Raw genomic sequence first — 68,424 nt, forward strand, 5'->3', positions numbered from 1 at the left:
TTTGTAAAGAATCATCTAATGCAGGTCTGGGAGTGAAAGAAACTATCCAGCGGATTTTGTCAGACTGTCCCAGCAAAAGTCCTCTGCGTTCCTATCTCCCATTACCTTGGCTTGTTTTCCTGATTCCTAATCTTCAACACTAATGCCCAAGCACAGTTTTTAATAGCTCCCCAACTGAGTTCCTGGCATTTCCATGTGACCTTCTGCTATCGGCTTATGTAAGCCCTTAGAGTGGCCACGTATAGCTGTGTAGGTTGTCTACTGCACAACTCCAGGGGTTGCAACTAACATAACTGCCAATGTGAATGGTACCTCCCAAATTATGCAGTGTCCAGTCCACATGACCATAGGGGGCGACCCTGCCTGGTTTCCTGAACTGTTATCATGATCCTTTAAACCTTTTGCTGAAGTAGAGTGCTACTCAGAAGATGAAAGTACCTGGGCTTGGGAAACGGCACACCTAATGTATCACAGCATGGGCTCCAAAATCAGACCACCTGGTTTATACACTGCCTCTGCCATTTGGCAGTTGAATGACCTCAGACAAGTTATTTAACTTCTCTGTTAATACAGTTTCAGTTTCTTTACCTGTAAAGTGAAGTAACACTAGCAACTGCCCCTAGTATTATTCTAAGGATTAAAGGCACTTCGAATATAAAGCAGTAGTCAGTTTTCTGTCTCGTGGTGAGCGCTCAGTAAATGCTAGTTATTAGAACTATGATGTCCTCTGAAGTCACACAGACACCTAGAGACCCGGTCTTTATTATTAGTTAAATCTTGCATTCGTATCTACCTGTATGTAGGTGGAATGTGGGGTGGGGGGAGGCCAGCCAGGGTAAGAGCGAGTTTCCTGGGGCCAGCACTGCGTCATGGGTGCTCACCAAAACAGCACAGGGTTCAGAGAGCCAGAGAGTCACGCTGAATCAGGATCGGTGAGGGTCGCAGCTGAAGAACAGGCACTAACAGCAAAGGAGACAGGATGACTTTGAGGGCTGCGAAGCCAAGATGGCAGCCCCAGATGGAAAAGACCTTGGGGGCCCCAGGAAAGAGTTACAGATCAGGGAGGAACTCCCGAATCACCCTTGGAACACCCTTGGGATGCTCTCACCTTGTAGAGACTCGATCCGTTGACAGGTCAATGTTAATGCCTTTTCTCTCCAAAACAGTTAGGTTTGGCTCCAGCTGTGAGTTTCTGAAGGCCCCCATGATAACAGTGGCTTGAACAAGATAAATATTGACTTCTCACTCATGACATGACTCATGTCAAAGCATTAAGGTAGAAATTTCAAGGCTGCTCTGTGGCTCTGCTCCTTCCAGCTCATACCTCCACCTTCTGTAGGGCATGGCTTCATCCTGGTGGTCCAGTTGGCCTCCACGTCTAGGGAGCAGGATGGAAGAGATAAAGAGGGAGATGACAGGGCACTGCCTGCTGCCTGAGAGTCCCAAGAAATGTCACAAAGCCACTCCCCCTACACCCAAGACTCAGTGGTAGCCACAGTTGGATGCAAAGAAGGTCAATCAATGTCTTTATTCTGGCCAGTGTGTTAATTTCCTATGGCTGCTGTAACTAATTACTACACACATAATGATTTAAAACAACACACATTTATTATCTTACAGTTCTAGAGATCAGAAGTCTGAAACGGTTCCTGCTGGACTAAAATCAGCAGGACTAGATTCTCTTCCAGGGGCTCTCGGGGAGAATCCAAGTCTAGCGTTTTCTACCTTCAAAGTCACCCACATTCCTTAGGTCATAGCTCCCTTCCACCTTCAAAGCCAGGAGAGTCTTCCTCCCAATGCCATCTCTCAGGTTCTGACTCTTTTTCCTCTCATTTAATAAAGGACTCATGGTTACATTAGACCCACCTGCCTCATCCAAGATAATCTTATTTGGAGGCCACCTGATTAGAATCCTTAAGTTAATCTGTAACCTTAATTCCCCCTGCCATGTAACATAAAAATATGCATAGTTTCTGGGGAGTAGGATGTATAGACATCTTTGGAGGAACATTATTCTGCTTACCACAGGCAACCAAATTCTATCACTCTACAAGAAAAGCAGAGGACAAGCCATACTTCCCAACAAGACTATGACCTCAGAGAGCAGTCATCATGGCCCTTCAGTTCTGCCATGCCGATGGCATAGAGATTCTTGTCTGCCCAGCATCTCTGAGGGATCCCTGTACCCCTTGGGCAGTCCAGGTGGTTCAGGTGGGACAGCCCCATCCTCTCAAGCTTCTGATGGTACCAATCAGAATTCTCCTGGGTAGAGCAATTGCTTCAGGAGATGGACATATGAACCAAATAAGGTCAATCATGTCATTCCTGGTACTTGGCCTGGAATTTTGGAAATGATGCTGTCCCTTATTTCTAGAAGCACCAGCTCTGAGTTCAACAAAAGTTTGGCTACCTTTGTCAACATTGAGACAAGCCTGCCTGGTGTTGAACCAGCACAGAGGTGAGCAAGGATGTGAAATGGACAGAAAGACACAGAGTCACAAGGGATCTCAAGCCATGCCCATAGCCCAAGAGCCACTCCTGGGCTTTTCATGCATGTGGGTCAATAAATTCCCTCTGCTCTTTAATTCTTCCTCATGTCTCTTTCACTCGCAGCCAGGTGTCTTGACTAATAGACTCAACAGACTAATAGACTCAAGAGACACCTGTCAGGGCAAGTCACAACTTCCCAGGGCCTCAGAGTATCTCCTGAATCCAAGTTCTCAAATGCTCTGACTCTAAGTAAGACCCATGAGACCCTCCCAGCTTTTCTATGCCCTAGCAGAATACTTATACGTGCTGGCCTCACTTGACCTAGCTCAGCCCAAAGGCATATACAATTTCCCCAAGTCACTTATTCTGCATGGGAAATGTCTGTGTAACCAGAGGCCCTTTCTGGCAACTCTCCTTCTTACATATCTGCTGGGAACACTAACAAATACTCTGGGGTAACTGGAGACTTCCATGGCTCTTGTTAAGGACAACCATATGGAGGAGAGCATATAAGAGAGAAAGAACGAACAGCTTTCTTCCTTTGAGCGGCAGCTGCAAGGGCCCATGGTTATTTCCTCTCTGCCTCAGCCCCGTCCCTAGTACAGCTTTTCTGGCCCAAGTCTCTCTCTGCAGTCCAACTCGTGGCTCTGCTCCAGGGAAAAGACACTCCCTAAAGTGGAACCTGAAGCAGGAATACTACCTTCAGGGAATCCAGCCATTGAGAAAGAAATTTTAGGAAAAATAACCATCCCCCAGCCATCCACTGTCTGGGATGATGTCAGCATCAGAGCATTCTGAGTTGTCATAAAAAGCAACTGAACGAAGGGATTTTACAAAGCACCTGGGAAACTGGAATAAAAATGTTCCATTTCCAAGGTAGTGCGACTGGCTGGCTCATGAGAGCAGCTGTGCACGTCTCTTCCCAAACCTGACATTTACCAGCACCCTTTATGTTTTCCCAGGTGGATGGGACCTTCCCTGCTATGCAAGGCAGGAGAGCCTCTAAGGTCCACCTGGGTTCTGGTGTCTTTAAAGAAAGCAACACCCTCTTAGGTCACTCAATAAATGAGAAAACAATCTTTACTATCTTATTATTGGTCTCCCACATGCCATCACCTTACACAATTACCACTCTAAACCTACATTCAGCAAACCAGGAGGCCTTATTATTCCCATTTTACAAACCCAAGGGGGGTGGATTAGTTGCTTACAACAAGGGACTTGCTTATAACAAGAAGGTATGCACTCAAAAATAATCCAATCCTGTTGAATTAATTAACAAATAAAATTCATCTTGGACATGAACACAAAACAATAGTCGGTCGACATATGTTGAGCGTCCACCCCTGCTCTCCATGGAACAGCTCCACTTCCAATCATTTATCTTCTATGTCGTATATTTGTTCTGAGAAAAGTCCTATAGTGCCACATAGTTTGATACATTGAGTTGCAAATTGTCCAGATCTTACAGAGAGGGAAGGTCTGGGGCTAAATTCTGGCTCTGCTTCTAGTTAGTTGTCAGACATTGGATAAGTCAAGCAACCAAATAAACTTCAGTTTTCTCATACGAAAAATGGAGCTGGGAATAACCATCTTTGGGGGATTTTGTAAGGATTTCAGATATTATTTGTAAAGCAAACTTAGCAATGAGCACATAGTAAGCGTTCAATGCATGATATTAGCAGTAGTTAGGCGTTAATATTGATTGATCTGAGACAGCGTGATGGGCTTGATAAGTGGGAGGATGGTGAGGGCAGAGAACATGTTGAAGGAAAGCCTAGAAGATGGTGCTCTTAGGGGATTGGGTGGCTGGTGAGGTGGGCAGGGAGCTTATAGAGTAGACCATGGGCAGTAGAAGGAGAACTGAGCCGTGGGAGATAAATGGGTCCATGATCAGTGTGCCAAGGACTCCATGGCGTGGACCCCAAGAGCTACCTAGAGGCAGGACTCACTATAATACCTCCCTTCCAGAAGGACCATTAGCCCAGAATCTGATTAAGACCCTTGAGTTGACTTTCTGTGCAAAGGGGCTAGGACATAGGTCACTTGCTCACTATCTCTTCCATCCCCAGATAAACAGCACCTCTGCTTCCTCCTTGCTCTTTCCCTCCATCACTCTCTAGGACGCCAAGGAGAAACATTCCTTTGAGATGCCTTTCCTTGCAAAGCTGTGGGAAGGAGGCTCTTTAAAAAGCAAATACTCAGTCTCATAAACATGTCATAAATCCATTACCAGTTCTCCGTGTTCTTTGTGTTCTTATGTGATGCATCTACTATCGTTCTACCCTTGACTTTGAACCCACATCTTCTGGGTCCAGGTTACTAAGAAGTGACTGTTCACAGGAGATTTTATTACTTTTTATTACTTTTGTGTGGATGGGGCAGTTGCCTCTTTTTGATTTATCTCCAAGAAAAATATTTTCTCTGATGCACTCAGACAAAAAAGTGATAGTAGATTTTTTTTTTTCATTTTCTGAAAAAGCTGCTTCCACTTCTGGTAAAAGATTATCCAACCTGGATCTCCCAGAGTCCAACTTGCCTCGATGGTTTCAGAGCAGTGGTAACCCACGTCACTTTCCTTCCCCAGAACGGATGTGCCTGAGACAAGTACCCTCTGATGCCTAGCAGGTCTTTTGCGAATTCTGTCCACAAATACGCATGAGCTACAAGAGGGGAACCAACTCTTGATTAACCAGCCTTCAACCAACCAGAACTCTCAGTCACCCAAAACTTTGTACTTGGCTTCAAAGGAAAAGACCAAGACCATGGAGGAAAGAAGCTAAGACTGGTTAGCTTTAGAAACAAACACCTTCCAATGGCTGTTAATATTATAGCTGATCCTTACTAGGAGCTCATAAGACACCAGACACTGTGCACTATCTAATTTAATCCTCACAACAACCCTGGAAAGGAATATTGTTATTGTCCCCAATTTACAGATCAGAAACTACAGATTTGACAGAGACATCTAGAACTGAGAAGAGTCTTTTCACTCCCTCCTTTTGCAGTTGAGGAAATGGATGGCCCAAGAAAAGAAAAGGTTGGCCTATGGACACCCAGGCAGCAACCAAGAGAGCCAGGATTTGAAGCAAAATCCCTCTTCAGGACGGTGCCCAGCGGCTGCACATTTCTATATCAGCCTTTGCCATTGTCTCTGGGGCTCATTAAAATAGGACAGTGAGAACTTAGCTTTTGGACAGATTTTCCCAGCAAAATTTGAAGGGGAGTAGTTAGCCACATAATTAACTTTTTAATTTATCAGTCAAGGAGCAGGACCTAATTGAAGCTTCCTTTGGGTGACAGGTTCAAGAAACCAATATTAATAACTAGCATTCACTTAGCACACACAATATGCCAAGTCTTACCCTGAGCAATTTACACGTTTTCGCTTGGTTCATCCTCCTGCAACCTGGTAACACAGTACCAATAAGATTATTCCCATTGCACAGGTGAGAAGATAGAGGTACAGAGAGATTACGCTTGCTCGGGGTCTGCTAAATTTACCTAATATGTGTCTAACACTACTTCCATATCTATTTTCTTCTTGGTTGTCATAACATGCTTGTGATTGACAAACAAATATTTTATTACTTTTACTATGTCTGTTCTGGAGATGGAGAACCAAAGTTCTCCCTTGGTCCTGTCACTTGTGAGCTATGTCAGCTGGAGCAAGTGCTTTACCTCTCCAGGCCCCAATTTCTATAAAATATTCAGGGGAGGAGCGTCTGGGTGGCTCAATGGGTTAAGCCTCTGCCTTCAGCTCAGGTCATGATCTCAGGGTCCTGGGATTGAGCCCAGTATCGGGCTCTCTGCTCAGCGGGAAGCCCACTTCCTCCCTCTCTTCTTCTTCCTCTTCCTCTCCCTCTCCCTCTTCCTGCCTCTCTGCCTACTTGTGATCTCTGTCAAATAAATTAAATAAATCTTTAAAAAAATATATTCAGGGGACAACCAGATTCTCTCTAACATCTACTACCCCCACCTCCCACCCCCGCCACCAGCTGGAAAGCCCAGGGTAACAGGGAGAGACAGCCATGTTGTCTGGAATGTCCACCCCCTATGTTCCAGCAAACCTGAGGTCTCTTGGCTTAAATACAGGGAGGTTAGCACCCCCTTAGTGGTTGTGAATGATTGTGTGGCCTCATTATCTATGCGTCCCAGGGGGCAAAGGCGAGCGGGTGCATTTTTTACCCAGATCTCCTCAAAGACTGCTTAATTCAGAATGGGACCTCTCAGATGGTGCCACCAGTCTGTTCCCATGCGCCCCAAGATGGAAGATCTAGGGCCAACATGCCTTGAGAAGATGTTGAAGAAATGCCACAGGTGGTTCATGCATGACAAGTCCTGGGGACAGTGACAAGGAAAAAGCCACATGTTTCTCCATACAGTCCATTTTGGTACAGAGGGTGGCACAGAGGTACAACCGTCAGGAAAACTTCCCAATCACATGTGCATGACAAGATCAGAGGCTGAGGTCCTCGTGTTTTTCTAGGTATTTTTGGTTTGGTTTGGTACTGTTTGGTTTTGCTTTATTTTAGGCACTCAGCTCTGCTTACACTTAAAAGGGTACTGTGTTCTGGCAGGAGTTGCTTTTTATTTTTTATTTTTTTAAGATTTTATTTATTTGACAGAGAGAGACACAGAGAGAGAGGGAACACAAGCAGGGGGGAGTGGGAGAGGGAGAAGCAGGCCTCCTGCTGAGCAGGAAGCCTGAAGCAGGGCTCCATCCCAGGACCCTGAGATCATGACCTGAGCCAAAGGCAGACATTTAACGACTGAACCACCCAGGCACCCAGGATTTGCTTTTTAAAATAAAAGGTGGGGGGTAGATAAGAAATTAACAGGCCTCTCTCAGTACATGATGACCTGTCATAGTTTTGACACCTGACATTTGGAGAGTGGGGACTGGATGGCAAACAACACGGTAAAAGTAAGGGTTTCGCTGACTCAAAGGTTCAGAGGACTGGGCATCTTGTCAGAAACTATCAAACAACTACAGTGTATTCAATTTGGAGAGAGCTGGCTCTCCGCCTATTACTAAAGTTATTTTTTTCTACCCAACACTCAATCTTCTTGTTCCAGAGACTCCCCTACTAGGAGTCCTGGGGTAAGGCAGACCCCACGTAAAGTATAAAAGCGGAGAAGACCAGACATTCATTTTCCCAGCTTTCCTTGCGGTCAGTCACAGCCGATCAGATGGACCCAGGGGTTTCCGACAGAAGCTGGTGCTGCAAAGAAGTAGGGACAGTAGAAAAGGCCTTCTGGTGAGGCCGGTTGCTGTAGCAGCGATGTCTGGTATCCAGAGCCAGTGATGGTAGCAGTGTCGTGCTGGTAATGTCCTCTGCTCGAGGGGGGTAGGGGGTGGGGACATGGGGAGGTCAGCCATGTCCTCCCTAGGCTGCTCCTCAGGCATCATCTTGGCCTTGGCCATGACCGCCATCTTGCTCGCCTTATTCCAGTTCACTTTATAAGCCTGGGTTTTCCTGGTGATTCTGTGCACTCCCCAACAGGCTTTCCATAAGGTCCTTTTCTTCAATCAGCTGGAGTTGGCTTCTGTTGTTTATAGTGAAGAACTGTGATGGACACACTAGTTGTTAGACAAGTTAATCTCCTTAACCCTCAGTTTCCCTGTCTGTAAAATGGGGATCATACTCTTATGTTCTTCCCCTTATTACATAACCACTGAACACCTACTAACCATTGGGCACTATGTAAGCTGTTCTGCGCTCACACATAATAGTCTGATGGGAAAGGGAGACATTAACAAATTGTCATGGAAATAATTTATTACAATTGTGTGAGATCTGGGGAAAATTCATAGCAGTATAATTCGTGACAGTCCAAACAGGCCAAATGTATAGCAACAGATACTGAAGAAACAAAATGTGAAATGTGCACACAAGGGAATATTATCCAGCTATAAAGAGAACTGACGCACAGACACATGCTGCCACATGCATGAACCTTGAAAAATTACACGGAGTGAAAGAAAGCAGACACAAAAGACCACAGACAGTATGATTCTATTCAGATGAAATCTCCAGAATTGGCAAATCTATAGAGATAGAAAGGAGATAAGTGGTCTCCAGGGACCAGGGACGGGGGGACATACTTTAGTAGGACCTTTAGTGACTGCTAAAGGTGACAGAGTTTCCTTCCGGGGTGATGCAAACGTTCTGGAGCTAGATTGTAGCGATGGTTGCACCAACCTGTGACTACACCAAGAACCACTGAACTGTACGCTTGAAAAGGGTCTGTTTCATGATGTCTGGAGGCTCTCTCTAAAGAGGGCTCCCATTCCTATTCCATTCATCGCTGTTCCTTTTGTGCCCTGACTTCTTTCCCTTTTAATGCCCATCATTTTTCTCAGTGCTGCTAAGATACCCTCTTATCCCTAGGTGCACACATTTCTGATTTAGCAGACCCACTGCAAGAACCTTCCCTCTCTCCAGATCCCCCTAAGTCAATTCCAGAGAAGACTCTCATTGTCTCCACTTAGGTCACATGCCTAATGCCCGTCTATGGACAAATCACCATGCAGGATAAGGGATGGGGGATGGGGACTGTGATTGGCTCAGCATGGTTACCTGGCAACCCTCATAGGGAGGTAAGTGGTCATGTGATTAACAGTCCCACTGGAACCACACAGGAAAGGGGGTGTTTGCCCCAAAAGTGAAGGAGGAGCTGTTGCAGAAAGACAGGGGCAGGGGGAGGAGGAGATGGTGTGCTTGACAGCTAACATCTATCCTGCTTCACCATGATTACTACGGTAACCAAGCTGTTCTAAGGCATGCCAGTAAAAGCTCCATAGCAACATTTAATAAAAGACCTGAAGAATTAGTGGAAATTAGTCAAATAAAACCCAGTACCTAGGGAAGCATGCTACAGGTAAAGGAAATACATATGTTAATATATGTTAAAATGTATCATCAACTCTTAACCACTAAGTAATGAAGAGCTTGCTCTGGGACCCAGGAATCCTGCCTCTCAGACAAGGAGAGCTGTGGTTCAGAACACATTCTGCCTCAGGTCGCCTGCAGAAGCTCGCCCGAGATTTGTCCCTGCCGAAGAGCAACATACCTGATTCATGAAGACTCTCCGGCTGTTTTGTATCACAAGCAAAATAAATACCATTTCATGCCTAGTGTTCCAGCCCTCTTCCCACATAAAAGTTGCAAGGAGATATTCTAATAGTCCTCACTTTCATCTAGGTAAAACTGTGCCAAGGGATGATAACATCGGCTCAAGCAAACTGCTTGGATCTTGGAACGCTCAGCACAACAGGTTTGTTCTGTTTTGTTTTGTTTTAATGTTAAGAGGTGGAGGGGGTGGGGGTTTGCAAGACTGGGCTGACACAGAGGCATCAATTTTATGGGACTGGGAGAGGACATAAAAGTCATCCAGCCACTCGTCTTAAAGATGGGGAAATCAAGGAGTACTGGAAGACTTCAGTGATTTGGTCCAAATGACCCACATGCTCCTGTCCCGTAAGCTGCCCATTTCTGACTCAGTCAGGACCCATCTGGTTGCAAAAGACAGAAGCCAGTGAAAGTCCAGAAGCAGGGCTGGGACTTGGGGCTCCAATGATATCACCAGGACATACCTCGCTCTGTCCCTGAGGTAGAGACTGTCTCAGTCTCCCCAGGGCTGAGTGGGTCCTAGGATGTGGGACTTTAAGTTTTAACCACAGGACAGTCTGGGATCAGTTGGTCACTCAAGTCTGTATCCTCAGCCAGCCATAGTCTGTGTTAACTCCATTCTCTCCAGCTTCTCTGTTGGAAACAAGAAGGCTGCCAGCATGTCCCATCCTCTGCAACCCAGAGAGAAAAGAGACTTCCTAGCACCATAACGCGGGTCCTGCAATTCACTCTGTTCGGGTCACGTGCCCTGAATGCCTCACTATATCCAAGACGATGATTGGCTAGGGTTGCACTCAGCCCCTCCCAGACCTTCTAGAAAGGCTAAAGAAGCCTTCACATCCGTCATCATTTCATGGCTAAAATTTTAATGCCCATTGTGATACCTGGCATTACATAACAAGCTATATTTATGTAAGATGATTGAGAGATAGATAACTATATAACAAGATGGTGTTTGTGGCCCAGTAAGAAATTGTTCCCAGAACCTCAATGTCATACAAATGGCTAGCAGACACATGAAAAAATGTTCATAATCATTGGCCATCAGGGATATTCAAATCAAAACCATACTGAGATACCACCTTACACCAGTTAGAATGGCTAAGATTAACAAGGCAGGAAGCAACAAATGTCGGAGAGGTTGTGGAGAAAGGGGAACCCTCTTACACTGTTGGTGGGAATGCAAGTTGGTACAGCCACTTGGGAAAACAGTGTGGAGATTCCTCAAAAAAATTAAAAATAGAGCTACCCTATGGCCTGGCAATTGCACTGCTGAGTATTTGCCCCAAAGATACAGATGTAGTGAAAAGAAGGGCCACATGCACCCCAATGTTCATAGCAGCAAGGCCACAGTCACCAAACTGTGGAAAGTCCTGAGATGCCCTTTGACAGACGAATGGATAAAGAAGATATGGTCCATATATACAATGGAATATTACACCCCCATCAGAAAGGATGAATACCCAACTTTTGTATCAACATAGGCAGGACTGGAGGAGATTATGCTGAGTGAAATAAGTCAAGCAGAGAGATTCAATTATCATATGGTTTCACTTACATGTGGAGCATAAGGAATAACATGGAGGACATTAGGAGAAGGAAAGGAAAAGAGAATTGGGGGGAAATTGGACGGGGAGACGAACCATGAGAGACTGTGGACTCTGAAAACAAACTGAGGGTTTTGGGGGGAGTGAGGAGATGGGTGAGCCCGGTGATGGGTATTAAGGAGGGCACGGATTGCATGGAGGCCTGGGTGTTGTACAAAAACAATGAATCATGGAACACTACATCAAAAACTAATTATGTACTGTATGGTGCCAAACATAACACAGTTTTTAAAAAAAGAACCTCAATGTCAGGTTGACACGAACTACCTCAACAAAGGTACTTTGTGCAAATCAGGAGCTTCAATGGGTCCTCACCCTGGATGGGCAGAATCCCATCACCACAAACCCAAATGCATCTCCTAAGAGGAAACAGGCTGGCTAAAGGTGTGGCTCCCCCAGCACGCCCTGTGGCCTGAAACCCCCTTGTCCCCATTGTGGAGAGTGTACCTCTGGTGCTAGTTACAGGAAGTTGTGACATTTTGAACATTCAGGGTGGGTTTCACCAAGCCACCAACCCTGCTCTGTGAAGAACTGCTTCACTTGGGCCACGTGCCCACCCTGTCACCTACCTACACACACACACACACACACACACACACACACACACACACACGGTTAGTATCAAGGAGGGGTGCTATCACCAAAAGAAGGGAGGCAATGGACGTCAAAAACAACACATGTCCACCCCACTTTCCTGCGCTGTTTAATCCTGCGGACAGGTAATTGCGAAGGTGAGCCAGAAAGTCAGAAAAAGAGGGGGGCTCAACCCCCTCTTTATGCCTCACCAGTTGTGCTGGCTATTTCCCATTCGCCTTTCCAGACTCAACACTCTGCCCTTCTCTGCCTTGTTCTGGGCCCCAGGAGGATGCATCAGTGGCATTCTTGCCCTCAAGCTTCGAGCTTCCTGGTTGGGTTTATCAATGGGAGGGGTGAGTGGGAGATTGAAGGGTAAGAAGCAAGTGAGGTCAATGTTCTTACTCCCCTTGACTCCTTTGTCCCAAGTCTTGGGATTGACCGTGTCTTGTATCAAAGGCCCCTGGTCTTCTCTGGCAGCCTCTCCTACAACCATCCAGGTTCCTGTAACTGCTTCCCACTTGTTCTTCACAGTCTTACCGTGGGACTATTCCTCCCCACCGCTGTCCCACACTGCTCCGCCACCCTTGTTGGTTTCCCTGTCCACACCATTGTAAACTGTCTCTTTAATGAACTGCTCTCACTTACCTCACCTGAGTGTTTCATCTGTTCCCTGCAGGGATCCTAAGTGATATCCCAGCTATGAAACATCAGGCAAATACCTCGGCTTCCAAAAACTTTCATTCTCACAGCTGAGAGTGAGGATGACTATACTTGCTTCTCATGGTCGTTACGGGATGGTGGACGGAAACCAACATCCTGCCTGACACAAGGCAGACATTCGGTGTAAAGACACAGCTCCCTCCTTTGCTCATCTGTGAGCTCCTCCCAGACGAGAGACCTCGTTTTATTCATCTTTGAATCACCAGCAGCTAGCACTGTACATGATCCACTCTATGTGCTCAATAAATTGTTATTTCATGGACTGTTGATCTGTTGTTTGGCCCCTGTGCCTTCCCTTTGGTTCTGGAAGATAGGTAAGAAAAATAAGGGAGCATGTGACATCAATTCTCTGACACCTACCAATCCCAGCAGCTTGTAGGGGTGGTCTTCGTGTTGTATCTTGTATTTTTGCTATGTCACAAATACAATGATTTTGTCACACATGATCTGATCTGTGTGCTTTCTCTGGAAAAGTCTTGCTGAGGAGGGATGCCATTTAAACACGTGATCCTATACTACGTTTGGAGAATGTACTGTGGAACAGCTGTCTGGATCCACTGGGCTCCCTGGCTTTAGGGACTCCTAATGCTGCTTCAGACTTCAAAACTGTTGAGAGCACAAGACCACAGAGTGCCCACCCACAAGGATAGACACACTAGTTCCGGCATGTCTCCAGCGCTGTAGGGTTGAGCACCACACAAGACATTCACCTTCCTTCCAAAGGGCTCTCTGCCCTCCATATCATAGACAAGGGTCTTCACAATCAGGCTCTAACTTGCCTTCCAGACTCATTTCCTGTCTCCTTCCGTGCAACCTCTGCTCCAACAACACTGAGTCAACAGCTTTCCCCAAACACCCCAGGCTCTCTCACTCCTGCACAGCTTCACCCTCTGACTGAATGTCATCCTCCCTTGTCCTTTCTATGGTGAAATGAGATTTGTCCTTCAGCTGCCACCTCTCCTCTAGAACCTTCCATGACTTCCCCAGAACAGAGTAGGTTCCTTCCTCCTCTGTGCTCCTCTACTCTTTTGCACAGATATCCTACACATCCATTTCAGTGCAATGGGTCTGTCTCCCCAGTAGATGCTCATAATCTCTAGCATTCATTAAGCATCTACTACATGCCTGCTGCTCCATGAACATCTCATTTATTCCTCATACCAGCTCAGCACTAGCTACCTGAACTGTAAATGACATGACTACAGGAGACCCTCTGAGTATATGTTTTAGGGTGTTGGGGCAGTTTTGCTTATTTGTTGGGTTTTCTTTTTTTTTGCTTTGTTTTTGTTTTTGTTTCATGTATTTTGGAGACTTTGTTTTCTGAATTTTTCCTTTCAGTCTTGTACCTCCAGAACCTAGCACTGGCACATTGCAAGTGTTCAATAAAACTTGTTGAATGAATAAAAGTTCATTTTTTGTTTGGGGAAGTTGTTTTTTTGTTTTGTTTTGTTTTGTTTTTTGTTTTTACTTATGGAGACACTCAAAAGCAAAGACTGGAATGAATTGACCCATGGCTCTCTGCCTGCAATTAGCCTATGTCTGGGGAGCAAGGGCCGTGCCCCATTCATCTTTGTTTCTCCAATGGCAGGACTTTGTCTAAGTACAAAATAAAAGCTTGAAGAAGGAATAAATGATGGAATAAATATGATTACTGCATATCCTGGAGGATTATAACTTGGTGACAGGCAGTTGAAAAAAAAAGGTAGAGTAACAGCTGAATTCTACTACATGTCTATAGAAACCAACTTTCTCATTTAACCAAAAAAATGATGTTATTTGCCATAATGCTAGGAGAAAAGTCTATTTTCCTAACTTTCATAGGTAAAGGAGACTTTTAAGATAGCACTACCCCCACTTATTTTATATTATTTCTGGCTTGCCTTCTTCCTGGAAGGTTGCACATAAATCGAACATTTGTAGATCAAACTGATTTAAATATTGTAGGAATCCTTGCTTTTTCAAGAAACACCACTACACAGCCTCTGGGAAAATGAAGACCGCATCAATAAAATGAATAAAATGATCATTTTATGCTTTCAGGAAAATGAAATCAGCTCCCAATTTGTTTCACGCAGGGGCCCAGCAGGTTACCAAACTCTACTCAAATGGTTTAACTTCAGAGATTTTAATGAAAGGATCAGTTGCAGAGGTGTGGGTAGAGTTGAGGGAGCCTGCAAGAGGGGAAGGCAGTAGGAAGTTGCTACTACCTCTGGCTCCTGGGGGCAAGAGGAAGCAAGTGATTTTCAGAGTCCAGTCCGGCTGAAATCAGGGCAGAGCAGCTGCCTTTGGCTCCGGTCACGATCCCAGGGTCCTGGAATCAAGCCCCGCATAAACAGGGAGCCCACCCCCGAACCACCCCCCCCCACCAACTGCCTCTGCCTGCCTCTCTGCCTACTTGTGATCTCTGTCAAATAAATAAGTAAAATCTTTAAAAATAATAATAATAAGTTGGCAATCCCTCTACCATCACCATTCCACCTTCTCCCTCAGCACCACCAGTGGTTGAAGTTTTGTTACCCGATAGGATATGTCAACTCTTCAGTTCCTGGTAATCAGCCTTGAGTGACCCTGTACTGACTGGATTATCATGGGTTTCCACTAACCATTATTATTACATATGGCAGTGCTAAAAATTGACCCAGTGAGCCTTCTGGGCTCTGGATATGTTTTCTCTTGCCTTCATTGGGTAGTGGTAACCTATTTCCCTTGATAATTAGGATCAGTCCCTCCAGTCAATACATTAACCTTCTGTCCGTTATTGGCTCCATGGCAGGAGGAGACTCAAATGGCTAAGGGTAGTTAGAGCTTCAACTTGAATGGAACCGTGTTTGTGCTCTCTGATGGAAACCGGAATCTCCAAGCCCACCAACACAAGATTTCAGGGATGGGAAGCCAAAGTGCTCTAGGTGGGGCTTGTCAGGTATAAAAGACTAAAAGTGAGATGGGGCTACTCCCACTTCCCCTCTCCAGACACTGGGGAAACACTCTGTTTACTGCGTTCTGTAAGATGGGAGCCCTGAACGTTGAGAACAGTATTCCCCAGCAGCCTTTAGAAGGTCATTCGACAGTCCCGGCAAGCTTCTGAGTGATGGGTTACACAGTCACATCCACTCACTTTGCCAGCAAGCACCCAGTGCTATACTTCTTTTGTCATAAAGTTAAGCTCCTTGGTTATTTAGAGGTAGGATTCCAAGACAATCAAAGTGCCTCCAAAAACACAATGGCAGTGATGACAAAAACCAGTTGGCCATGTCTCCGGTCCTGAGTCTCAATTTCACCAAAGAAGGATTTTCTTTCCAAGGTCTGAAAGTCGGCTTTCTCGGTCCTTAGTCTCCCTCTTGCCCTTACACCAACCTTGGAAGGCAGAATCAGCTCATGGAAAGACAACGAGCTTCAGAACTAAAAGTCCTGGATTGAAATCCCAGCTCTGCCACTTGGGACCTTGTGATTTCTAACTGTGCAGGTTCCTTGTGAATAAAATAAGGATATTATACCTACCTTGTAGGGTTTGGGAGGGTGAATTAAGTAAACCAATGTAGACAAAAGGCATACAACAAGTATTCAATAAATGTTACTCCTTCCTCCTGCCTTCAAGCTAAATTCCACACCTGAAGCATCAATTGTAGAAAATGTAACAGAATGTGTACCTTAGGGGAATTTATAAGATATCACCAGCTGAACTTTGTCGGGGTTCAGCCTCGCTCTTCTGATGAAGTTCATACCACAGGTTTATAAGAAAAATCTATAGCTCTGGGATTTTCAGTTCCTTAGCTTTTACTTTCACACAGGGATAGCTCAACATTCTTCTCTGTCTCCATATTTCTAAATCTGCCCATTTTGTGCAAGCCAAATCCCCTGTGTGGGCTTGAGTCCAGTCTCCTCAGCAGATGATTTCTTTAGGTAAGTCCTAATATTTACAAGTCATCCTCTCTGGTCTATTTCAGTGGTTAGCCCGAGTGTGCACTTAAGGACATGAGACCATGGGGGCTGGGAGCGGTGATGGGCAGAAGAGACAGTGTGTGTGTGCTCTGAATGCCTCTCCACACCGTGACAGTACTGGTAGCAAGCAACAGACACTGACCCCGGCTCTTCTAAGTGCAAAGATTTTACTGGAAGACTATCGGGGTCCATAGCATCAGCAAGAGGCTGAAAAAATAGGCATGGGAAACTGAGGCAAGAACTGAGAGCTCCAGAGGACCAGACAGCAAGGATCATGGCAAAGCTGCTGCAGCAGGGGCCGACCGGAGTCAGCATCCCTACAGCGACGCTGGCCAGGAATGCCCTCCCACCAGGAACCACCAAACCTGCTTCCATCACTTCTGCAGGAGAGTGTGTGTGATTGGTCCAGCCCAGTCACATGCCTGCCCCTGCCCCTGACCGGAACACAGCAGGGACAGAGAAGATCCAGTCCCTTCAGATCCTGAATTTGGAAGTCACCTCCCACCAAGATACATGAGGCATCCCCCCTTCTCTGCCCCAAATCAGGGGGCTAGCAGGCAGTACAAACTAGATGGTAAAGATATATACATAAAAATACATACGTAAAACAAATTTTCACCACCCACCCTTTCACTTGCTGGTGTTGGGCAATTTCATTCTTTGCTTCTTTATTTTTTTTAAGATTTTATTTATTTATTTGACAGACAGAGATCATGAGTAGGCAGAGACGCAGGCAGAGAGAGAGGGGAGGACGCAGGCTCCCCGCTGAGCAGAGAGAGAGCCCGATGCAGGGCTCGATCCCAGGACCCCAGGATCATGACCTGAGCCGAAGGCAGAGGCTTTTAACCCCCTGAGCTACCCAGGCATCCCTCCTTCTCAGGCACCTCTGCTTCTTTGTTTAAAAGAAAGTTTGTTATAACTTATTTATAGTGAGAAGAGCATTATATATATACATAACATTTTTTAAGGAATTTCAAGACGGATCCGAGATTGGAGGACAGAAAGAGAAGAGCCCCTTTGACTGTTGTTCTAAACGTCCCTGCAGGTCCTGCCTCCTCCCTAGGCAGGCCCCGGGGCAATTAGAAAGAAGTCCCTCCCTCAACACAGGCAATCTTCCCAGGGCAGAGGAAACAGAGTTCCTCCTGTTGGTGGCCCTGAAACCAGTGAAAGTGAGGTCTCGCTCAGAACCTTGAGACTCCGTCCTCAGCCTTCCACCCAACCAGTTGTTTCTTCTTCCACCTGAAGTAGGATCCGGCACTTGATGAGGTCATGAGTTCAAGCCCCACACTGGGCATAGAGGAAAGAAAGAAAAAGAGAAAGAGGAAGGAAGGGGGGAAGGTAGGGGGGAGGAGGGAGAGACAGAGGGAGTGAGGAAGGGAGAAAGAAAGAAAGAACGGAAGGGAGGGAGAGAGGGAAGAAAGAGAGGAAGAAACTGAGAAGGAGAGAGAGAAAGGAAGGAAAGGAAAGGAATCTGGAAAGCCCTCCTTGGCACTGCCCTTTCTTCATCACTTGCATGGACTCAATCACCAAGTCCCGCGGGTTTGCCCCCTACAGGAGTCTCAGCTGTACCCCCTCCTCACCATGCCAGCTCCCACCCTCCTGGCTCTGCTGCTCACCAGCCGCCGCGCGGAAACAGGGACACCCTCCTGACCTGTCTCTTGTCCATGCGACGTCCTGCTCCCATCTGCCCCTCCACCCTCCCGCCAAGGGATCTCTATTACAGCACAACCTCACAGCCTACCTGAGTCACTCCCTCGTTTTACAGCTCTCTGCACCTCCCACCACTTGAGATGGAGCCCCAGCTTTCTCCCAGACCACACGGAGCCCTCTGCAACCTTCCCCACCCACCCCGCCATCCCCAGCTCGCCTCACCACACTCTGTCCTTCAAGACCCCCAGGCCTTCAACCCGCCCCACCCCACCGCACCACTGTTCCTGTTGCCCTCTTTATCCGGATGCCCACCCCATTCTCAACTTTCTTTCCATTTGCTTCATCACTTCCTACTCATCCTTTAGGACCGAGCTCAGGAGCAACTCCTAGCAGCCTGACCTGACGGTTCTAGGTTGGGTCACATGATTTATCCTTGCGGGTGTCCCAGAAAACCCCATGCAAATCCTTATTACTGCAGATGCCACATAATTTTAGGAATACATATTTGTATGTCTCTCTCTCTCCTTCTCTCTACCCTAGACACTCCCCGAGAGTAAATGTTCTAAGGAACATAGCAAAGGAACCAGGAATTTAGCAAAGGCATGAAGTACTCTGTTGAGACCAGGAATGAATGATATTCTATAATAAATTTTATAGTCTGTAAAGTGATCAAAACCAGAACTAAAGATAACCCCTCCTTTCACTGAGTTGACAGAGGAGAGAAAAAATCTAATTTATGCCCCATCTCTTTAATAAATACACAATTTGAAGACACTTAACAAAAACTTTTATACAATACCATTTTTAGCAAAGCAGATGTTTAAAGGACTAAATTATTTCTTAAATTACTATCAACAGTAAACCCTGGTTGAAAATATTATGTCCCTTAAGGGACTGGATTTCTGAGGCTGTAGTCAGAATGGGAAAGGAGATGAACATTCTGTACTTATTTTTAAATTACATTCTTCTTCCTGAAATGAATGTACTGTTGTTTAAAAAAAAAAAAAAAAAAAAAAAAAAAAAAAAAAAAACCTCACGGGCTCATTTTATTTTTATTGAACCATATGAGACAGGCTAGTAAGATGGTTTTCATTTTCTGGACCACAACTTAGAAATTCAGTTCCATGTACGCTGAGACCTCCTTGACACCTTGATTCTTTGATACATGGCAGCCACCAGGCCTACAGTAGTGTGCAGAACACATCCATAGACTTTTGCTTTCTGTGAGAAAATGACGGGTATGGCAGGCGGCCACCCAAGAAACACAGGAGAGACTTGTGTTTTCCTATTTCCCCAAAGAAAATTTGCAATCGGGGTTAATGATCACCCTTCAATCAATGATGCCCAGAGACTCCTAGAACCATCTCTGCAGCAGGTGTGTCTATCAATGGAAAACCGAACCCCGAACAGGTTAAGTGACTTCTCCAGGATTTGACAATTCAGTTATTAACTCCTAGGAGGAAACACACTCCATATGACTCACGAACCACTTCTCCAGTCACCAGGGTTGACGAGTCAAAACATGCAGTGATTGCGACAATCTGTCAAAATGTAACAAACCACAGATCTGCTTTCAATCCGACAGTCAGGTAAGAACCTTACAAGATGCCTGATTTTTCAACTTTGCTCTTTCTCTAGGATCCTGGTTAATTTGGAGGAGAAGCCTCTTTAGGGGGTCAAAGTTGTTTTTCTTGTGCCCTCCCGAAAAACTCACTGATGACAAGTCCTAATAAAATCTGATCACTGTCGTGTGTAAATAATTCCACATCAAAATTTACATTTCTCGGGGCGCCTGGGTGCCTCAGTGGGTTAAAGCCTCTGCCTTCAGCTCAGGTCATGATCCCAGGGTCCTGGGATCGAGCCCCACATGGGGCGCTCTGCTCAGCAGGGAGCCTGCTTCCCCTTCTCTCTCTCTGCCTGCCTCTGCCTACTTGCAATCTCTGTCTGTCAAATAAATAAATAAAATCTTTTTTAAAAAAAATTTACATTTCTCAGGGACATTGGTCAGCCCAGCAAGATTAATGGAACATTCCAACCCCGTTGGTTTGTCTCATGGTGCCTAATTCCCAGGCCTAATACTAACTAGCTCTGTGCTCAAGTGAGTTCCTCTTCTTTGGGACTCAGCCTTCTCAAGGGTAAAAGGAGAGAACTGGATTAGGTAACCTCTCTAAAAGTTTGTTCTGATTTTTCAGCAGACCTGTAAATAAACGTTTCACATATCTGAGCCTTAGTTTCTTCATCTATAAGATGGAGATAAAAATAGTTACCTTGCAAAATTATATAAACACTAGTGATAGTAAGTAAGTAACCCACAAGACCCAATGTCTAGATGCAGTTCAGGCCAAGCTACTTTTGTACATGAGAAATCTCAGAACTAAAACGTGTTACTCACCTGTTCAAGATCCTATTTGAAAGGTTATAGATAGGATGGTTTTAACCAATTTCTGGCACTGACACTGTATTTAAAACTTGGCATCCATAACAAATTTAACATCCTTGTTCTAAAAACGTGTTTTTATAAAAACACTCCGGAAATCTGGGCTATTCATGTAAAATGTGGTTTCATTCATTTCTCTATATTGTATAAAAGTGAGCAGCCTCGCCTCCCAATCCTATTTACTACTACTGAGAGGGGAGAAAAAAGAATTTTCATTAAAATCGAACAATGGGGCTATGAAAGAAGGAGAATTATAGCAAAATGCCCTTGACCGTCTCTCAAAAACAGAACCAGGCCCTCATTTGAGGAATGCCAAGTGATTCTCATTAAAGTAATGAGAATATTTTCAGTGACATGTGTCTGACCGACTTTAATTTAGTTGGCAGGACTCAAGGCAGCCAGAGACCCAAAAATAACACACAGCCAACAGTTCCTACTCAAACACACCTAACAGACGTGGTTCACACTGTTTCAAGGATGCCCCACCCTAGACAGACAGGGTGTAAGGTCAAATGCAAATTGCTGTGGCATTAAACACACAGTCCTGTGACAACACTGACAGGTCAAATTTAATAGCCTGAGTCCCTCGGGCTCCCCCTTCATAAAATTCGCTCTAACTGGTCAGGGTGAGCCGACAGATTTGCTGGATCCCAAACTCTGCCCCACCCAACAAGCTGAAGTTATTTTTAACTTACAACTACTGCTGATAAGTATTTAAAAAAAAAAAAAAAAGTACCCTTTCAGAAAGAAAAACTATGAACAAACAAAATACCAATGCATTTTAGTGAGAAATAGTCTGTCTCTCAGCCAAAACTATAAACAAATGTCATTTTGGGGTAGGAAAAAACAGAATACTTTGTATTTATCACGTTTTCCATCATTTCTACAAACAAATTCTCTAAACAGCCTTGTGGGACAGTGGGCAGGCTGAAATTATGTTGTGCTTACCTTTGGAAAGGTAAGCAGACTTACCTTTGGAAAGGTAGTCTCCTGAACAGAATAAGGCCCATTTCCATAGGTCAAGTGCAGTCAGTAGTAACGTAGAATAGGCAAGCTATCATTTCGTTGGATAATTTACTCCAACATAAGCTATTTTTCCCACATCTGGAAATTAGCCAAGCGAGCTATGCTCCATGCCCTCAAAACTTAAAATCTGGTGGGTAGATATGAACATAAGCAAGTCAAAGTTGGAGGAATATTCACGATCATTGCCTGAAGGTAAGAATATTCGTTATCATTGCTGCTGGCCCCTTGATAGGCACTTTTATATATATTATTTCAATAAATCCTCCCAACACCCTTTGAGGTGGACACTCTCATTATTCCCATTTCACAAATGAGGAAACTGTGACACAGAGAGGTTAAGTAACTTGTCCAAGGTCACACAGCTATTTAAGTGGAGAACGAGGATGTGAACCCAACCTGGCATCAGTTAGGGTTGGAGAGAGACCTTGGATACCAGCTTGAGTTTCACCACATACTGGCTGGCTGACCTTCAACAGGCTACCTAAATTTTCAGAGCCTCAGCTTCCTAGTCTACAAAATAGGGCATAACAATACCCAGCTTACGGGTTTTTGTGAGAAGTATGAAACAGGATTACATTTGCAAAGTGCCTGACACAGGGTCTCTAGCACCGCTAGCATCTGCCACGAGGGGAACAAACATTTAAACACTCAAAACATTTTTTGCCTAAGATCCTACCTTTTAACCTTCTATGTGTCTCACCAACTGGTAAGGAGGACTCAGCCTCGCAGGGTAGGACTTGGGGCTGCCCACCCTTCAGCCTCCCTCCCCTACTGAGTCCTGAGGAGTCATAAGATGTCGACAGATGAAGACATGGGAATCACAGCGTCCCAGAGTAGTTCAACCACATTTTTGGGGTTATTTATTGGTTGCGAGTCACACAGCAAGAGCTGTCACAGACACCACGTGACTAAAGCACTGAGACACAGCCCTACCCACAAGGAAATTGTCAGGCCATAGTGGAGAAGCAGACACATTTTAAAAAACTCAAATACACAGCATATGATGTGGACAGTCTGTTTCATGAAGCTGTTGGGAGAGGCAGAGGGTCAGTGTCCAGGCTAAGAGACTCTGCATCATGGTGCTCCTATGGGGTGTCCTGCTCCAACCATGCGGCCACGCTGGTCCTCTTCAGTCTGTGCCTTGTGAAATTCTTGGACCATCTTCTGCCTCTAGATCTTCGGTCCAAAGCGAAGACACAGACACTTTGCCTTTGGGGTTCTCAAGGCTCAGTCACCATAAGGCCTCCACTCACAAGGACTTGGTAAAGTCAGGCCAGGAGCTGATAGGAAGGTAGCTGTTCTACACATGGCCTAGCACATTCTTTATCCTGAGGGGCTCAGCATGCCAAGGCTTCCCAGCAGAAACCATGCGTTTGAAGAAGTGTCAGTCAGATTTTTCCGGGTGGAGGAAATCTACAGCAGTCACTAACACTTCAGAAGAAGGCTGGGTTAAGATAGGAGAGCCACAACTTTCTTTTCTTTCTTTTTTTTTTTTTTTTTTTAAAGAGCATAGAGCTGAGGGACTAGAGACAAACACCGAGGCTTACTGAGATGAGTTCTTAGCCAAGGGGCGGGGGGCGGGGGGAGTGATTTCCTACTTATGCTTGAATTTTAAAAGTTAAAAAAACTTTGACAAATTTTCGGCCACTCAACTCTTCGTAGCTACTGGCTATGTAACAAAAGACCACAGCAGTCTCAGTGGCATTAATAAACACTGATTTTTTTTTCCTAAAGTAGCTGTGGGGCAACTGGGGTGTCAGCTCTATGTGTCTTATCCTGGAACCAAGACTGGAGCAAAGGCTACCCATGGTATGTATATTCATGCCATGACATTCACAGAGACACAAGAGGGCAAGACCAACCAGACAAGCGCACACACACATCCTCTGCTCACAACAGGTCCACCAGCACCCCACTGACCAAAGCAAGTCATGTGGTCAAGTCCAATGTCAAGAATCAGAGAAGTTTAAGGGCGGCTGGGTGGCTTAGTCGGTTAAGTATCTGCCTTCAGCTCTCAGGTCATGATCCCAGGGTCCTGGGATGAAGCCCCACATTGGGGTCCCTGCTCAGCAGGGGATTCTGCTTCTCCCTCTCGGCTCCTCCCCCTGCTTGTGAGCTCTCTCAAATAAATACTCTTCTTAAAAAATCAAAGAAGTAGGAGGCCATGGGTCATGTGTGTAACATTACCAAAGAGGAGTAAAGAGCTAGTACCACCAATCCCATTTACAACACTCACTAAATAATCCTGAAAGGGAAGCATTAAGTCTCTATCTTTCTCCTGAAGCTCAAAAAAAACTGAGCCTCCAGATTATAAGTCATTCATCCAGGTCAGATAAAAGTATGATGCTCTAGCAGAATGAAAACTCAAATCTCGCCTTCTGTGGTATCTAGAGTGATGTAGCTTGCCAACATGTAACTAACAGGCATCCGTAATAATCACACTCCTTAATGTTGCTCCCTTGCAGAAAACAGTTCTCTCCAACAAAGGCCAGACCCAACATTGTCCCATCTGTTAGCCTGATCATAGAGTTTATCATTTGTTTAGGACCTTCTGCAAGCTTTACTATCACCACACTAATAAATTATTTATGGTGGGAAACCTGAATCAAAAGACTCTGGCTACTTGAAAACAGACTTTATAAAAACATCTCTTCCCCCCTCCAACATGCACCCTCCCAGGGCACGCACAATTTCTAAGCCTTAAAGATTGCACAGAGTCTGTGGAACAGAAGACGCTTGCAGTGGCTGCGAGGAAGGAATATGGAGGAATTCTTGAGCTCTCAAGGGGTTTACATTCTGCAGAGACGGATGGAGAGGGACGGATTGTTACAAACAGAAAGGAAAACTGAGCAGGCTAACTTCAGACTGTACTGAAGACTGTGAAGCAGCTAGCCATCCTGGGGAAGTCACTGGCTTAACTCATCTCTGGGGCCCTCTGTGCGCTCATCTGGAAAACCGCGTAGCTCCCCCACTGGCCGCCTGCCCCAGTTTAAGACGATTAGGTTAAGGAGCTAGTCTGTGAGGGTCTGGGCACCTGCGCCGGGGCAGGGCCTGCTCACCGCACTTCCTTTAGTCCCCGTCGGTCGGGCGAAGGGGCTTTCTGCGTCCCTCTATCTGAACGCTCACCGGAGCCAAAACAAAACTCCTGGCCTGGTAGCTCCCGGAGAGACGTTAACAGCCCCGAGGTTGCCGCGCCGCGGGAAGGAGAGGAGGGTGCAGAGGTTCCTCCAAACAAAAGCTCAGCCCCCGGCGCCTCGAACGTGCTCGCGACGGCGCAGTGCGCGGGCCGGCGACCCGGACGTGGGCGCTGCGCGCTCAGGGTGCCGAGAGTAGGATGGGGGACTGTCCCTGCTCTCCACTCCCACCCCGCGGGCCTCAGATGCCGCCTGGCCTCCCTGTCCTTCTTCCTTTGCCACCCTCGGGCCCGGGCTGGCAGCGGACCCGTTAACGACAGTTTGGGGGCTGGGTGGGGTAGGGGCTACGTCCCCTCCCCACCTGACCGGAGTTGGGGGGAGCGGGTGCCCCTTCCGCCCCAGAGCTGGGTTGAGGCCAGGAGGCTGTCGTCCCCCTCCCCCAGCCCTGTGTCCGGCCGCGCCGTGCTGTCGCCCTCCACCCCCGCCACCCCACCCCGTTCCCCAAGGGCTGTTGTGATTGCGGGACTCGATGTGACAGCTCGGGGCTGGGGGGGAGGGGGTAATCCCTCCTCCCCACCCCCGCCCAGGAGAGACCCAGACGCCGCGCCGGCCTCCTTCCTGCACCTCGCCAGCCCCGCAGCCGCGGGAGGACGGGGCGCGGCTTCCCGAGAGCCGGGCCCAGCTCGCCCGGCGGCAGCAGCTGCTGCACCCTGGGGGCGGGGAGCGGGCGCTGGGGGGGCCTGGAGCGGAGCGGCGGCGGGAGCCCCGGCCTGGCAGCGCGGCTTCAAGTTTCCACCGGCGCGTGGTTGTGCAACCGCCAGAGGAGCGGGAGCCGCGGGCGCCTCGGAAAACAAGCCGAGCCCATAAACAAAGCCACGTGGGCTCGGGCGGGGGGGCCGGGCCAGGAGCAGGCGGCTCTTCCGGCAACAAAGGGCCGGAGCCAGCGGCCCGGGATAAATACTGCGGCCGCGCTGGCCGCGCAGCACTCCGGCCGGCCCCGCGCGCCCCGCGACCCTCCCCAGCGCCGCGCCCTCTGCGAGCACAGGACCCGGCTCCGCAGCCCCGAGCCCTCCACGCCGCTTCCCTGCAGCCGCGCCCTAGCCGGCCTCGGCCCCCGGAGCACCCGCCTGGGGCGACAGTTCCCCGAGGCCGTCCAGCCGGTGCGGTCCATCAGTCCGTCGAGTCCGTCGCGTCGTGCCCGGTGCCATGCCATTCCTCGGGCAGGACTGGCGGTCCCCCGGGCAGAGCTGGGTGAAGACGGCCGACGGCTGGAAGCGCTTCCTGGATGAGAAGAGCGGCAGCTTCGTGAGCGACCTCAGCAGGTGGGTGGATCCGCCACCACCTTCCAGCCCAGCGAAACAGACCTGGGCTGATTTCGGGGGCGCGAGGCGGGTGAATGAGGGGGCAGGCCGGACTGGGACGGAGTAAGGAGGGAGCCCCGATCAGGGAGGTGGGGTGGAGGGTGGAATGGGCGGGAGTTGGGGGGAGTCGACCCCTTTCTGCAGAGGTCGCCAGAGCACGGGATTTGGGGAATCTGGTTTCTCTTGTTGTTCAAGGTGAGCGTCTCCGAGTGGGCACAACTCTTTACAGAACCCCGGTCCCCCTGAGAATCTGACGACAATCGCGGATCTTGTCCGCAAACGTTCAGACTTAAGCACACAACTTAAGGGGACCCCGGTCTTAAGGACACCAGTCGCGCAGGGTGCCTGTGCGGGGGCGCGGGCGAGTGGGCTGCGCACTTTTCACCGCTGGGGTGGCGGGGCTCGGGGCATCCAAGGGAGGTGGGCACACGTCGGGTGACGCGATGGGACCTGGGACCAGCGCCTCCAGGCTCTTCCCACGCACAGGCGACCGCAGAGTGGGCAGGGAGGATGAGTAACCAGGAGGGGCGGCCAGATGGTCCCTGGGGCACCGGCGCTTGCGGGGCGGACTTGAGGAACCGGGCTAAAGACTTGCGGCTGCAGAGCTGCGGAGGAGGGAAGGGAGGCGGGACTGAAACCCACAAGACTTCTGCTTCTGAGAGGACGAAGCATTTGCACCTGTTTCCTCAGTGGCCCTTTCGGTCAGTTTCCTGGCGGAATAATTTCAAGTGACGGCTGTCCACTGCAGAAAGCCCACCTGAGCTCTGTCAGTCTGGTGGAAAAGCCGAGTTACCCTCAATCGCGTGCTCTGCCTGGTTAATAATAATGCAGGAGTGCTGTCTAATAAGCTAGACAGGTCTGGAATCTGTCAGTCCAGGATCTGAACAGTCGACTTCCAGATCCCCGCCATTTGGCACAGGTGAGGAGGGCAATGAAAGTGGGTCCCCAGGGGACCAGTGCAGCCCAGCCATCCTTGGGTGTCTTTTCTCTCAGCCTTTGGTTGAAACCACTGGCACCAGAGCCCTTAAATTGATTTTGGTAGAGAATTCTGTAACTGAACGGGGTTCCCATTTACCAAGATTTACCAGTGATTTATTTATTTATTTATTTTCTGAGCCCCTGGCACTCAATTTTAAGGAAACTATCAAGAAAGTATGGTTATTTTGATAGCTGGACCTCCAGACTGCCCCCCCCCCGCAAAGTGTCTGTGATTTGTGAAGTGTTAAAACTCCTTAGTCTTCAATGAAAAAAACAGAAAACCAGAAAGCATTTAATCCTGGGGAGAGATGAGAGCATGCGTAACTCTTATGTTAAAGACACTTTGAGGCAGTTCCTGTGCAATTTGGGGAGCAAATAAGAAATCTTATTTATGGAAAATCAGATAATTTACTTAGAGCAAAATAAAAAGACCAGTGGCTGTCACTGGACTCTTCCCTTTTAGGGATGCAAGTTACCAATGATGCCTAAATCATTCTCCCTAGACTAGAAGGTTCCTTCCTCCTCTTCCTAAGGAATGATCTGATAGTTTGGTACTTTATTTCTGTACAGCAGTTCTCAGTCTTTGTGGGGGAGGGGGGTACCAAGGATCTGCTGACCAGTGTCCCCGCGGCTCCCCTACTTGTAATTGTAGGCTGCAGACCCCTGGGCTCACTCAGCAGGAGAGGATTCAAACTCCAGAGCCTCTGGTTCCTATAAATAGTTACACTTTATCTGCTCCAGGAGATAAACTGCTCTCAATCCCCTTAGAAGCAAATAGTGTGCCTCTCTGGAGGTAGTATGGGAGACCAGAAGTTGGTTTCAACTTACCCAAGTTTAACTGAGGCCGGGATCAGGTAGCTTCACACCCCTCTGTCCCCTTCCTGAGCCTCTTTTCTTTCCTCCCATTGCCTGCCCTCTGAGCCAAAACTGTGGCACTGCTGAAGTTATCACAAATGGTGATCAATACACAGGTCCCGACCCCCTGCGGCTCTTGGATGAGTCAGAGTTTAGGAATCAGGTGGTAGCTCCTAGCAAAGCAGCCGGCTGTTTGTTTGTGGAGTACTTTTTTTTTTTTCCTTCACCAATTGTAAACAATCCCTTCCCTACTTAGCCTGAGACGTCTGCCAACTTCTTAAAAGCAGTTGGCCTTCTGAGACCTAAGTTGGTAGTCTCAAATATCCCCACTGTTTTTAGCCTTGGTGATGTTTCTCTGTGATGTAAGGTTTGGGCCGAACCCCTGCCTACACAGGTGAAGTTGAATGCCTCTCCTGTTAGAAAACAAAAGGCAGACCCTTTCAAAGGGGGGAGGAAAGGGTAATAAAACAGAGAACTACAGAGGCAGGGTACACTTCTCTAGTTCCAAGTACCATCCCGTGAGCTGCCTGAAGGGGAGTCAGGAACGAAGGGCGCCTTTGGTGTGTTTTGACCTGGGGACAGTGTTTAGTGTCGACCACACTGTGTCTGCGCCACACACCTTCTCTGGACTCTGCTGGCCATTGTCTCTGTGTTCCAAGCCCCATCCCTCTCCAACAGCAGAACAGTACTAAATCCATGCCAGCTAGGAGCCCCTTCTCACCAACAACCCCCTAGTTTCCCCCATCCCCAGGATGAGTCATCTCAGCGATGTGAGAGCCTCAGGCCACACTTCTCCAAGTCTCCAGTTCTGCACTGAAAACTCCCGTGTTGCTTTCCAGGATAGCTGAGGCTGAACCAGGAAGCAGGAAGTTGACCTCGGTACCCTGGATGAGTAGTGCAGGAGATAAAAATAATAGTTCAGATTTTTATGAGGGCTTACTGTGTGCTGGGAAGCCACTGGTCTGTGAGCTTCGTATATTAAGCTGTTTGTTTGACCAGAACAATCTGGCTGCTAGCCAAGGGAGTTTGACCGTTTGGGTATGAAGGGGAGCAAACTAGCATAGAAATCTCACAGGCCTTACTCTAAAGCTAAGCCCTTGGGGGCAGGCACTGGCTTTCTTAGATGGCCTGTTAATACAAACAAAATGAGAAATCAGCCTCTTTATTCCCTTTCCTCCCTTTTTATCTCCTCTGCCCAAATGGTCTTAATTTTGAAATCTTTCCACCTTTTCGAAGGTTGTTCTTCGGTATCTTGGTTAAGTGCCTGTTGACAGTATAGGGCTGGGACAGGTCTTTTTTTCTTATTCTAGGCCTGTGTCTATAAAAATCAAGATTAGTAAAAACGGACCACAAAATAGCAACTTTAGTGGATATTATTGAATTTAATGAAGAAAGTAGACTCTTTAAATAGTTTTGCTTAAAAAAAAAAAAATTAAATGTCATGGTTCCTAAATGGTGGTGGCTTTTCTTGTTAAAATTTTCAGTTGTAATTTTCCATTGGCTTTGCATTTCCTTGAAATGGATGAAATTGAACTCTCAAAATAGCCTCTAACTGAATAAATTATTGCTTGACAGAAAACTTATAAGCAGGCAACACAAATGAATCTCCTAGCCCTTCCTTCCAGGACCTACCTCTGGAGTCCAAAACCTAAAAACCAAGAGAAAAGTGCAGGCCTTGTCTTTGGTTGAAGTTTATCTACATTCAGTAGTGGGAGAGCATCCTCAATGATGTCAAATTCTGATTAAACTTAACTTTGAAAATGAGTCACTTGGGCTTAAAGCAGATTGTCATTTCAATAAGGAAGGCAGGTGCTCAAATTCCTTTGAGTAATGTTCTCAATTAGAAGAGAGTCAGAGAAACTATAAATATTTAAAATTTCTGGAGAATGGCCACAGTCTATGGTCCAGGCTCTGAAAACTTTCTGCTAAATCTCAAATGTGGGATTAAGAGAATAAGGCTGATTTATTTTATGGTTCTCTACAGGTGGAATTGAGGCTCTCAATTTTTGTTCAGAGTGCAGAAGTATGTTTTCTTTAAAAATAAGCCTTCATGTGGCCTTTTTACACACAAAAGGCTCTCCCTTTGCTTTCTAAAGCTGTTTTTAGCTTTGGTATATCCTGGACCAGTCAAGTGATCTTCCCTGTTTCCCTTCTCCTCAACTTTGATAGAAATTTCTTGTTGGCTTTAATGACTCACTGTGAAACTTAAAAATATCCTCTTTCGCCCCAATGAAAAGAAGAAGGTTGTAGCTCTTAGGAAACCCAGTAAATAGTATTAAACATGACCTTTATAGGGCAGATTAACAAATGATTATTCGGCTCAGGTCATGATCTCAGGGTCCTGGGATCGAGCCCCTCATCGGGCTCTCCACTCAGCAGGGAGTCTTCTCCCCACCCTCTGCCTGCCTCTCTGCCTACTTGTGATGTCTGTCTGTCAAATAAACAAATCAAATCTTTTTTTAAAAAATGATTATCCATCAAGCTCCTCCCCATGGGCCCAGAATATTGTTGGTGATGTCACATGTAAGCATTTATGTAGCAAGATACTTACAGAAGTGCTACCTAAGAGATTGATTTCAGCAACAGGATACTGGAAATTATTTTAAACCCTCTTTTCTCTTTTACTATTTACATAACGTCCGTGGAATGGAGAAGTGCAGGTGTGCCTCCTTTTACCCAATAGCCAAATGTCAGAAGCTTTAAAGCAAATCCCCTTTTAAATTCAGCAAAGGGACTCAGAAAATTAAAGGACTCTGATATATTGGTGATAGAAGAAAAAGGCCCTAATTTATGTTTATCAGTGGGCATTAGAAATCCTGCCTCTTGCATCCATACCCATGGGGTTTGGAAGAGCTACTCACTCTTCCTCAGTATTTCTCTGGCATCCCTTCTGCAGAAACTCTTTAGAGACTCACTGCAATGTTACAGGGGTTTGTACTAGCCTAGAACTCAGCCTACCGATGGAAATATGCACCTGACCCCAAGTGAACCTGTGCGTCCTTCAGTGACCTGTGATGGGGGCAGTTCTGTCTTTTCAGCCCTTATAAACTTATGAGCTGTGAATTCAGCTGGTTTCATTTAGGACCCAAGGTCTTCACCCCACAGCATGATGCCTAGTGTTAGTCACAGAATTACATGAAACCTAAACAATTAGCACTGTACACAAAACATCGCCTAGAAATGGAGGGTATAAGTCCGATTTGGGCAAATGTGATCATGTTTCAGAGGCATGACAGAGCATGCTCGTTACAAGCCGCTTGGGCACACTTTCAATGGGTGGATTGTATGGTCTGCGAATTATATCTCCATAAAGCTGTTTTTTTAGAAAGCCGCTTAGGGTGGGTGCTTTTGCAAAATGCAGGCATTGTGGAACTACAGTGATACCAGTAATCCTCCCTCTCCCTCCTCCCCCTGCAGTCATCATTCTTGCTTAAAGTAATATTGTGGTGCCCAGCATTGCCCTTGGTTAAAGGGTACAGGGCTGTGTGTTGGACACAATGGCAGGCACTGTTGGAAATTGAAAAGACGCAGAAGCCCCCATCCCTGCCTTCACAGAGACGCAAGAATATTTCACCCCCAAAGAGGGAGGTCTGTGCCTGCACAGAGTTCTTTTCGTGGGGGTTTATTGTTTTGTTGGAAAAGATGTATGTTTGTGTTTTATAACCCAGCGAGTTATTTTTAGAAATAGCGCTTACTAGAGGATCACTGTCCCAGCTCATCCCCTGCTCTGTCATTCCTAGTTACTGCAACAAGGAAGTCTACAACAAGGAGAATCTTTTCAACAGCCTGAACTATGATGTTGCAGCCAAGAAGAGAAAGAAGGACATGCTGAATAGCAAAACCAAAACTCAGTGTAAGCCATTTGCTTTGAACTTGGAAGAAGGCTGTCTGAAGATCGCTAGGATGGGTTCTTTGCAGGGGGAGAAAGAAAATCAGACCCCAAATGTGAGACATCTGCTTGAATGTTGACGGTGACATTGACAGAGGTCCCTGGGGTCTCTGCAGTCCGAAAGCCGGCTGTGCGTGTTACAAGCAAGAGTGTGTTCCTTATAGACTTGTTTATAAGTCAGCGGGTAGTCGGGGTGTTTTTCTCCTGCTGGTCACTTACATCTGACGTAGTTAATTTAGTTACGATACAGGGATAGGGCCAGTTGAATCCGTTCCAGCATGTGCTTTTATTTGACACTGAGCTTTGAGGCTTGGGATATAGATCTGTTTCTCCCTCTTTCCTTGCATAAATCCCATTACGTTTCAAAATGCCGTACATAAGAGTGTAAAGTTCTATTAGTAAGCAAGAACTACAGCTCTTCCGTTTAAGCCACCTGGACAACATGATTTCCTCATGTTACCTGCTTTATTTCCACTTTTTATGGCCTTGCCTCAGCTGTAGGCTTGGCATTTAAAACAAACTTGTCTTTGGATATTTGATTTTCCCCCCCCCAACTTGGAGCTTTGGTCCTCTAATAAGTCCGATGATCAAAGATGTGCAGTGCTTCAGACCAAGTGGGCCGTAACACCGGCACAAATCTGCTGCAGAAATCAGGCATTTACATCTCTTAGATTATCCGTACAGTCTGTCTTTTTGTCAAAATGTTTGACCCATTGGATATGTGAAAAAGAAACAGGTTTAAAATTTGGGGCATGCTGCAAATTTTAAAGCTGGGGGGGTTGTTTTTATTTTTTTTTTTAATTTTTTAAAATTTTTATTTCTTTTTATTTATTGTCTCTGTAGATTTCCACCAAGAAAAATGGATCTATGTTCACAAAGGAAGTACTAAAGAGGTGAGCATCTGTCCGTTTGTTAAAGAATATGCTTGGCTTTCAGCCTCTCCCAACAGGGTAGAGAGGGGAAGCCGGGCAAGAATATTACTTCAGGTCGCGGCCGTTGTCCTGGGTGCCGGTGATGGTGGCTGGCAGCCCGTCACCTAGCCGACCTTCAGAGTTTAGGGCTACAGAGTGAGAAGCAAAAGTCATTAAGTAGACTCTCAAATCACTCAGTGAGATTATGTAAAATGCTTTATAAAGATTAATATACCCATCTCAAATGTATTGTTATAAAGTCCTGGCCTTTCCCCCAGAGCAGTGCCTCTGTTTTGTTCTGAGATCTCTTCAGACTCCAACTTTGTTAAGGTTTAGCCCTGGAAGGGCTCATGGCCAAACACGGCAGAAGTTTTTAACAAGAGTGTGCAGGGGACAAGACACTGTAATAAGTACATTCACATGACACTTTATAAAATCCTCTTATGTATATTTTCTCTCTGCACGGGCATCTGCTCCAATACCTAGGATACAACACAGTCTGGTAGAATGATAGAATCTCTCTCAGTGTCAGGGACCTTGGTGAAATGTACATCCCTGCCTGTTTGAGGCCCTGCTGGGGGTGGTGGGGGGAACAGGGACCTACCCACGACCACCCAGATCCTGGGAGCAGAGCTGGGGCAGAGTCAGGGCTCTCTGCTCCCAGTTCCTTGTGTGTTCACAGGTCAAAGAGCAAAACTTCCTTTTGCTGCCTCATGAAGCCTTAAAAATGCTTCTGATGATCACAATGAGAAAAGCACTAAAGATCCGAGGCAGGGTAGCAGGCAGAGCTGAACCTGGGAAGTGTAGTTCCCCTCCCAGGAGACGTTACAGTGACCCACTAGCATCGGGTCACCCATCATACATCCAGCTCCCAACCTTCCCTTGATAAGCAGCTACTGATGATCTCCCCATTCAAGTCTGTGCAAGGGCTCAAATGGTACAAATCTTGAAGAGGGGTGTGTAATGCATGAGTCACTGGCTAACGCAGCTGCTGTCTATACCCCGCATGGTTGTGGCTCGCAGGGGATTCCCAGAAAGAGCTGCTCATGGCACAGGAAAGCCACAGGTGGCCATAAGTTACCTAAGACCGGCATCCAGCCTGTCAGTAGAGTCCGGGGGGGAGGACTGTTCTGGAGAATGACCTCTGCACCCCCTATTTTCACATCCAGCGCCACGGCTATTGCACTTTGGGGGAAGCTTTCAACAGGTTGGACTTCTCAACGGCCATTCTGGATTCCAGAAGGTTTAACTACGTCGTACGGGTAAGTCTCTGAAGGTTGCGAGTCTGGGCTGAATTGTCTTTTCAGGTTGTCTTGAGGTCATTATCTGCCCCACCCCCCGCCCCTGCCCCAGCCAAATAGCTTCTTAGGACACTGGGAATTTTGAGGAAAGCAGAAAACAAGCTTGTCCACCCCCTTCTCTCCAGATGGACTTCAAGTGCTTGTGTGGGTCCCATTAGGGCATTCCTGAGATTGGCTCTGACAGACAGCAGTGGCCATGATGCTCATGTGAGCCACTCCCAGCCCCCACGGATAAATGGGGACACAGTGCAGGCAGCAACATGAGCCAGAGCAAATCCAGCAGAAAGCAACACCAGGGCATGTTTTACAAACCTTCCTCCCTCGGGTTGTTCTCACTGTCTTCCTCCCTGACCTGCTTGAGCGGACTCTAGGTGACCCCAAGGCAGTCGTGGTTTAGGCTACAAAACCAGATGAGTTCAAACACCCCAGTGCTTCCTACCCATGACTCCCTTCCATCCTATGGGAGGACGTATTCAGTCTCGTGTTCACCAAAGCTTGAAACTACCTGTTTGGGTCACTTGCTTTCCATTTGAAACCGTATGTTGGAGGGGGGGCGGGGGGGGGGGCGCAGTTAATGAGTTTTGGCAAAATATTCGTGATGAATGGAGTAAAGCACATGAGCCTAGCCATGCCCCTCAAGTCCGTGATTCTTTTTAACCGCTTCATTGTTGTTGCTTCCCCCGCTCTTTGGTCTCTGGTGCATTTCTGTCCGTGGTTCAACCAGGGAGGTTGCGGCTCAGATGTTTTAGGCTCAGAAGCAGGAAAGAATTTACTCACAAGGGGTGTTGATTGGTTGGGTTTTCATTCTTTCTCCTGGGTTGTGCTGTTCCGTGCTGGGTCACTGAGTCAGATGATAGCCACGGCTCAGCCAGAGTGATGACATCAAGCCCCCATGAGGCCTGGGTCATTCACCTGTCATCTGGGCAGATACAGGCCTGGCTGTCCCAGCGGACCTGATACCCAGGCCTCCTTGGAGTTCAGAAGCTCTGAGCTGAGCCTGTGACCACATGAGCAGGTCTGTCTGCTCTCAGCTGAGCCTTTATTGCCATCCAAAAGGGATGAACATGAGAGACCTTCTGGATGAAATGTCCGTGTCATTCAGTGTGACTCTGCCGCTCCAGGGAGATCACTGTGGCCTGCAACCCGGCCCAGGCTGGCTGGAGAGAGGCCCAGCAAGAGCTGGAAACTCTGTTACTAAGAATATGAATAGTTTCCATGTTCTAGGTGTCAGGGGAGGACACCCAGTTCTGATGTCTTAATTACAAACGGATCAGCAAAACGGTCCAGTTTTAGATAGTTCTCCTTCCTACCTGTTTTTCCTTTCCCAAGAAATAAAGCAAAGGGACAAGACTACAGTAGCCAAAAATCTATTTCCGTATAATTCTGTACATTCACCTTTATCCTTCCATGCACCCTACGTAGTGGAGGGACTTTGCCGATCCATTTAAACAAATGGAAACACTGCAAGGTAAAATGACCTGCTCAAGGTTACGGAGCTGTGTAAGCAACAAAATTGGAATTGGAAACCGAGTCTGTCTTCGAGTCCACACTCTCCACTGTACAGTGGGTCGTCTGTAAGCAGAGGATGGAAAAGTACAATGGTCTGAAGTCAAGCTATTTCAGGCCCTACTTTCTGCCTATTTCAGCCTCCCTAAGCCTCCTCTGCCCCTTCTGTAAGGATTTATAACCCCTCACAGGGTGGCTGTCCACTCAGTAATGTATTTTCTATGGAGATACCCTGCAAACCAGAACCTGTTATTCAGGGTCAGCTACAATATTTATTACTACCTACTAACCGAAATTATTAATTCTCCCTAATACGCCTTTTCAGGCCAGCTGATAAATGTTTTTCTCCTTAAAAAAAGGGGGGGGGGGAAATCTTGCACTTGATAAAGACCCAGGATAGAGAACTTGTATCTCGTAGTATCTAATTGTAAACTATGAGCACTTTTCTGTAAATAATGTTTAAGTCAGAGAAACTGCTACATGCTTTCGGAGTTGTCAGGTTCAGCGGTAGTGGAAAAATGTTTCTATTTTGGAAAGAACCATCTTTTTTTCCCTTTCACTGTTCAAGTCCTCTATAATTTGAGAAATAATGTTATTTTTATAAAGAGCTTAAAACATTTTAATGATAGGCACTGCATTTTGAGGGTTTTCTACTAAGTAACTTTATGCACATCTCATATATTCTTCTTATCCTTAAACCAACTTTGCAGAGTAGCTTGCCAATATGTCCCCGCCCCCTCCCCACTCGCCCAGCATCTGACTACTTCTACCTAATGGCTTCCTAATACAGTACTACAGTGACTCCTTAGTTCCAGTGAATGACTGAACCAGCTTCAAAAGCCTTTAAAAAAAATTTTAAAAATATTTAAAAATTTTTTTTAATTTCTTTAAGGCCAAGTACATTTTTAAAAAATGGGTTGTGTTCATGCTGGCTGTCATCTTCAAAAACAGACCATGCAGAGGAAATAAAAGAGATGGCTAACACCCCTATTGCAAGATTTCATCATTTTTGCCAGTAAATATGAAAATTTTATGGAATTTTTTTAAAATCAAAAATTTTTAACATAAACTGGAGAGGTTTTCATACAGCGTCCGTACCTTATTTCAATAGGCTTCAGGTTCTACTCACTGTCTTCACCTTCTTCCCTACACACGCCCGATGGCTTAAATACAATATAACTGTGGGTTTTAAAGAGGATTTAAACCCTTTAGAGGCAAGGACTTACCCATTTATGAAAGGTCGTTTTAAAAAATTGGTTTACACCGTGCCTCAAGGCCAACACAGCTTGGAGCTGGCGAGGATTCCAGGGGCTGGGCTGGTGGTGGGCTTGGCACTTGGTCACCAGGAGGAGGAGAAAGCTGATTAACGCAGTCAGGGCACAGTGCGCGGCCAGTAGGGAAAACAGGTCTCCAGTAAACCAGGAGAGGACTTTGGAGACCACACACTGACTCCTGGCTCTCTGACATGAGCCTGCGATGGCCCACTGGTTCTCATTTGAACTGGCTGTCCATTAGAATCGCCTGCAACGCCTGTTGGTCTACAGACGCCCACCTCTAAAGCATCCGATTTAATGAGCTGAAGGTGATGCCCACACATTGCTTCTTAAATTTATCCTTCAAGTGATCCCTGTGTTTTCAAGTTTGAGAACCAGCTCAAAAAACTCCCGGGAGCCCAAATGCCCTAGTTTGCATGCAGTGTTTTCAAACACAAGACAGGGAGGCTCAAAAGAAGAGAGGATTTTAATGCTTTAATGCCAGGATGGCCTCTGACCTGGTCTCCCAGCTCGCTCTCGCTCACTCTTGCTCTCTCTTTTGGCTCTTGATGCCCCCTCCAGACCAGCAAGGTCCTGGAGAACCCTGAGGGCCACCTCCTGACTGGAATGAACGGACCCACAGGTGTTAGCAGATCAGAAAAGGATAAGCAAACGCTTGTAACCCCACTCTCTAGCCCTCTGCAGCAAAAAAGAACATCCCAAGTGAAACCTAGGCACATTCTTACTTCTTTTCTGCATTACCACCCTAAGATCATTTGAACGTTTCCAGCAAGTTACTGCATTCCTACCACCCCTAAAAGTCTCTTCCAAAAACATGTTTTAGTTTAAGTTGACTGGCGGTTTGGCCAACAAAAGGCTGAAATATGGCACTGTGACTCAAATTCAAACCCAATGCCTTAAATTAAGGGCGTGCTGTTGCCAACCCCCTGGTGGGTCGTGATGTGCCTGACAAGCCCCACCCCTTCACCGGGTTCCTTGGCCGCAGTGACCTTGGTTTAATTTGGCACTGCCCTAGACCCGGCACCTTCCTTGGGTGGAGGGTGGCCCCTGCCACCTGGGTCTTAAAATCAGGGGTTCTTTTTCCCCTGGGACAGAGCAGCTGGGATAGAGGGAAAGAGGCTTGTCACCCAGACACAGCAAAGTCAAAAGAACAGAGCCATTGTGAGCCTACTTGAAAGTGACTTGCAAAAATGATTGGGAATTAACATTTGAGGGCCCAAGGTGGGGATTAGGTTGCCAGTGCTACCATAGAAAGTCTGTGTCTTAGAACTCCTGGGTTTCCCATTATATGTTAATTTAAAAAAAAAAAAAAAAAAAAGAATTCCTGGCTTTCTGTCATAATAAGCATTCAGGCTTTGCATAACAGATCCTGCAATATCTGGGTACCCACAGAAGTGGGGAACACTCACAGACACAGGGGTATGCCCAGACAAGTGGAGAGCACCTGTGAAAATGAGGGGGATGGCCAGGAGCCCAGCATAGTGGTATTTTGGACCATTGACCCCAAACAATGTCAGCATGTACTCCCCATATATGTGTGTTCATAAATTCATCTGTGACTCACCTACCTATTAAAGGTGCTAATAATGGTATCTGCCCCGTCATGTTGCCCAGAGAGTTACAACTTGATTTAAATCCTTTCCAACAGTGCCTGGTACAGGGTAAGAACTCGAGGAGAATCTCTTGTTGCCATTAATATCCTCATCTGTCGGGTCCTGATTACAGGCATTAGAAAACACACACACAGGAAGATGATCGAAATAAGAGAGATTAAAGATGAAATGGAGAGCTGGATGTTTTCTGGTTTTTCTGCCTGCTGTCCTCTCCCATCCCACTGTGGAGACCGCAGGATCAAATTATTTTTTCTTAAGGGCTCCGAATCTAAACCTTATCCCACTAGAGGCCCAGAAATAGATTTTATACAAAAATTCAGTCTAGTTTCTAGGATAAGTCAGGGACTTACTATGAGGGGGATGGGGTGATATCATAAATTAGACAGGTCAGCTGACTTTTTGAATACCAATCAGCAGATTTTTCTCCCATTCAAGGAGGTAAGTTCCTGAGAGCATTCGGTGCTGTACTCTAAGTGCTCCAGTTCAGGGTAAAAACAGGGTTTTTTTCCCAGTATCTGTAAGCTAGGACCACAAGTGACGGAGGCTCTCCAAATAGCGAGGAGTTGACAGCTCCCTCCTGCTAGATCCCCAGAGATCACTGGCTCCTCCCGGTGACTGCTTTCCCGTTCCTACACAGGGATTTCTGGATGCAACCCGTAACATTGACCCAGTATTGCCAAAGCCACTTGAGAGTCAGTGAACACGTGGCCCCCGTTTGTCAGGAGCTTCCGGGCTACTCTGGGGGGACAAGGTTCCACCACTGAGATGAAAATGGGGTTTCGGTCCTGTGTAGGAGAGTGGACGAAGGGGATATTGGAGACAGCTTCTTGGAAGAGGTAGAACCCGAGACTGAAGAACCAGCCTCCTTCCTTGTAGGATGGCCAGGACTCGGCGAGGTAGAGAGGTGAATGGCAGGCTTTGCGGCACAAGTGGCAGGAGCAGAAATCTGGAGACGGGAAAGAACGGGACGGGGCGGGGGGCGGGGGGGAGGGCAGATGGACCAGAGACTGAGGGCGGTGTGACATCCAGCCTCATGGAATCCCAGGGTGGAGGGGACGATGCTGGAGCAGACAGGAAGCCCAGTCGCAGCAGGAACATGGAGGCAAACAGAGCCGCTCCGACTGCTGCAACGGCGAGCAGGGCACCGTTACAAGTTCAAAAATACCTGGGACAGATAGAAGACAGGCGAATTTCTCTCCAGGGAGAATACAATTAATTTGTATAAACTTGGCCCTCCTTCTTAGGATTTTAACGCCCTCAGTTAGAGAGATGTTTCCCTTGCAAATAATATTTACTCGATCTTGACGTGCCTGAAGATTATTCATGCCGCCGAAATGTTTCCTCTTCCAACCTGTCAGTGTTCAAGCTCAAAGTCAGGACAAAACTTTCCAGGTTTTTAATCGCTGTTGTCCACTGAATAAGTAAGTGTCCTGAAAGGACAAGGCACTTGGTACAAGCGGAGGCAGCGCCTGACGTAACCAAGGGTTTCTTCCAGAAGACCCAAAGCTTCCTGGAGGCACCCAGCTTGGGTACGGAGCAGTGAGAACCGCAGGCTTCTGCCGCTCTGGCCTACCTTTGATAGCCCGGAGGCATGCTTCTCCATCAGACCTACAGCTCAAACGTCAAGGCGCACTGTCCTAGGACATGGAAGAATTTAGAGATAAGTTCTGTTCTTAACCATGTTCTATGCAGGACAGAGGACGCTTTGAGCACCAGCCTATGATTAACCTCCAGGTGGTTTTGTCTTAAGGGGGCAGGCCAGCTACTGCTTCTGCTCAGTGTCCCTCTAGATCTCGGCTGCTTGCCTCTCTGGGATGGTGTCCGGGATATGTATGCACCATAAGTGAATTAACTCCTGAAACATCAGTCTGGGACCAGATCCCGTATGACTCCCAGCTTCACAGTCTGGACCATCTGCCATTGACCGTGATCTGCCTCATCTGGAGAGGCGGGACTTGGGTAAACTCTTGTCCAGGTCTCTTGCAGCTACAGCATACATGCGTTGCAAGACAGATGTATTAGAAAACAGGTATCTGTCACCCACCTACCATGTGCCAGACTGGGGGTAGAGTGGGTGGGAACAAAACAAGCCTTGCTGTCTTGAGGCTCAGATCCCAATTAGAGCGTCCTTGAAGGAGGAAACAAGATCATTTCAGAGATGTGTAAGTGGAACAGGGAGACCAGACGGTTCCCGGAGAGGACAATCCGAGCAGGTGACCTCCGGACTGAGGCCTGAGGGGTGGGTCGAAGCCAACACAGGAAGACATGACAAAGGCAGAGGCTGGGAGGGGGGTCCTGCGCCGTCCAGTGCAGGGAACCCAGGACAGGAGGTGCAGCTAGAGCAGAATGGGTCGGGGAAGTGTGGTGCAGAGGGACACTGGAGAAAGGGCACCGGCCAGTCACAGAAAGGAGTTTAGATTCTTCTGGATGTGAAAAGGGGAGCCGCTTGAGGGTTTCAGGCAGAGAAGTGACGGGAGCTCCTGTGTTCTGTAAGTACTAATGCTCTGATGAAATGAAGGGGAGAGAAGAGAGGGGAAACCTCTTTCTGCAGCGAAGTGAGAAAGGAGGAAGTCTGTCTTGTGCCCAGTCGTGGTCCACACACCACTTCAGACCGTGCTGGGATCCGCCCCGAGGCTTGCTATGTGATATTGCTTGCAACTTGGTTTTTCTCCTACTCAATGTCTCCAAAACCAGCATGAGCCAAAGCTGAAGGGCAGGATGTGGTTTCTGCCTGCGGTGACCAGCATCCCTTCCTCTGGTAGCCCAGAACCTTTCCTGTGACGGCACAACTAGTCTCTGCACATCGGGCCGGGTACCCAGGCTGCCCACGTGGCAGTGATACCGTGGAATTCAGGGCTGGGGGGCCAGCGGCTGAGAGCCCTCCGGCCCCTCGTCCTCCTCCTCTTGACCCTCCCCCCACGAACACGGCTGCAAATTACTGGCACCTGGGCTCAGATCTGCCCAGCAGAAAAGAAACCGCTTTTCCCAACAAGACATTTTCCTCTGCTCTCCTGTGGCTGGAGGCAAAGAATCCAGTTGGCTAAGTCCTTTTCATAAATAAACAGCTAGAGAGAGTCCTGCTCCCCTAGCACACAGCTCTCAGAAGTAAAAGGAATCGATTCTGTCATTTTTACCACTAGATCTACATAAAACTACCTGCCCATTCGGGGCCTGCAGAGTTCTACTTCCGTGGAAAGTAGACCTAAGTGGCTCACGGAAAGCAACTGCCCCGTCCCAGTCGTGTTAGTAACACTTTCTGGGGATTTTTTCTCCCTTCCTGGTAAAAGCTGATCACCTGTCACGATGTCCTATTAATAGGGAATTTCTAGACTCTTGTCTCCCAGAACATCGTAATACGTGACATTGCTACTAGTTTTAAAGTTTGGCCCTAGGTGCCCGTTTGATTGACCCTGAAAAGCTGAAGCCCTTAAGTCCTCAAAATATTTATCCTCTGTTAAGACACAAATGGGCACGAGTCCTGGCTCTCCCACTTACGACTGCTAGTGTGATTGAGGTACTTGACTTCTCTGAGCCACAGTGTCCTCTCTTATCAGGTAGAGAACCCAACCCTTGGCTCACCGTGAAAGACTAAACAAGGTCAGATCATACATGTGAAGTTCTTAGTGCTGATGCGTAGTGACCCTGATATGTAGTGACCCCCGTTACTGTTAGCAAAATAAGACCTCGTGGTAAATGCAATGTAAGACGTGAAATGTAGCAACATTAATTCTCACCAACAGATAGCGAGCTATTAAATGTATCACTAACATAATAAAAATGACAGAAAGGAATATTAAAATTTGAAACCATTTAAGCATTTGGTTGACAATGAATAAAACTGAAATATAGAGATTCTAAAGATCTTTAAACCAGGTGTACTTTACTGATTGACTATGCCCTCCTTAGCAGTGATTTTACCTAGTAATAGTCTTGCATTATGATAAAAAACTAATGATAATAATGAGTATATTCTTTGTGCCCGACACTGTTGTGAATGTTTTATGAACACAGATCTTCACTGCAACTCTAAAGTGGATGCTATTATTATGCATATTTTACAGATGGGGGAACTGAAGCAGGAAGTTTAGTTCTGAAACCCTCCTAAACTCTATTTATACACATACACACACACACACACATAGATATTTCTTAAATTTTATGATATATCTATGATATATATTAAATTTATATATATCACAGATACAGCTATATATCAGAAGTTGGTAAACTATGGCCCAAGGACCAAGTCTGGCCCTCCACGTGTTTTTGTAAATAAAGTTTTATTGGAACACAGCCACATCTACTCATTTACATACTGCCTAAGGCTGCTTTTGCTCTACCACTGCTGAGCTAAGTAGGTGAGTACTTGGGACAAAGAGCATATGGCCCACAAAGCCCAAAATATTGACTATGTGGCTCCTCACAGAAAGTTCACTAAACCTTGATAGCAGCTATAAACTTCACTAAAACACTCGGGTCTGGAAGAGGACAAAATAATATCTTAATAATGCCTTGTATTTGGAATTTAGAGTGGGTTTTCAGATATTTATCTCTGTAATTCTAACAATCGTGTGAAGTGGGTAATCTTTTTATTTCCACCTTTGAAATGAAGTAACTAGGGTTTTGAGAGGTTAACTGACTTACACCGGCGACTAGACCATAAACGCCATGAGTCTAGCCATCACATGTCTTTATGGCCATAGCCACGTCACCAACGCTAGGGCAGAGTGGACACTCAGAAAACACTTGCTAATGGGAGAGAGTGGTAAAGGTCACCCGGCTAGAGAAGCTGGGTCTCCTCCACGGTTTCTTCTCCCGACCCCACCACTCCCTGGTGGTGGAAGGAGGAACTTTTCTCTTGAGATAGGGCTAAACACAAGGGTGCTTGACACGTCCTTCTGCTGTCAGTTGAGAAATTTTTGCTGCTGCATTCCTCCTTCTGCTTAGTCAAACATCATCTCAATCAGAAAGGGCTTTTTGTTTTCCCTCAAATGCATAGTCATAGCCTGGAGAGTTTTCTGTCCTTGTGATTGGTGCATTTTTAGACAAGATTAACACTGACGCCTTCAAGAGATGGTAGTCACGTGGAAGCTGGGTTTTGGACGGATTCCAGGCAGAGAGCTGCCCGCCCTCCTCCCATTCCATGGTGAGTCACAGCTCACAGCAAACTGCCCTTCGGAGAGGGACTCAGGGCTTTTGTTTTCTTTCATCTTGCCTCATGCTGGTCATGTGAGGCGCGGGGTATTATTAGACCATCGGGTTGGCCTTCTGAATCTGGTTGCTGTTGGTCCGGGAGATAAACGAAAGTTCTGGCTGGTCCCTCCGTGCCATTTGTCACTCTTCTCTTGCCTGTCACGTGCTGGTTGGTGACAGAGCTGCACCAGACAAGCAGAGGTCATCCAGTGTGGTCAACGCCCGTGGATGTGGCCTCTACAGATGGACAGACTTCTTGCCTCTCTTTGTGGGTCCTGGGTCAGCTCCTGGCTTCCAGCGCTGGATCGCCAGTACGAATCCTAACCAGCCAGCCTCAGCCTGGCCTCAGCTCCCTCTCCCAGTGTGTGTGAGAGATACAGAAGCCAGGCCGGGAGAGGTTTCGGGGTGTTTTGTTTGGGGTTTGTTTTTGTTTTTGTTTTTTGGTTTTTTGGTTTGTTTTGTTTTTACTGAGAGTAAAATTATGTTCAGGAAATTAAAAGTCTATATGTGGTTTGACAGGCTCCTAAGTGGCTTCAGGAGGACAGAAGTTTTTAAACAAATGGAAGCAGAGGTTCTTTGAATTGCTTAGGGCTTTGATCCAAAAGTTTTAGTTCTCCTCTGTAGCCCGATTTTTGGAAAGTCACTTTGGTAGTTCCCTCAGCCTTGAGTCCAGTGGCCCAGCACAATGTCACACTCGGTGTTTACTGACCTGAAGTGGAGCTGGGCTGGGGCCTGGCCAATGGATGAAACTCCCTAGCAAAGTTTCCTGGGAGCAGAAATTCAAACTCTGAGGTAAAGGAGTAGTCTTGGTTCTAAGTCTTCGGCTAGCTAGTTTTAGTTGGGGGCCTGCTGGGCTCTGGTAAAATTGTTTTCACTTCACATCAACCTCTTTTGTTTGATGACTCTGTGAAAGCATGAAGTGTATTGAGGTGGTCTCAGCTGAGTCTGCCCACTGCGCAAAATTGGTGGGACTTAGTCGCTTGAGCCTCACTTTGCTCAGCTGTTAAATGGGCTGATTACCTGATCTCTAAGACATCCTTCCAATCTTAAGTTTCATTTTTCGTCAGAATTTATGATAGATTTTTTTTAAAAATATTACCACATCTGTAAATAATTTTGTTACCAAAGAAAAATCTAACTAAGGATGCAACAACTTAAGTTATTACCTTTCTTTCTTTTTGTTTGTCGATAAATGGGGTAGTGGGATTAGGACACACACCTTCAACAAACCAACCAACCTTGATTTTCCTAATCCATACCAGGCACTATGCTTTTGGGGCAGTTCCTCATTCAAATCTCTCAGCAGTCCTGGGGCCTCTGAGTATGATTAGCACAGATGAAGAAATGGGGGCACCAAGAAATTTAGTAACTTGCTCATAGTCCCAGAGGATCCTAGTCTCTCAGTAGAAATGTGTGTGTGTGTGTGTATGTGTGTGTGTGTGTATACTATACAACCCTGAATTCCTCTTTTTCCCTGTGACCAGCCTCTTTCTAAAGGAAGATTAAGTAAGTGCAGTAGGAGATTCTAATTAACAAACGTTTGTACTGAACACGGCCTGAGCAGGAGATTTCTGGAGAAGGCTGGCCCCTTCCTTGGAAAGCACACATCTTGCTGACCGTGAGCTTTCACGTACCTTGAGAACAGTTGGTACCAGTGGGGAAGAAGTTCAAGGAGGGGTAGAAGGACTCCTGCTGGGAGTGATTGTGGAGAACTCAAACATTTGCCAGTCACAGTCGGCTTTGTTCCCTTCCGAGTCCCTCAGCTTCCCTTGCTGAAGTAGGACAAGCAGAATGAATTTACCCTGGCTGAAGCCAAACTCTTTATATTTAAAAGAAAAAGGGAATTAAACATTCAGTCTGATTCCTGGGTTTTGAATTACCCCCATTTGTCTTCCACTGTGAGCATCTGCTTTTTATTCTCCTGCGGGCCTGCCGTTTCTGTCTCCCTGTTGGTCCGTATCTCTGCGTCATGTGACTCAAAAGCAAAGATTAGAGGAGAAAAATGTCTCTGTGTTCTAAGCCTGGCAACTTCTATTTTTACCCACAGCTGTTGGAACTGATAGCAAAGTCACAGCTTACGTCCCTGAGCGGCATCGCCCAAAAGAACTTCATGAACATTTTGGAGAAAGTGGTACTGAAAGGTGAGCTTTGCCCCACCCCACTCCCCCACGCCTGCCACCTCGCTCCCCTTTTTATTGAGATGGGGATGGGCGGGTGGATTTCCAATCGAGCAGACCTGTCCTGAGATTTAAGGAAGGGTGAGTGGATGGACGTGAATGACTCCAGATGCATTTCAGGGGTGCCAAATTCCAGTTCAGAGAGGAGTGTCACTGGCGTTCAGGACAAAGGGGAGAGACCGTCCCCTGCCACCCTTTCATCACGAGCACCCATTCGCCCTGCTGTACGCCTCTCACACTTCTCAGTGCGGGCACATGTCCCAAGCTTGGCTACCAAGCCTCTGGATTCCAAATTCCTGGAAAATTGAGCTATGCACAAGGCAGAATAGGTTCACAGACTCTTAGATCTAGAAGCAACTTTCGATCTTTGGCTCATCCGAGTCCCTGTGCATGCAGGGAAACTGAGGCCCATAAGAAAGAGTAATTTATCTCTAATCCCACAAAGACTCAGGCAGACAGCCTCAGAGCTCATATTCCTGACTGCTGACCAGCTACGCAGGACATCACTGCTGGGCCAAAGAAACTGCCCTCAGATCAGGTGAGCCAGTTGGCCCTGGGGAAACAGTGAAGAGAGAAAGAGGCTTTGTCAGAAAGTAGGGAGAAGAGAACAAAGAGGGGCCTAGATGATGGAAACTCTACCCAGTAACCTCAAGTGTCGAAGCTTGGCCAAGTGTCGAATAAATAACAGCGAGAAAGAAAACCACATCCCCAGAGGCAGTACCCACGTGACAGGAGCAGAACAGAGGAGAAAAAAGGCCCGCACACCAAATGTATGATGTCCCCATTATCGTGACTGCTCATGCTTTGTTCTCCCCCACTCAAGTCCTCGAAGACCAGCAGAACATCAGGCTCATCAGGGAGCTGCTGCAGACCCTCTACACGTCCTTGTGCACGCTGGTGCAGAGAGTCGGCAAGTCTGTGCTGGTCGGGAACATCAACATGTGGGTATACCGGATGGAGACGATTCTGCACTGGCAGCAGCAGCTGAACAGTATCCAAATCACCCGGGTAAGCAGCAATGCCTGCCTCCCTCCGGCCGTAAGGACTTCCGCCGCTGCCTCCCCCGAGAGGCTGGGCAGCCTCCCAGGACTTTGTAGATCTTCCCTGGTGGAGGAAAGGAGTGTGGACTGTCCCCATCCGATGCCCTCTCCCGGGTGCCAAGAGTGGGCTGGGAATTCCCAATATGGGGGGGGGGGGGTCAAAGGCTGCGGATTGCAGCAGCGTGGCAGGAAAGTTGGAAACCTGGATTTGGGGAGGGGCGGCGTGCATCGCTCGATTTTCCCATTTCCTCCCGAAGCACGTGTGCTTCACAGCTGCAGGGACACTGCCTTGAATACGACAGAGCTGGGACGGCCATGGCTTGGAAGGCCGCCACCAACCTTTGCAAATTCTAGTTCCAGTGATTAAGAATTACGACAAGGAAGCCTTAGGTTCCAGACTGTGAACATTACATGTATGGGAAGAAAAGAGCAATTCTCACTCAAAGTGGAAAATATCCAGAGAGGCCCTCCTATTATCAGCAGTGTCTTTTGGCTTTTAGAAGCTAACCTGGCCCTCAGCTCTTAATGCTTTTAATAGTGAGCAGGAGGACGGAGGCCCACAAACACTGTAAGAAAGACAGCGCCCTGCCCTCCTGCAGCTCGCTGACCGACAGGCACACTTAGACCGCTCAGGCGGCGCCCGCCTGTCTTATCACGGACGGCACTGCTCTAAGTGGTTCCGGGGCCCAAGCTGATAACGTCTGGGTCTGCCCCACCTCTTGAGAAAGTAACATGAAGAAACCTCTTTGACCTCTTTTAAATACTTATATGAAGTTTTCAAAATGCAGTGACCTTGATTTGGCTATTAATAACCTCTGAGTTTCTTAAGCTCTGAAACAAAGGGAATAATGGGAAGCTTCAGAATGATGTGACTTCCTCAGAATCACTTGGGCTACAACTCCCACACTTAAACACACACACACACAGAGCACAGCACAAGCCCAGAAAAGTTATCTCAATTGTTTGATTATTTTAAGAGCTTGTGTTCTGAACATTTGCCGAATTCATTCTAATAATTTACCCCATTCTCCTCTCTTAAGTGTAGGCATACTTTGACGATGGGAATTGGAGGCCAGATTCCCAGCTTATCTCTCACAGTAAACTCACGTAGACCTTCTACCTGATTTCTGGTGTTATCTGTAGCCTGGACGTTAATACTTTCTCTTTCGGTCCAAGCCCAGGAGAGACATTTCCAGCCAGGGATCTAAATGAGCAAGTCGCATCTGTCCCAAGGGCCTCTTCCTTCCAGCAACACTGACACACTATTTAGAGGATCACACTTGCCCGGAACTTGCCTCTGCTCCCTCTGTCCGCATCCCAGGAGTCTCCTTGGCCACAGCTGCTCACACATTTTGCACGCCCGTGGGCTCGCTTACCTAGAACCCCCCTTAACTGATCCACAGTCACGCCAGGGAGGAGGTGGCCCTTGTCATTCCTATAACCCTTCATGTGGTGAGACAGGAGTGGGGACCAGAGAAGCCCAGCGACTCAGGCCAGAACACCTTATTCCTCGAGTGGCAAAGCTTTCTTAACATCAGTGGCTTCCAAACTTCTTTTCAATGCAGCTTTCTTCCAACTATGTATTCAGTGATCCAGCTTTACATCCAATGCAGTCCCATGCAGGACAGATCAAACACTGAAGTTCATCTCAGCCTCCCCTCTGCTCCTGGCAAAGCTATTCTCTCTCTCTCTCTGGCCAAGCTATTCTCTGCCCATGCAAGCTTGGTCCTGCCTCCCCGGACCATCCATCCTCTGAAAACACTCTCATCTCACCCTCCTCAGAGGAGCTGTTGCCATCTGAGATTATCTCAAACGTGATTCCACTTGCCTTTGTCCATCCACTGGCTTATGAGCGCCGCCAAGAAAGACTACCTCTTGCTCGCTGCTCATCTCTCTCTGCCATGCACAGAGCAGAAAGCAGTCAATAAATTTTAGATGAGGGAATGAATGATTGACGGGAAGTAATGCCTATCTCCTAGCCCTGGTGTAAGATTTAATAAGCTAACATACAGAAAATGTTTGGAACAATGCCTGGCATGGAGTAAGTCTTTAAATGTGTCCGCTCTTATTATTACAAAGGGTTCTCTCTGTGTCGGACAGTCTTCTAAGCCTTTCACGTGTATTAATTAACTCATCCAGTGAATACCTATAAGTAGGGGTCTTTATAATAGCCAGTTTCCACTGGACACTATGCTAAGTACTTCCATGCGTTGAGATCCACTCTGCCCAACAACACTGTTAAGATGTGCTTTTCTTCATTTTGTAAATGAGAAAAATCAGGCTGAGTAGTTAAGAATAGTGTGGCTGCAGGCACCTGGGGGGCTCAGTCAGTTGAGCTTCCAGATCTTAGTCCCGGCTCAGGTTGTGGTCTCAGGGTCATGGGATCGAGCCCCACGTCAGGCTCCACGCTCAGGAGAGTCTGTTTGAGAGTCTCTCTCTTCCTCTCCCTCTGCTCCTCCCCTCTGTGCTCACTCCCTCTCTTTAAAACAAAGAAATCTTAGGGGGAAAAGAAAAAAGAAAAGAGAAGAACAGTGTGGCTGGTGCCTCGGCAGAAGTAAGATGTAGGAGTAGGGGACTGAGCCCCAGCCCCGGCCCCGGCCTGCCTTCAGAGGCTGCTCTTCTCCCCACTGAACTCTCGTCCCCTGCCCTCCTTCCCAGCCCTCCTCGCGCTGAGCCCCATGATCTTGAGAGCAGTGATGGGAACCCATGGAGCCCACAGAGCTTGTCACACTAATGCCCAACTCTCCAGAGGAAAGAAAGATCGAGAGAGAGAGAGAAAAACAGGACTTAATTACTTCAGTCTGGACTATATTTTAAAGCCGACTTTTTAATAGCTTGGACGAAAGAGAAGGATGTTATTACACAAAAATATTCAGGTGACATTTACAGTGATTGCTTTCTATCTGCCAAAGTTCTAGCAGTATCTTCCTGGCATATAATCTTGTTTTCCTTCTAAATTTCATATCTAATTCTATGGAGCCAATTTTTATTGGCAAAAATAATTAATAGAATAAAGGACGAAAGGGGAAAAAGGCAAAGAGAACTGGCTTGGAGTAGGGAGAGGTCACATAGAATCACTGTGGGTAAGGCAGGGTTTGGGGTAAGGCAGGGTTTTGAAGCAGATAGAGGGCAGGGTTGGCCATAGAAGGATTATAGCCAAATGCTTGAGTGGCTTATTGTTCTTTTACATGTTTATATTCAAAAAGAAGGCGTGCAAGCAGTTAACCATTTATCAGGAGCAAGGGCTCAGCATGGGGTCTGGGCAAGGATTTTGGAAAAGTTCAGGTTTGAACATTTGAGCGTGAACTCTGCCAAGCGGACTTTAATAGGAGTTCAATGTAATAATTGGCCTGGGAGTTTTAACCAAAAAAGTAGATGCTTTGAAGTACTGGAAACAAAAAGAAAATGTCATGGCAGTTTTATTAGCTCGTATGATCAGCAGCAGATGATAAACGACACATAGGTCTAGAGCCTTCCGCGGTCCGGCAAAAGTCCTGAATTTTGCAAACAACTGAAAGTTCAGGCCAGCAGCCTGAACGATTTAAACTGTCAGGTCATAGTCACTTCTGATGAGTTAAGAGGCTGGAGCTGATCCAGATCTGAGCTCGCTGGAGCCAGAAGGGACCTTCAGAGTCTTCTAAGCCTACGCATTTTGGACGTGGGGCAACTGAGACCCAGAGTTCCCAAGGGCAGCTGGGATCCACATCTGCTGCTTGTCCCTCCGGCGTTCCTCCCATGCCGCCTTCCCTTCTCCTTAGTCCAGCTTCCCGAGGCTCTTCGCTTCTTCCCACCTTCCCTCTACACACCTGTCACGCTTTGCAGGGGACGCAGGTGGGGCCTGGTGAAACCACACGTTCCCCCTGGAATCCTGTGCCTGTGGGCTCTGATGTGCCTTGAACAGAATAGTTCCCTAAAAATTGGAGGATGGGACTCAATACCCATCGACGGGATTATTTTCCCCTGAGCTCTAAGGAAGGGATTCTTCATCCTGTATCTTTTCCTGTGACCCCCCGGAGGTGACAGAGCACTGAGCTAAATGGCTATAGCCCAAAATCAAGAGCTCACCCAGGTCTAGCATGAGAAGAACAAAGAACCTCAGTCATAAGGGACCTGCGCCGACTGCTTATGGCAGCGCAGGTTGCTGTTCAAGACCCATCAGTAAATACTAGTGAGGACCACCTCTGTCCGGACGGTTCCCAGAGCTCTCTGTGCTGACTTGACGGCACGTAACATACTGTTCTCTAATTGTTTGCTTTTGCTTATGTTTCCGAGTCTCTCGCCAGCTGAATGAACCCATTCCAACCCCAGTGCCAGGCCACAGTAGGCCCTCAAGAGGTTGTTTGTGCTGGGCTCGACTGCAGGAGCTATGAAATTAGGCCCCACCTTCAAGGATCCAGGTGTGGGTGGGTAACATGAGCCCATCAAAATTTAAATAATAAATATAAAATTAACAATTAAATATAAGTTCAGGGTTAAGCAGAAGCCGCTTCTGATTAATTGCCAATGTATTATCCACAAAGAGTTTTGTTTTTTAATAGTCTGTGGATCCCCTAGGCTTGAATAGAGATGTTCTAAAGATGGAGGCATTTACACCAAAAGGTTCTGGACCAGTCATTCCTAAAGGACACATGCACACACACACACACATGCTTGTGCACACACACATACACAAATATACACAACAAGCACAGGGTCTTTTGGGGTTTTTTTTACCTACTTGATTATGAGGGTTCCATTCACACCTCAGATATTTTGGGGGTACCTGTTATATGCTAAGTGGTCTTCTAGGCACAAAGGACACAGCAGTGAAAAAAGACAAAAAGTCCTGCCTCCATAGACCTTACATTCCAGCAGGAATGTTCCATGCAAGTTTCCTTTTGGAAGCAGTTAGCATTACATAACATAAAGGGGCTGGTTCAAAAAGTCCCTGGAAGAGAACAGAAGAATTCCAGGAAGATGTAGTCAGAGGCCTGGGGTACCCACAAAAGGCAGGAAAGAAATTCCCTTTCAGAAGAAATAGGTACAAGCTGGGCCTGAAGAAGAGCACTGTTCAGACGAGCAGAGCAGCGAGGGTTCAGCCGGGGGCCTGGGGCAGCGCATTTGGGCCTAGGCAAGAAACGCTGCCTGGAGGGATTCCTGGTCACGGGCTGGTGCGCTGGCCAAGGCACAGAGCCCTTTAGGAAGGCAGCGAATCTGGTCAGTGAGTGAACTGAACGGAGCACAAGAATCCAACATGCGCCGAAACGGGGGAAAATCCCTCTGGCACCATTTAGCCTCAGCTGGTCCAGGCTATTCCTGTGGGTCTCCATGGAGAATCACACCTCTGGATCTGGGATCAGTCAGCCAGCTTGAGGGTGGAGGCCGAGGGGACAGCTGGATCCTTGGAGAGTGTCACCTGGCGATCTGCGGCCCGCGAGTCACCCCCCAGTCAACTGCTGCCTAACATCCGCCTTCTCCCCACAGCCCGCCTTCAAAGGCCTCACCCTCACCGACCTGCCCCTGTGCCTCCAGCTGAACATCATGCAGAGGCTGAGTGATGGCCGCGACCTGGTCAGCCTCGGCCAGGTGGCCCCCGACCTGCACGTGCTCAGTGAGGACCGGCTGCTGTGGAAGAAACTCTGCCAGTACCACTTCTCCGAGCGGCAGGTCAGGGGGGCCCCCGTGGGCAGTCCCTCCGCCCCCTCCTCTGTCCCCCACCCTCCTGCTTCCTTGGCATTCTTCCGGAGCTCGAGGCACGGGTGCCCACCCTCCAGGGCTTCCCGGCTGACTAGAGGGCAACAGAACGAGGGGTTTCTAAATCACAAATGTGATTTCAGTGGGGGGGGGGGGGGGGGGACAACATTCTTAACCTACATGCATACTTCACGACTTGCTTTAAAAAGTTCATACAGCGGCCCCAGTCCTCTTCCATAACAGAGTAACTTACAAAGTCAGTTACAGAGTGACTTACAACTTAACTTCATATTGTACAGCTAAGGAACTTTTATAGATAGTATTTCATTTTAGTCTAACAACCCAGGGTGGCGTCGGTATCCTGACCCTCACTTGAAACAGATGAGGGGCCTCAGACCACAGACTGGGGAAATGTCTCCCAAAATAAAGAAGCTGGCCCTGAATGTGAGTTCGAACTAGGGGCTTCTGACACCAGCTCTAGGCCTATTTCCCCTCCTCATGCTGCCTCCGATTTTTTTCCCCCCACCTTCTTTGTATAGATGTGTGAGTTCAACAAGTTCTGTTCATGAAGCCACTAATATTTAGATATAAAATAGAGCCACCATGCCAAGCAGTGACTGCATCTCCCTGGAAATAACCACTCAAGTCTACAGCAGAGAAAAGATTGAAGGTGTTTACTGAAATCACCTAAACTTTAAAGGACCATCCAAATACAGTTTAGTAGAGGTCACTAGTGAGATGTCACCAGACCCCTGTGTCTTTTAAAGCCTGGTAAAGCTACTGCCTCACTGGGTAGAGCTCAGAACAGCCTTATTTCTATCTTGGTAATTTTTTCCCTGGCAAGTGCAGGGCATCGATGCAAAAGGGGGAAGGAGAGGGTGGGAACAGAACTTTTCAGAAGCATAAAACCACAACCGTCTTCTTGATGAAGTCTCCTGCAGTCATCTGCAATTACCTGTATTCGTTTGTAATTTAGATCCGCAAGCGATTAATTTTATCAGACAAAGGACAGCTGGACTGGAAGAAGATGTATTTTAAACTTGTGCGCTGTTACCCACGGAAAGAGCAGTACGGAGACACCCTTCAGCTCTGCAGACACTGTCACATTCTTTCCTGGAAGGTATGTGTCTCGAGGTGGCTGCCACAGACCCCTGGCCCAGCCCCTAAGAGTCAAAGGCACCAGCATTGCCATGTGAAAGCCCGTCCTGCTCCTTTCCTGCTCTTCCCTACTGCAGCCCCTCGCTGAGGGTGTAGGGGACACTGATTCAGTCCCTGGGGAAGAAAACCTTTGAGAGACCTTCATTTCCTCCACCCCTATTTGTGTGTGTGTGTGTGTGTGTGTGTGTGTGTATACAATTGTACATCTCACCCACCTGCAAATTTTCCCACCCTCTGTACACAGGTGCACACACACACACAGTTCTTTAGTTTTTGCAGAACTTACGGCATTCTTGACATGGGAATGTTGTTGTGAGGTTGGGCACAGCCTCATGGGGCTACAGGCCAACACAGTACTTCTGCGAACTCCAACCTACAACCGTGATGTTCCTTTCCAGGGCACTGACCACCCGTGCACAGCCAATAACCCGGAGAGCTGCTCCGTTTCCCTGTCACCCCAGGACTTTATCAACTTGTTCAAGTTCTGAATCCCAGCTCGGGACAACACTTCGAAGGGCTCCCCAGCTGATTGGATGGTTGGGAATACGGAGCTCGGACACTTCCTTTGTAAATAGTGTACATTTGAAATGCTGGCTCAGAACTTGTGAGCTAAGTCTCTGAGAGGACATAGGAAGGGGAGAGAGATGCAGCTGCCGGCTGGGAGTCTCAGAACACGGACTTCTCATTAGAGCCGGTATGGGAAAGTGGAAATACTGTCCACAAGCTGTTTTCCTAACTATTGGCCGGCAAGACTGTAAGGGCAGGGATTCAGTTTCGTCGGTGAAAATGGAATTCTCGTGTTCCCTGAGACTCCTTGGTAGTTCCCTAGGGATGTGGAAAAGAAGGGCAGAACTCGAATTCAAGATAGAACACTCTGTTTACAATGTGAAAATTTGCTTTTTAAAGAAAGAGAAGAGGACGACATACGCGAAATCCCTGCGCTTCGGTTTCGATGGGGGGGAGGGTTGTTTTAAAAACGGCAAAGGAAGCACCACCCATCTTAAACCCACGTGGGCATAGGGCCTTGTCTTCCAAATATCACACAATACTCTACCTCGGAAAGTACGCAGCACCCCCTCCGACAAAGTGCATTGTCCCGCAGGCAGTGTCTGTTTTTCTTCGTTTTTCCTCCCGGAAAAGTGGTTTCAATAGGAAGGGGTCCGGGAGGCAATCCTCATCACCTTGCAGACCTCCTTTTTACGGGAATAGGCACTCCTTGGCATTGACTCCTTTCTAGAACAACTCCACAGCACATTAGCCCTTTTTTTTTTTTTTTCCTTTCATATTGTAGCTCATTCAGGGGCAACATAGGGTTGATTAAAAACAGCCCCAGAGGAAGAAGTCCCACCGCAGAAAAGATAGAAGGAGTCACCCGATAGCTGTGAAGACTTTGTTATTCCTGTTAAACTTCTCGGCTTGTCTGGGCTTCCCAGAATATCTTCCCAGATAAGCGTTCATCTGTGGACTTCTGGGAGCCGGGGTGCTGATAAAGGCTTGTAAAACAAGGTTTGACGTATCAGTTAGACATTTTAGTAGCTGCTGTCCCTCCTGGCAGGTGATGAGCGGAGGAGCTTTCTTTTCTTTATGTTCAACACCAGAATTTACTCAGCCCAAGCTATAGGACTTCCTACAAGGATGACAAGATAAAACATGGAGTTCCGATCCTAGGGAACAGAAGTACTGTGTCTTCATCCTAAACTTGCTCCGTACCCCTGGGGATCTTGCTAGGCAAATACCAGCAGGTGACCGTGTGGAAGACAGGAAATCTCAGGACTTCATGAGTTCATTGTCAAATATTCCTGGGATGGGGTGGGGGATGTTTTTGTTTTTTACTTTTTATAGAACTTTGCTTTTCTACAACAATGTACATATTTTGGCAGTTGTATTTGCTTTGTGCTTTTTTTTTTTCCTCTTTTGCAAATAAAGTTGCCACCCTGCATGCCCTTGGCAAGTAAGTAAGCAGAAATTGGAACTTGCTCACGTTCACGGTAGAGAACAGTGTATCCTTAGGGGGTGAACCTAGGGGTGAGCAAGGACAGCAACAAGGCCAGGCACCAGCTGGAGATGCACAGCCCCTTGCCGCTTATCCCTCAGGGCACAGCCCGGGTACCAGCAGGCTGAAGAGAAGTCAATTCTCCATCAACCCTCCTCACTTTGCCGCGTCTGTGCCTACACACCGGGGTGTCTCCATATTTATTTTCACTTCTGCCCCCCCCATCAGAAGAAAACATTAAATTGCATTTAAATTCTTCCCACTGAGAAGAATTAAACATTAAAAAATAAGACCTTGTTGCGTAAGGTTGACCTTCCAGAACCCTTCTAATACCCAATGGGCTTTTTTGGTCTTCCCTCCCGCTGAGTCCACGTCATACTGAGAACGCAGGGCCTAGATGGTGGAATAAAAAAAAAAAAAAAAAAAAAAACTGGCACTTCCAGAATTCAGACAGCTTCTCTCAAATGTCTCAGCTTCCTGAAAGACGTGAGGCAGAGCTGGGTTGATTGTAGCTGTGAGATCTCTCCGGAAACTTTGACTCTGGCATTTTTAGGTGTAGGCGTTCATGGCCTTCCACATCTGTCCATCAACTCATGACCTCCGGCCCTTCATGCTGATCAGGGAGGTGGGAACTCCCAGGCACCCTCGGGTTTGCAGCCCCAGAAATGCTGTCTGCTTGAGACCATCAGCACAAAACTGGCCGACCGGTCTCCTTTGGACGGTCTGCAACGCCGGCGACTGTGTCTCCTACCCTAGGCAGCACGGCGTGCCTGTGCAGGATGACGGCTACCACGAGCGGCTGGGGGATGGTCTTCTGAGATGTTTCCCTTGCTGATGCCTCTGGGCTCTCCCCAGCTCTGTTGGCATTTTTGGACGTGGTGTGTGACAGAGCCGAGGAAAATTTTTAAGGAAAAAAGAGAAGAAACCAACATTGGTGGTTCTCCTTCATTGGCAGATGAGACTAAGAAAGGAAATGGCAGGTGGAGAAGGATGGGGGAAGGAATAGAAATGGCCTCTCTCTGATGCCGTGGTTCGTGGGAAGGTGACAGAGAAGAACATAGCAGGTGAGAGCGTCTGTGCTGGCGCCCCACGGCAGCTGTTAGCATAACCAGGGCCTCACATATAAGTAAAGTGAGTGAAAAAGAAAATTCTCATTCCCTGGGTACTAACCATCTTTAGAATTGGCAAACCCTCTGGGGACAACCCAACTTAAAAAACAAAAACAAAGAATCCCCATCTCACAACTGCTGGTCTAAAAGCCAGAGGGACAGGACGATGGAAATGGAAATTGCTGGAAGAGATAGGAGGCTCCCCTCTCGCTGCTGTACCTACCTAGCCACTGCCCTACCCCCCCACCCTGGTAACATAGAACTTGACATTGATGTCAGCTAGGAAGTACTTTGGACTTCTGGAGAAGAAAGGAGGAAGTCTAGAGCACAAGTCCACAGGGATGTTAGGTATGATCTGGTCCAAAGTAAAGGTATATGAGCAACAAGCCCGGAGTCTCTTGAGAGTAAGGCACAACATTTAGGGAAACAATAGGTGAGCACTCACTTCATAGCAAGATCTAGAAAAAAGTCCATGGCATCTTCAGCTAGAGTGCATGATTCCTTGAGGTTATTACTTTGAGCAGTGGGATTGGTAGCATGGGGGGGTGAGGGGCAAAAGTATGAGTAAAAACATACCCAGGGGGTCAGCTGTGAGATGACATTTGTTTAGTGATGATCAGTTTTCTGTGGAAGTGGCCTGGAGGAGATATTTGAGATGGGCTGGGTTGATTCTGCAAAACACTCAGTATGGCCGTGGGCTTTCCTGAGTGATGGAGCAGGAAGGTAACAAGCAGGCACCACGTCATTGCCATGATTCCCTGTGGTTGCGAAAACTGGTTTTCATGGGGAGCTTACAATTTAACAGAAGCTCCTTTTTTTCCTGTGGTTTCTGTGTGTGGGAGAAGGGAGGGGGCTTAGAATTTTATTTGTCTAAGCAAGTGGTGTGATTTACAAGGTCGATCATTTCAAGACATGTTCAACAGTGTAGCGTTTGTAGCATTGAATACAATGTTTATCATAAACTACACACCTGAGTTTATAGTTTTCTGCCGGGCTATAGGGCAATAATGTTTTGTTACGCACTCTATTTTATGTGTGAATTTTTTTAACTGTAATTTTATGTGTGGATTTTTTTTTTTTTAAACTAAACTATATCAACATTTTCTATGTGGACATCTGGGCGTTTCGTTTCTTTCTTTCTTTTTTTTTTTTTTTTTTTTTTTTAATCTGTTTCCAACTATCTGAGTCTGTGAAGCATCCTTCTGACTGGATCCTGGCCTAAAATCCTATTAGTGTTTAAACAGACCTCAGAAACACCCTGAACCTCTAGACAAATGCAAAGACTCTTTGATATATCTTGGGCTCTTGATGTCTTCAGTAAACAAGATCATAATTCCTTTAAACTCCACATTTTCTTTAGATGCTTTCTTCTCTGCTTTGTTAAAGAGAGTAAACCCTCCATAGTTTCCCAAAGGAAGGAAACTCCCATCCCAGACTTTGGTGCAGGAAGGGAAGTTGAAGATGATGGAATGTGGCATTCCTTCTGCCTTTCAACACGAGATAGCAGGTTCAGAACATTCGGGGGGCATGTCTGAGCCCATCTGGTACTCAGTGGTAGACCTGAGTACGAACCCAGGACTTTCTGAGGCATTGACTCTGTGCCCCCTACCCAGCATTCATTGGTATTGTCTGGAGACACGTGACACCTGACCTGATCGTTCTCAACACCTTCACCGTGGAAGGCAACCATGAGGGTCCAGTATGAGGCATCTGGCCATTATCTTTTCCAGATATTTCTAGTCCCTGGTTCTCCATGGAGAAGTTAACATTTCTCCCTGGAGCCACTTAACATTTTTGCAAACCTCTGACGCTGTTGTGAGTACAGCATTCTAGGGAGTACAGTCTTTCCCTGGGTACCCACATTTTCATTACAGAAATGGCCCTTATGGCAGAGAGATCATGGCCGAGCAGCCATCTTGCTTTCTAGAAACTGAGGTTCTGACGGTCAGCAAGCAGGTACCTCCTCTCAGACTAAGAAGTACAATTTAATCCATACCCTTCTCCTCCCCACCCTCCAGCACCTGCCAACAGATCTGGGGAGTTTCTATCCCGGGGTGGGGGGCAAGGGGGGCTCCTCCCACTCTCTGCTAAACCTCATCTTCACCAAGCAAAGATGGATTATTTTATTCCAAGAGGCAGCAAGGAGCAAGGGACCACAGATACTTGTGACTTTGTCTGCTGGACATTTTTCAAAGTGTCCCTGAACTCAGCAAACAATGCTTCCTGAGAAAGCTCCCAAAATGCTGGCCCTGCCCCATTTGTCCAAAAATGGATGGCTGTTCCAAATGTCTGAACTTCTTAAAACTCCATCTGCCACAACATCAGTTCTGGAGTTTGAACATGACTTTTTCAGTCTCTGAGTAGAGCAATGTTTGTTTAATTAACGTGGCACGAGTCTGTTAAATAGAAGGCTCCACGGATTGCCACCGAGGGCCTGAGAGCTCTCGGCACCATCTTTGTTCTACCAAGTGTCCTTAACCCTGGCTAAAGGGGACGCACATGAAAGCCCACGTCCTAAGCTTAGAAGCTTTACTCCTTTTAATAAAAAGTGCTATAGAGGGTTGGACATGTAACTAAAAGTACAAGGTTAGTCTCATTTCACGCAAAGATGTTCATTTAATACTGTGTGAGCTAAGTCCTTCCGTGTAAATTATTTGCACACGTTCCTTGCATGATGAATTGATTTTTTTATAGTTGTTTGTACCAGACGGTGGCATATTTTTGTAAAAAATTTTTGACACTGAATTGCAATAAATGTTTTTCCAACAACACACGGGCGCATTTTTGGTGTGTGCCAATTCAAGTTGGCTTTTCAGCATACTGAGGATGTTTCTCTTTTGCCTCGTGAGGCTTAGATTCCTTGTAACAGAAACTTATCATTGTTATAAAATTTCTAGGAACATGTAGAGAAATAAGCTTGCTACTGAGGGCCGACCTCAATCAATAACACTGTTATGCTTCAGTGGGATAGTTCCACATATGGTGTGCGTACTACAATGATTAGGGAATAATGAGCTGTCAAATCAGTATCAATTTATTTATTAATAGACATTTACTGAACAGCTATGATACCCTGGACCTGTGCAAGGCACTGGAAATACGATAATGTACAAGACAGACAGAATGCCTGCCTTCACGGAATTCAGAGTCTAGTAGGAAAAACAAAGACAAACACACAAACAAAGCAAGTAGGAAAACACTTAAATCATAAGTGCTACAGTAAGACTAAACAAGGGGCTGAGATGCAGGATAACAAGAAAACCTGCTTAGGATGGGCTGCGCAGGGGGGTCTCTCCAGCAAAAGAGAGTGAGGCTGGGACCTAAAATGTGAGGGAAGAGCCAGCCATGGAAGAGTGAGGTCGTGAGCATTCTGGAAAGAGGGAATGGCTTGTGCGAGGTTCGGATCATGGTCCTGCCACTTACCTCCAGTGTGACCTTTGTCCCCTTAATTCCTCTAGGTCTCAGTTTCCGAGATTCCAAATCGGTGACAATAAACCTATTACGGTCATGAAGGTTACGTGAACGAATACAAGGAAAAGGCACGGAACCAGGCACACCACACGTGTTCCCTAAATGTTAGTAATCACGATTCCCCAAGAAACGAGGCTCTGAGAACTAGGTTAGGAACTGCTCTGCATCTCTAGTTCGGTGTGATGCTCCCAGGTGGCCGATGTGATGCTCCCAGGTGGCCGATGTGATGGCTGAATTAATAATACATTTACCCTGAAACGCACCCTGATCCTGCCCTAATTCTCCATCAGAACACTACAAAGGGGCTCCTGGGTGGCTCAGTCGTCAAGCGTCTGTCTACCTTTGACTCAAGTCATGATCTCAGGGTCCTGGGATTGAGTCCTGCATTGGGCTCCCTGCTCAGCAGGCAGCCTGCTTCTCCCACTCCCTCTCCCTCTGCTGTTCCCCCTGCTTGTGCTCACTTCCTCACTTTCTCTCAAATAAATAAATCAGTAAATCATAAAAAAAAAAAGAAAACAACACAAAAGGCAAATTTCAGATTTTTTTTTTTAATTTCCACCAGGATCACAAAAGCTCCACACTCACTAAATACCCCAGGCACTCTTTCTTCCCCTGCCTCTGTCTGATAAGCATCTACTTATGGCTCCTTATGGCCAGCTCCTCCCTAAAGCCTCCTCTGACTGAGTAAATCTCACCTCCCATACCCCTTGCCTGCATCTGGACTGTAGTCTCATGTAGGGCTGCGTCACAGTACCCAGCCCAGGGCTGGGCTGAATGAATGAATAACATACACTGACGTTCACAAAATGCTTTTGAAAGTCTCACTGATCACATGCTTACCCTTCACTCGAATAAGAATCAGTGTGAGTTTATGGGCATAGACTGAACTATTTATAGCTTCTTGGTTAAAAATTAATGAGAGCTGAAAAAGTAACAAATGTGAAGACCTAGTTTTCATTAAAGTCTAAGTTCAACTACATCTTTACAAGTCTAGTAAACTTTCATACAAAATAAAAGGGGCTCTATTACTGTTTGATAAACTCAAATTGAACAGACTAAAGTCCTTAAAAAACGAGTCCCTTTTATACACTTAATGCAAATTCCTTGGAGGCCCTGGGTGGTTCAGTCAATTAAGTGTCCAGCTCTTGGTTTTGGCTCAGGTCATGATCTCAGGTTTGTGAGATCAAGTGCTGCCTGGGGCTCTAAGCCCAGCTAGGAGTTTGCTAAAGTTTCTCTCTCTCTCTCCCTCTGCGCCTCCCTATGCTTATTTTCTCTCTCTCAAATAAATAAATCTTAAAAAAAAGAAAGAAAGAAAGAAAATTCCTTTAAACATGTTAAAGCTACAATTATAAATCTGACACATTTGCTTTTTTTTTTTATAAGTACTTCAAATACCTGCTCGAATAAGCATCAACCCTAATAAGCAAAACATTCCCAGGTAAATTAATAACCTATAAATTTAATAAAGCATAAATATATCTCAAAAACTCTAGCATAGTTACAATGAGTGAAATTATTGTACCTTTCCATTTAAAATCCTATCTTACATTAATTACTTATTTTAAATGGCAATCATAAGGCTACTACTGTAGGCAGAATAATGACTCTCCAAATATGTCCCCATCCCAACGCCCAGATGCTTCGACTATGTTACACGGCAAGGGAGACTTTGCAGGTGTGATGCAGTTAAGTGCTTTGAGATGGAGATTATAACAGACTACCTGGGTGAGCCCAATCACAAGGGTCCTTAAAAGTGGAAGAGAAGGGGCGCCTGGGTGGCTCAGTGGGTTAAGCCATTGCCTTCGGCTCAGGTCATGATCTCGGGGTCCTGGGATCGAGTCCCACATCGGGCTTTCTGCTCAGCAGGGAGCCTGCTTCCTTCTCTCTCTCTCTCTCTGCCTGCCTCTCTGCCTGCTTGTGATCTCTCTCTGTCAAATAAATAAATAAAATCTTAAAAAAAAAAAAAAAAAGTGGAAGAGAAAGGCACAAGAGGACAGAGTGATGTCATGGACCAAGGGCCCTTCGGCCATTACTGGCTTTGAAGAGGGAGAAACCGGGCCTTGAACCAAGGAACCCGAACACCACTTATAAGCAGGAAAAGGCAACGAAACAATTCTCTTCTGCAGAAAGGAATGCAGCCCAGCCAACACCTTGAACTTGGCCCCCTGAGACCTAGGTCAAACTTCTGGAATTCTGATGGATCTGCATTGTCTTAAGCCACTCAATTTGTGGTAACTGGTGACAGCAGTCACAGGAACTAACACAGTTCATCTGACAGATTTGCTAGCCTTGGTCCAGGAGCCCACCCTACAAAGTTATCAGTCCTGACCGTTCAGCTGCATGTCCCCTGCCGCCAGGCTGAGTGAGGGTCTGTCTGCAAATGAAAGGCACAACTGTCTTGAGAGCCTAACTCAGTGGCAAGAGCTATACCCACGTGTGTGACCTTCAAGGCTAGACAGGAGAGCTCTGCCTATGGTGTGGTAGGTGTATAAAGTTGTCTCCTGTCCCTCTGACACAAACTTCATTGAGGTTCACACCCATCACATTCCTGCCCAAGAAATGTCACAGAGGATCAGCATTTCAAAGTCTCTCCAAGAAGCCATGTTTACGAAGCAGCAGTGTCCTGGCAGGAAAGCAGTCATTCAGAAATGTGAGCCCAACCCCTGCCTTCAAGAACTTTCATAGATCTTGGGGTGGGGGGGGCAGGAGGCAGAGCTGGGAGGCCCAAGAGAAGGTACGTCAGCTACAACACAAGATCCGAATTCCAAGTACCAACTGAGGTACAAAGTACCAGAAGAATTCAGAGAGGAACAACTGAGTTCATGCTTTTGAAAAGGAAGCATGTGGGATAAGACACAAGCCCACAACACACTCTTCCTGAATCCGTATAAACGAGGGCTCCTCCGGAATCTGGAAGCCAGGGATTGTGGCTTAAAAGCCAGAGACCAAGACTTACTACCCAAGCCTGTTGGTTGCTGTCAAGAGGTTTCTTGAAAAAAATGACACAAAACACTGAAGGTTGGGCAGGTTTCCCTTCTGAAGAGAACTGAAGAAGGGCTCTGTGTTCCCTGGGGTCCCAGGGCCTGAGCCTTGCTGTCGTTCTCAAAAATTAACCAAAGATCAGTGAACCCAGGTCCTTTCAACAAACTCTGTGATGATCAATTTTGAGTCAACTTGGCTAACCCACGGTACCCATTTTTACGTCAAACACCAACACGCTGACATCACTGTGAAGGTAGTTTCCAGCTACGATTAACATTTAAATCAGCAGACCTTGAGTAGAACAGATTAGTCTCCAGAAAGGGGGTGGGCCTTCGCCAATTGTCGAAGATATTTAGAAGAGGCTGATGTGCCCCCCCCCAGAAAGAAGGAATTCTTCCTCCAGACAGCCTCCAGACTGCACAAAACTGAAACATCAGCTCTTCTCTGGGTGTCCAGTCTGCCGGTCTTCCTTACAAAATTTGTTTTAAAGATTGTATTTATGGGGCACCTGGGTGGCCCAGTGGGTTAAAGCCTCTGCCTTCGGCTCAGGCCATGATCCCATGGTCCTGGGATCGAGCCCCACATCGGGCTCTCTGCTCAGCGGGGAGCCTTCTCCCCCCCCCCCCCCTCTGCCTGCCTCTCTGCCTACTTGTGATCTCTGTGTGTCAAGTAAATAAAATCTTTTAAAAAAACAAAAATAAATATTTTATTTATTTACTTGAGAGAGAGAGAGCAAGACAGAGAGAGAAAGCACGGGCAGGGAGGCAGAGGGAGAGGGAGAAGCACTCCCCAATGTGCAGGACGTCTGACGCGGGCTCCATCCCAGGACCTCGAGATCATGACCTGACTTGAAGGCAAACACCTAACCAGCTGAGCCACCCAGGAGCCCCCAGCTTTCCTTAAAAATTACGGACTTGCCAGCTCCACATCTGTGAGATAGATAGACATATCTATATTCCTTAAAGATAGACATAGATGAAAAATTCACAGATTTTAAGGAATAAAATATATCTATACACATATACAGAGAGGGAGAGAGAGAGATTGTGTATATCTATATGGAGATGGCGGAAAGACAGAGCAAGAAAGAGAGATACATCTGACTGGTTCTCTTTCTCTGGGGAACCCTAACTAGTACAAGCTCCTAGAAAGAGAACAAGAGCAAGGCAAGTCTGCAGGAAGGCTTCAGAGGGCAGGAAGGAAAGGGAGAAAACCCAGAGAGACAGCGGAATCTAGTGGCTATAAGGGGCTGTCTGCCAACTACCACATCCTGAGAAATCATATTTGGCAGATGCTAGAAAGTGCAACGAAATAGTCACTCTTACCCCACATAAAACTGAGTGGCTCCCCTTTCTCTCTACTTTTTAAACCGGCATTCATTGTTTTAATTATTTTTAGTTTTTTTCTTTTGTGTGTGTGAAAGGAACGTGAGCCTTCCTATATCCGCTAGCAGTCAAAGTCAGCTATTTTTTCCCTCAAGTTTTTATTTAATTTCCAGTTAGTGGGGTACCTGGGTGGCTCAGTGGGTTAAAGCCTCTGCTTTAACCTGGGATCAAGCCCCACATGGGGCTCTCTGCTCAGCAGGGAGCCTGCTTCCTCCTCTCTCTCTGTCTGCCTTTGTGCCTACTTGTGATCTCTGTCTGTCAAATAAATAAATAAATCATTATTAAAAAAAAAAATTCCAGTTAGTTAACACACGGTGTAATATTAGTTTTAGTGTACAATATAGTGATTCAGCATCTGCATACAACACCCGAGGTGCTCATCCCAATGAGTGCCCTCCTTAATCCCCACCACCTAGTCCCCCCCAGCCCCCTACCCACCTCCCCTCTGGCCACCATCAGTCGGTTCTCTAGAGTAAAAAGTCTGTTTCTGGGGCGCCTGGGTGGCTCAGTGGATTAAGCCGCTGCCTTCGGCTCGGGTCATGATCTCAGGGTCCTGGGATCGAGACCCGCATCGGGCTCTCTGCTCGGCGGGGAGCCTGCTTCCCCCTCTCTCTCTCTGCCTGTCTCTCCGTCTACTTGTGATTTCTCTCTGTCAAATAAATAAATAAAGTCTTTAAAAAAAATAAAAAGTCTGTTTCTTAGTTTGCCTCCCTCTCTCTCTCTCTCCCTCTCTTGCTTTTCCCCCTTTGCTTGTTTGTTCTATTTCTTAAATTCCACATATGAGTGAAATCATATGGTATTTGTCTTTCTCTGACTTATTTCATTTAGCATAATACTCTCTAGCTCCGTCCATGTCATTATAAATGCTAAGGCTTCATTCTTTATGACTAACATTCCATTGTATATAAACCATATCTTCTTTATTCATCAGTCAGTGGACACTTGGGCTCTTTCCCTAATTTGGCTTTTGTAGATACTGTTGCTGTGAACACCAGGGTGCATGCATCCCTCTGAATTAGTGTTTTCATTTCTTTGGGTAAACAGCTACTAGTGCGATTGCTGGGTCATACGGTAGTTCTCTTTTTAACTTTCTGAGGAACATCCATACTGTTTTCCACAGTGGCCACACCAGTTTGCCTTCCCACCAATAACGCACAGGGGTTCCCCTTTCTCCACATCCTCACCAGTACCTGTTGTTTCTTGTGTTATTGATTTTAGCCATTCTGACAGGTGTGAGGAGATAGTTTTGTCTTAATTTCAAAATTATTCCAAGAAGCCCCTTTCTCCTTCAGATAGGCAGCCTAGCACGGTGATCCAGAGCAAAGACTCTGAAGCTGGGGTTCAAACTCTGTCCTGCCTGCTCCTTGCTGTATCCAGCAGACTGCTCAACTTCCACGGCCTCAGTCCTCTTATCTGTCAGGTGGGATTTGTGGTTAGAGCAGTGCTTAAGGCATAGTGAGTTTTATATAAACATTTGTTATTATTATTCACAAAGGTCACTTTCCATTTTCCGTTTCTGCCTTATGTACTCTAGACAGAAAAACTGTGGAGGCTTCGCTGTCTGTAAAGAGAAGCATAATTACCACAACTGTAGCCTTTCTTTATTGTTCAAACCAATGGTCTCCAATCATCCCATGAGTAAGCATTTTTCGCATAAACCCAATATATGTGTATTTTTTTTTAAGATTTTATTTATTTATTTGACAGGCAGAGATCACAAGTAGGCAAAGAGGCAGGCAGAGAGAGAGGAGGAAGCAGGCTCCCTGCCCAGCAGAGAGCCCAATGCAGGGCTCAATCCAAGGACCCTGAGATCATGACCTGAGCCAAAGGCAGAGGCTTAACCCGATGAGCCACCCAGGTGCCCCACGTGTATTTATTAAATACAGGCAGTGATGCCGGGTTGCTCAGTGGGTTGAGTGTCCGACTCATAGTTTCAGCTCAGGTCATGATCTCATGGATCGTGGACTGAGTCTCATCTTGGGCCCCGCATTCAGCGGGGAGTCTGTTTGAGATTCTCTGCCTCTGCCCCCCTGCCCGCCCCCCTCCCGCTCACACTTGCTCTCTTCCTCTCTCTCTCAAATAAATAAATAAAATCTTAAAAAAAAAAAAAAAGTATAGGCAGGTGTTATTATCATTAATATTTCAAAACATAATGAACACTTAGGAGGACAGTCAACATTACTAATGATGGAAATAAACCTGTACTTCAAATAGTTGTGATCGTTTTGAATTTTCGAGTCAATTCTGGGTCAGTTTTCATTAGCTTGTCACTGTAGCAGATACTGTAGCCTGTGAGGAGGCCCTCCCAGGAAGAGCCATGCTAGGGCTGACACTTTCTTGTTCCTTTATGCGCAACTGCAGTATCTTAGCTCTGCTCTGTCTTTGCAAGAACCATCTTAAAGCATCTGTGCATTGTGTGAGATTTCATTTAAAACTAGATACTGTAATCCATAAATCTGCGTGGCCAGGCAGACAGAAGTTGCAGTATGTTACAATATACCAAAAACAAAAGGCTGACTCAGGGTACCACCGGCCTCCGCTTTGCATTGGGGTCAAAGTGCCTTGGGTACTGACTGACATGACACCTAATGTCTGACAGGTGGATAGAGAGGGCCATTAGCAATCTATATGTTAAATATTTGGAAACCTGCTGTGTTGGTTGTTCTCTGTTTGTCCCCAAAGATCCATGCCCAGCTCGGTGCCCTGGAGGGCTGATCGAAAAGGGCTGGATCCACATTGGATTGATGTGTGGTGTGGCTTGGTGTATGGTTGGGTTTGTCCAATGGGAGGTGCTAGCAGAGACCAGAGAGCAGAGAAAGAGAGAATTTGGGGGTCTTTCTTGCCCACTCCCTCCTGGCTAGCCACTTGTCTCTGACGAGACTGTTTACCTCCTCCATATAAACCCTCCCCGTGGCTCCAGCTACCCTGGGCCACCTCTCCAAGCCTGAGAGAAGCAATGCTCCTTGTGGCTCACCCCTGGGGACCTTTGTGTCTCCTTACCCTGCCCACACATCTCCAAGCAGTCCCTTCACTAATGTCCCTTCACTGGAACTACATAAGGAGATTATTTCCCATCAGAAACCATGGAAAATTGCTTTATTTCTTTCTCTTCAATAAAGCAGTCAATGGCAATTTTCATTTTTTCCTTCCAGGACCCCACTTCGGAGACCACTGGTTTTATTTTAAAGATTGATCTATTTATTTTAGCGGAAAAGGGACAGAGGGAGAAGGACAGAGAGAGTCTCCAGCAGATTCCCCGTCAAGTGTGGAGCCAGACTCGGGGCCTGATCCCAGGACCCTGAGATCACAACCAGAGCCCACACCAAGAGTCAGATGCTCAACTGACTGAGCCACCCACGTGTCCTTGAGACCACTAATTTCTTCCTTCCTTTTTTTTTTTTTTTTAAGATTTTATTTATTTATTTATTTGACAGTGAGAGAGCAAGAGAGAAAGGAAGCATCAGCAGGGGGGGTGGGCAGAGGGAGAAGGAGAAGCAGACTCCCCTGCCAAGCAGGGAGCCCAATGTGGGGCTCGATCCCAGGGCCCTGGGATCACGACCTGAGCCAAAAGCAGATGCTTAACCAACTGAGCCAAACAGGTGCTCCAGGACCAACAGTTTAAACAGTTCTTTTGAACATTAAGCCAAACTATTCTCCTGATCAGTATGAATATAAGCCTGAGAGTTCCCATTGCTTGAGTCAATAAACACCTGCTCAAAAGGGGAGGGCTCCCAGAATGAGCCCTGGATAGACAGCCACTCAGCAGCCCTGGCCTCTACTCAGGGGTCTGTCCCACCAAGCTGTTGACGAGACAGGATACATATAAATATAACTATAAAT

At 46.8% G+C, this 68,424-nt stretch overlaps 1 protein-coding gene across 1 annotated transcript; it reads left to right on the forward strand.

Moving 5' to 3' along the window:
* The first annotated feature begins 25,677 nt into the window (after window positions 1-25,677).
* On the forward strand, window positions 25,678-59,517 carry FBXO32 (F-box protein 32). Its single transcript, XM_059165685.1, has 9 exons — window positions 25,678-26,037; window positions 31,650-31,762; window positions 32,642-32,691; window positions 33,879-33,971; window positions 45,644-45,737; window positions 46,597-46,781; window positions 52,277-52,459; window positions 53,463-53,606; window positions 54,043-59,517. The coding sequence occupies exons 1-9, from the start codon at window positions 25,922-25,924 to the stop codon at window positions 54,130-54,132; spliced, it is 1,068 nt and encodes a 355-aa protein (XP_059021668.1). The 5' UTR covers window positions 25,678-25,921; the 3' UTR covers window positions 54,133-59,517.
* Window positions 59,518-68,424: the final 8,907 nt, after the last annotated feature.

Source organism: Mustela lutreola, chromosome 3 (genome assembly GCF_030435805.1).
Source record: "Mustela lutreola isolate mMusLut2 chromosome 3, mMusLut2.pri, whole genome shotgun sequence".
In the NCBI taxonomy this organism is placed as follows: Eukaryota; Metazoa; Chordata; class Mammalia; order Carnivora; family Mustelidae; genus Mustela; species Mustela lutreola.

Coding starts and splice junctions, on each gene's coding strand:
- FBXO32 (XM_059165685.1), top strand. CDS start 25,922: ATGCCATTCCTCGGGCAGGACTGGCGGTCCCCCGGGCAGAGCTGGGTG. Junction 52,460..53,462: donor ACCACTTCTCCGAGCGGCAG/GTCAGGGGGGCC, acceptor TTTGTAATTTAG/ATCCGCAAGCGATTAATTTT. Junction 53,607..54,042: donor GTCACATTCTTTCCTGGAAG/GTATGTGTCTCG, acceptor GTTCCTTTCCAG/GGCACTGACCACCCGTGCAC.